At 44.5% G+C, this 63,518-nt stretch overlaps 1 protein-coding gene and 1 pseudogene across 2 annotated transcripts; one reads left to right on the forward strand and one right to left on the reverse strand.

Annotated features, from left to right (window-relative positions):
- Positions 1-3,385: 3,385 nt before the first annotated feature.
- Positions 3,386-52,562, reverse strand: EXD2 (exonuclease 3'-5' domain containing 2). Of its 2 annotated transcripts, none has more exons than XM_056133576.1 (9): positions 52,064-52,154; positions 42,984-43,356; positions 29,463-29,719; positions 16,764-16,890; positions 10,457-10,788; positions 8,559-8,665; positions 8,218-8,353; positions 6,478-6,834; positions 3,386-3,805 (listed from the first exon to the last, which is right to left on the reverse strand). In XM_056133576.1, exons 2-9 carry the CDS (start codon positions 43,308-43,310, stop codon positions 3,589-3,591), a joined length of 1,860 nt encoding a protein of 619 aa, XP_055989551.1. In that variant the 5' UTR covers positions 43,311-43,356; positions 52,064-52,154; the 3' UTR covers positions 3,386-3,588. The 2 variants fall into 2 exon arrangements, with proteins under 2 accessions (XP_055989551.1, XP_055989552.1); XM_056133577.1 differs by lacking the exon at positions 52,064-52,154 and adding an exon at positions 52,450-52,562 and having other exon boundaries at positions 3,388-3,805.
- A 9,466-nt stretch (positions 52,563-62,028) lies between these two features.
- LOC130042179 (uncharacterized) lies at positions 62,029-62,141 on the forward strand (annotated as a pseudogene).
- The last annotated feature ends 1,377 nt before the right edge of the window (positions 62,142-63,518 follow it).

Raw genomic sequence — 63,518 nt, forward strand, 5'->3', positions numbered from 1 at the left:
TGCTTGCCTAACACACACTCACACACACACAATCTCTAAAATGGGGCAGGATAGGAATTAAGTCTCTTCCCAGGCTCGTGACTGACCAGGTTGACTCCTGGCACTACACACGGTCCCTGAAGCACCACCAGGTGTGATCCCGGAGCAGAGCCAGGAGTCAGCCCTCAGTACCGCCAGGTGTGGCCAAACTTTTTTTTTACTTTTTTAATAGAAAAGTAGCTATAACTTTTTTTCCCCAGGTTTTTGGGTCACACCTGGTGATGCTCAAGGGTTTACTCGTGGCTCTATGCTCAGGAATTACTTCCCGGCAAGCTCAGATGCCCGGGGTCAAACCTCATGCAAGGCAAGCACCCTACCCACTATACTATCTTGTACTATCTCTCCAGCCCCAACTATAACTTATTCTTAGCAAAATACTTGATGGCAACAACTGGTGGTGCTCAGTAGCTAGACCTGACTCAGTGGTCATGGATGATTCCCAGCAGTACTTGGGGGACCATGTGGTGCTGGGGTCCGAAACCAGAGCTTCTGCATGCAAAGTTTGCCTCCAGTCTTTTGAGCCATCTCCCCAAGCCCTTAAGTTTACATTTTTTAATTTTAAAAGAGTGTTCCAAAAATGACTGACTGCTGGGGAAAGGAGCCAGTAAAGTGCAAAAGAGAGAAGAGAAGCAGAAGGAGACTGAGCCTGCAAGCGAAAAGGTCAGGGCCACCTGGGAGGTCCCCGCCATGACACTGTCCTCTCGTGGTCACTCCTGTGCACACTAAGAAAACACCCAGAGACATGAGCAAATGGGCTGAGACAGACACTGCTGCCAAGTGCCAACAAGGTGCTTTCTCCAACAAGGTGCCTTCTCCAGCAAGGTGAGCTTAGAATCCGGTTCCTAGCAAAGAAACAACGGGTCACATAGTCAAAGGATTTCTACACAAGAAAATCCTCCACAGCATCACTGATGGTGACAAAGGATCAGAAAGAAACGACCTTTCAACTGTGTGGGAATGGACCACCACTGGAAATCTACTTTCAAAGCGTCCACGCCACAGGAAGTTACTTGTGACCCCGTAGAAGAGGGGAAAAAATATCAGGATTCAGGGCTGCCTATATGTATGACTCGACTTTGTTTAAATATGTGCATTTTTAGATACTGAAAAATTCATGAATATGTCAGCAGCAAAGGTTAGCCGGGTTCTAACTTTTGGGAGGATGTCCAACTCTTTTTCTTTTTGGACCACACCCAGTGATGCACAGGGGTTACTCCTGGTTCATGCACTCAGGAATTACTCCTGGTGGTACTCAGGGGACCATATGGGATGCTGGGCATCGAACCCAGGTTGGCTGCATGCAGGACAAACACCCTACTCGCTGTGCTATTGCTCCAGCCCCAGATGTCCAACTCTTATTCTTCCTTTATACTCTTTTCCAATGAGTACACATTACTTCTATATCAGAAAACGATATTTTATTTGACGAAACACCTGCCCTAACACATCTCACTCACTTGAGAGAGCAAGTGCTAGTCTTAGGGAAAGGGGGCTCAAGGTCAAAGCTGACACGGAGAACACAGACTCCCACCCACATTGTGACTCTCCTGTGGGAAAGGCTGAGGAATCTTGTGGGCCACGGTCTAGCTCCTTTCTCGACCACGGCCGCCAGCTTGGGGACACCAGGCTGTTGGGGCAGCTCCACTGAAGACTCCACGAGTGCCTCCCACAAGAAAGACAAAGAGAGCCCTACTCCCTCATTTCACAGGAAGACATTTTCCCCGCAAAGCTCTCAGAAATGACTCACAATTGGCTATGCGCACCGTAAAACACAAATCACATGTTCTCTTCGGTAACCATGTAAAAATGCAGGTTTTCTTCTCTCAAGAAAGAACCAAAATCAGAGCACCATCTGGTGGCAAGCCTAAGGGCTGACAGGCCCCTGATCCTCTTCATGCTTCTCCTTCCAGGGGTACCCCGCAGCACAACCAACCACTTGGGGTGTAGGACCAGAAAAGCACACACCCTCGGCCATATATCCCCCTGCCCCACAGCGGTGCGTGGCAAGGTCTGTGATCCAGGACGGGGCGCCCAGAGTTGGAAGGTGACTGCAGGTGAGAGGGGTCGATAGCAGAACAAGCACAGGGCAGACTGCAAGAGCCTACACTGGGGGTGGGTGGGAGTTGGGGCGGGGGCTGTTGAGGGCCCCTGGAAGACACTGTGTGGTATTACTGTCCGTGCAGACATGACAAAACATTGCCATGGGACGGGGACCTGTAGGATAAATATCTCCTCCCCAAGGATAATTACCAATTGTACAGAGTTATGAAGAAAAGAAGTCTTACACTTAGAATCACCGAACTTTGTGCTTAGAAGTTTTATTTATCAATGTAGAGCAACTGTTACCACGCAGGGCACAATTCTGAAAGAAAGCTCTTTTCAAATTCTGGCTCTGAAAGGACTAAGATTGTTAAGATCTTATAAAGTAAGAAAGATTTTAGGGAAAAAAAAACAAAAACAAAACACGTTCATCACCAATAAAACTGATCTCGAGACTCCAAGTAGTAATTCCACATTTTAAAAGGGGAAGCGATCCTGCATGGAACATCTACAGGTAGTACTTAATTTCAGCGTTTGAGGCAAGAGATGGAGAAATCCTCACGATGTGACTTGAGCAAATTAATTCTGGGAAGAGGGCAGGAGAGCAAACTAGAAGGAGCACAGAATACTGGAGGGACATGACACTGACTCGGAGGAAAGGTCACCATCCTCGTAGGAAGAGATTCAGTTAAGAACCTTGCGGGGCGGGGCAGGAGGAATGCAGGAAGTGGACAACAAACACTGGCAAGCAAAAGTTGAGCAAATTATCCCAATTCTGGGTCTGTGCTTCTGTGTCCCTTGGTTCCTTCATGGGAAAAAGGTCTATTTCCAGAAAAGGACCCCCCCCCCCCACACCAGGGGTCAGGGTGGAAGCCCACGGCAGGCAGCTGCTGCTTTGGTCCTGGACTCGGAAAGCGATTTTTTTTTTTTTTTAAGCCTGTGAAAGAAGCTGAAGTGCCAAGATGGGATAGATCCTGCCAGGTGGCAGAGCATTAAACCCAACAGTTTCTAATTACGCGGCTGCCCTGGGAATATTAATCTGGCTGCTTGCTCCCCTCTCCAACCTCCGGAAGGATCATTTCTTCTTAACCTGGCTGGATTAAAATACACGATTTCTCCCGTTTGGGGAAAGCCTGCCTGCTGCCCAGGGAAGAAACTGTATCAAAATCCAGAGAGCCCTGACACGTCACTGTACTGCCTTCACAGAGAAAACAGAGGAGAGAGGCAGAAACAAAGGACCCCCCAATCCCACCCCACCCTGCCCCCACCATCTGAATGGGAGAATGGGAGAAAGAAGTCTCACCCCGCCCCATGGAAACTCAAAGCCATCCATTCCCTTGAAAACAATAACCTTGTTCCACCGGGAGAAGCACCGGGACCAGTCTGGGTGAGTCCTTGAGCTGTGTCCCCCCCAGGCTTTGACCAGTCACAACGGATTTCAAATAGAAGCGGTTGACTCTGCAACTGTGGCTCCAGCTTCCCAGGGGCCTGACCTGGGGAGAGCCGCGATCAGGACAGCTTGATGGGCAGGTCTTCGCCCAACTTCCGGAGCAGCTTCTGGTGGTTGTGGTTCACTGACCACTGCTGGGGCAGGTGCTTGGGCTGCATGGAGTCCAGGAAGTGCTGGCGCCAGCGGCTCTCCAGCCGCATGAGGGAGCGCAGCCCGCCCTGCGCGTGGCACTGCACCACTTTCAGACCGTGAGGAACATAGTTTTCGTTGGAAATCCTGTCAAGACACAAAGTACAGACGGTCTGAGGGTAAGGCGAACCCGGAGTGGAGGTGGAGGTGGGGGAGGGGGTCTTTCACAGATGGCTCCGGTCATAATTTTGGTCTACCACCACCCCCTGTTCAGAAAAAGTTTCCTCAGTGGTCCCCCCGAAATCTACCTTCTCTCAGGGAACAAACAGAAATCGGGTGCCCCCCTCCCCCACCCGACTACACCCATGGTTACTGCCCCCCGTTCCATCATGCCAGTGACCTCCTGGAAGTGGTAAACACTGGACAACGCTGCTCTAGAACATCCTCTTTCCCATATGGGCGCTTGAAAAAAATAGGTTGGGAGTCAGGGAGACAGCTCAAAGGGGCACGTGAGCCAAGACTCTTTGAGCGGCTCCTGTGGGAAGGCCACTGTGTAAAATTCAGCCTGGCAGGGGGACTGTGGTGGGTGCAGAACGTTGCTCTCGTATTTATTTGTTTCAGGATTCGTAAGTCACCAATGCAGCCTTCTCCTGAATCTTACTGATTCTGAGCCACAGACTCTGTAGAGTGTCCCCACCCCCAGTTCCAGTTTCTTTTGCTGTGCAATGCTAACTGTGAACTACAAGGTGGTGCTTCTCTTTAGGGTCTTCTTCCTCAGAGGAAGGCTGCCACAAGAGACAAGTCTTCACCTCACAGATGGACACTATTGTGGCCACTCAGTTGCGCAGCCAACTAATTTATTTTAAAACAACCCTCTGAGGGGCTGGAGTGACAGCACAACGGGTAGGGCGTTTGCCTTGCACGCGGCCGACCCGGGTTCAATTCCCAGCATCCCATATGGTCCCCTGAGCACTGCCAGGAGTGATTCCTGAGTGCAAAGCCAGGAGTAACCCCTGAGCATCGCCAGGTGTGACCCGAAAAGCAAAATAATAAATAAATAAAAAACAACCCTCAGAGAGAGAGAGAGAGAGAGAAAGAGAGAGAGAGAGAGAGAGAACAGTACCCCTGCTGTAGAGGGGGTGGGTGGTGGGACGTGATGGGAGAGAATCTGGGGACACCGGTGCTGGGAAATGTGCACTGGTGGAGGCATGGGTGTTGTTGGAACACTGTATGACTGAAACCTAATCATGAACGGCTTTGTAATGATCTATCCCACAGTGATTCAATAAAAAAGTAAAAAAAAAAAAAAAACCAAAAAACCAAAAAACAAAACTCCACATTCACTTACATGACCTCCCCCATGGGATCACAACCCAGTTTTAAAAAGCTAGAATGCTGCACACCAGCCACCTCTAATTTGCTTGTCTTTCTTCAAACATCAGTTCTCAATTCTAGACATCCAAGTCCATCACAAAATCAGCAGGATGAATTTTGTGAGGAAGAACTGTGATAGGCAAGGGAAAATTTATGTCTGTTTTATGGAATCCATTTAGGTGCTGGTTAAAGGAGTCAGTGTCATTTATTTCTAATCTGACCTTGGTAAACCAGTTAACTCTAATTTCTGGCCATCAAGTATACTTAGAGAATAACAAGCCTCATAGAAAAGTTATTAGGATAAAATTTAATCATAATTTTTAAAAACTTGTTAGATTTTTTTAAAATGTAAGATATATTAGAGGTTATGAGTCAGAAATTTAAACTTTACCTGATGGGGTTGTTATGTGAAATAATTAAGGCAATTTATGTAAAGTTTATTAGTTTAAGTAGATATGGATATCTATACATATTAAATAATTATTTGTTGCTTTTTTTTTTTTGCGCCACACCTGGCGATGTACAGGGGTTACTCCTGGCTCTGCACTCAGGAATTAGCCCTGGCGGTGCTCAGGGGATCATATGAGATGCTGGGAATCGAACCTGGGTCGGCCGAGTGCAAGGCAAACGCCCTACCCGCTGTGCTATTGCTCCAACCCCTTAATTATTGCTTTGACTGAGTTTTGTTTTGTTTTAAACTAACAAAGCACTGTAGGAGAACCAGCCTCACTATCACGAGTTTTGAAGTTTTGTTGGTTCAATTATTTCAACCTTAGTACAGCCTTAGTATCAGGGGGAAGCAAAGCTAGAACAGGCAGTTAGGAGTTTTTATCACCTGGGTCTTGTACCAACTTAGCACTCAGAACCATGAACTTTTCATTCGGTCAGGAGCACTAACTTAAGTCACTTAACTTAAGTGAATTCTGCTAAGTACTCATGGGGAAGGAGAGAGCAAGCACGGAGGGGGGGAAGGAGAAAAGCAACCTCAACAGTGACAGCGGTTCCGGCCAGCATCCTACTGGAGGACAGGAAACGCAGGGAAACTGGTCTCTTACCTTATCCACAGACTTGGATAAGGAAAGAGACAAAACCACCGACATGCACTGCCCCTCGGGAGCAAAGCAGAAACCACAGGTCCTTTTGGTCTATTATTTTCACCACCTGAGCCGACTTTAGCACTTATTGAGCACGGAGACACAACTCGACTGCGAGTGATGTGATATCAAGTCCACTGAGCAAACCTCTCGTGGAAAGGAAAGTCTCCCATCTGTGGCTCCATCCCGCCACCAGGGTCTCGCTCACGAGGATCAGCCTGAGGCTTGGCACTGCTCCCCTTGCCCCCCTCACGACAGGACCCTCCCTGGACAGCAATTCTCACTGGGGCCAGGGATCATGTCCCTGGCTCACGCCTCAGTCCCTTCTCCGGCCCTCACCGGCAGCCGTACCTGGTCTCCAGGCTGGCGGCCTCCTGCAGCATCTCCTTGGTGACCTTGTCTGTGCTGTAGAAGTCCCGGAGGGCCCGCAGCAGCTCCTCCTTGCGGGGCCCGGGCAGGCTCTCGGCGTTGAGCAGGGCTCTGGCCGCCGAGCGCACCTGGCGTCGCTCGGGGTCTTCCAGCAGGCGCAGGCCCTCCTCGGAGCCGATGGGCGCCTGGAACTCCCTGGCCAGCTGCTGCTTCAGGTGGTTGTCGTAGTAGTTGGAGACGGCGTGGCAGGAGGTGCAGAGCAGCAGCACGTCGTGGGAGTTGTGGTCCTTCATCTCGATGGGGAAGTGCTTCCGGTACTCATGTGGAATCACGTTCTTCCTGAACATCCCCCCGGGCCCCCAGAGGTGGCACTCATTAGCGGATGGCACGAGGACGGCCTGGGTTCAGCCAGCACAGGCTGCCAGAATTCTGCTCTGGTCTAAAACAGGGCTGAGACGCCGAGGAGGGGAGGGGGCTGGGGGTGAGGGGCACTGCCACACAAAAGCAGTGTTGCCCATTCGCTTTGTGCCTGAAGTTCCCCTCCTCTTAGTTTTGGGAGTGGGGAGGGGAAGAGATTGTGTTTTGCGCCACATCTGATGTGGGGCGGGGAGACACCCTGGCTCAGTGCTCAGTAATCTCTCCTGGTGGTGCTCAGGGGACCATGTGGTGCTGGGACTGCATCAGAGCACCTTAATCCCTGCGCTCTACCTCTCTGGCCCAGGGTCCTCTCTTGAAGAGAAGCTCTGTGCCCCTGCCAGCAGGCTGCAATGGAAAGCTGGGCAGGAAGAGGTTAACCACCACCTCGGCGAAGCCTGTGCTCGCAGGAGGGAAAATGCCAGAGAATGAAAGAAGTCCTGATGACCTTTAACATCTGGAAAACAACTCGCTCAAGGCATATGCGGTAGGGCGTTTCTAATCTTGAAATTCTGGAAGCCTAGTGACCTGGAAAAGTCCCTCTCTTTCATCTGAGAAAGCTCTTACTCGGGGATTGTTTTTCTGGCTCACCAAGGTCCATCACTGTTTTCCTTTCTCTTTTCTGGTGGTGGGGGGGGGGGGGGCGAGGGAGAGGTTGGGGCCACAGGGCTAACTCCTGGGAGTGCTCAGGGGACCATATGCAGTGCTGGGGATGGAACAGAGTCAGCCACATGCAAGGCAAGCGCCTTGCCCACTGGCCCCTACCATCAATGTTTTCTAAGAAGAGCTGAACTCTGGGGGGGTTGGGGGGGGGAACGGCAGCAACATGCGTGTGTCTCAGATGCAAGGGGAGGAAGGAAGAGAGTGGGCACTGCAGAGAAGCCAGGGAGACAGCCCAGGCAGTTTCACCTTCTCTGTGAGGACCTGAGGTGATTCCACAGAGTGTCCCTAGGTCATCTGGGTGCTTTCAACAAGGCTGGGAGTCACTCAAGGGAGGAGGAGGAGAAAGTAAGAATGGCAACGTCTGAAGGAACGGACCTCCCATCCTTCAGAAGCAAAAGGGAAGAGCTCTCTTCACGTCGACTATAACTGAGGAGTATTAGCTAGAAGCTGAGCACTCAAGGAGGGGCGAGGCAGGGTTCACTCTCACAGGTGGTTTCCCAGCAGAAGTTAGGCCGGGGTGAGATGCTGCTGGAATGTTGCCCAGGGGTAAGTCCCTCAGCCAAGGTAGGCGGATTCAACTTTGGTCCCCGGGGCTCGGTGCGGGGTGACAGAGATGCCAATCAGTGCTGCCCAGCCCACACTCACCGGATGTAGGAGTCCTTCTTGCCACACACCACACAGAGGTTCTCTTTAACCATCAGGTAATAGTCTCCTGGGGATTCAGGTCTCCCAGCAGGCTCAAACTGGAGCTTGACCACAAAAGGCTCTTCACTCACCAGCTCTTTGGGAAAAGAAGCGTTAAGTGTCGGCTACCTCTCCTCAGGAAAGAGGCACCCCCATGACTGCTCTCTGCTGTACCCTGGGAAACAGGGCTCTGTCCAGACTCTGAGGGGTCGCCCCCTTCCACCACCCTTCTCCCTTGTCCCGCTCCCCCTCCTGCCAGGACCACGGGCATCTAACTGCAGATGAAATAGTGACTCTCAGACCTCCAATGCCTTTGTCCAGGTACCACTGAGCTTTCCGGCGGTCACAAGTGCAGAGGGGCTGTCCGTCGGGAGCATGGAGAAAGCAGTTATCATAGAGCGGGGATTTTCTGCAGAGAATGGAGAGGGAGATGAAATACTGAAAGCGGTCATGTGTCCATGTTCTCTTTTGAGTGATTTAAGCTATTTTCCACACTAGAGTCAAATATAACACATATGGGCTGGAGCGATAGCACAGCGGTAGGGCGTTTGCCTTACAAGCGGCCAACATGGCCGACCCGAGTTCGATTCCTCCGCCCCTCTCGGAGAGCCCGGCAAGCTACCGAGAGTATTCGATATGCCAGACACAGTAACAACAAAGTCTCCAATGGAGACGTTACTGGGCCCGCTCGAGCAAATCGACGATCAACGGGAGGGCCTTTACCTTTACCTTATGGAGGGGGGAGGAGTCAGGGAAAGTGTGGTCATTCTCCAACTCTATTCGGGTCAGAAAACAGCTAGCAATGAACTCTTTTAAAATTCTAAGTTGGGGACTCGAGACCTAGTACAGAGGGTAAGGTTATTGCCTTGCACACAGTTCTATCCTGGTTTGATCCCCAGCACCACAAATGATCGCCAAATTATGGTAAGGAATGATTCCTGAGCACAGGTCTAAGAGTAAGCCCTGAAAAAAAATGTGTGTGCCTCCCAATAATAAAATTTCTAGTTGTTCTGATTTGGGGGAACGGGTGGTTTTTTGTTTGTTCTTAGACCACACCAGGCAGTTCTCAGGGGAAGTGCTTCCAGTACAGTGCTCAGGGAGCTCCCAGTTGTGCTTAGGAGACCATGAGGTGTCAAGTATCAAACATGAGTTTCTTGGTGCTGGAGTAATAGTACAGAGGGTAGGGCATCTACCTTGTACGCGGCCGACCTGGGTTCGATTCCCAGCATCCCATTTGGTCCCCCGAATACTGCCAGGAGTAATTCCTGAGTGCAAAGCCAGGAGGTAACTCCTGTGCATTGCCGGGTGTGACCCAAAAAGCAAAAAAAGCAAAAAGAGCAAAAAAAAAAAAAAAACCCGTGAGTTTTTCACATGCAAAGCACGCACATAAGCCCTTAAGTCATCTCTCCCGCTCCGATACTTCTAAACATTTTATATTTATTGATTAGGTCACCAGGGAGTAAGTTTGGGGAGTGTTTACACATCTCTATTGTGAAAGCAAATAGGAACAGAGAACCACGAAATCTTCCCGATAGTGTACTCACTAGGATAAACAAAGTAAATCAAGAACTTCAAGCTAAAGTAATAAGGGCTTTGTGAATTTATTTCCGGCTTATAACCAATACTTGCTTCAACTCCATCATTTTGATTATTTCTAAAGGCAATTTGCTACTGGGACCAAATTGCAAAGTTCTTATTAGTTACCTTTCTGCAACAGAGGAGTAAGATGTACAGAAAAATTCTCACTGTCTAGAGAATAACATGGGCTTAGAGTTAAACGCCATTCTAAATAATCAAATACCAAGTAACCAAGGAACTGACTGAACGTTTCTCCTGGAAAGTATATGGTTTCACATTTTTCATTCTCTCGGCTATCAAGAAATAAACAAGGAATAACAATCATATTCTCGCGTCTAACAGGTCTACCACCACATTGGGGTGAGGGCTAAGCGCTCCTCATTTTCACTGCAACGGGTCAAAGGTTAAAAAGTGGAAGATGAGAAGGAGAAAACACAAATGAATCAAAGAACTGCTGCAGATAGTCTTAAAGAAGAGAGAAAATAAAATGAACCCCTGGAGCGTGCTGGCTGCCTTACTATGGGAGCTTTCTCCCCTGACCCCAGGTAAGGAGGGCACCGTCTGCCCTTCCTCCTTCCGGAGGCTCGGCCACTGACTACCATACAGGAAACAATCCGCTTACCTAGCAGAATAGCCCACCCCCAAGGGCTTCCTTTTATGTTTTCTGGGGTCTCTCCCTGGGTGGCTGCCAGGCATTATTCCATCCATCTTGGACTTCTTACTTCTTGGCTTTGGCTGAAGTTCTGTTGCTTCTCCATTAACCTCCTCTCCCAATCTGCTGATTCCTTTGCCTCGAAATGGGATGTCTATCACATCCTGGCATTTCTCCAAGACTTTTCTCCAGTCAGTGTGATCACTGTTTCTTTCCAGAGTTGAATTCCTAATGAAAGGGTATCCAAGAAGATGGAGAAAGAGAGCCACTGAAATCTGGGCATCCCTGGCAGCATAAACAACCTGGAGAGGCAAGTCAGAGAGATGAGTGAAACTGGAACACAGACCAGAGAGGAACTTCCAAGTCTATCAGCTGTAGCCTTTAAGATTCTAATTCAAGGGGCCGCAGTAACAGTGCAGATGGTAGGGCAATTGCCTTGCATGCGGCCGACCCAGTTTGAACCCCCTGCTGATCTCTCACGCCCCACCAGGAGATTACTCAGTGCAGAGCCCTGAGCATCACCAGGTGTGTCTCCAAAAACAAAATTCTAATTCAAGGTGCACAATAATCAAGGCACCCTGTACTTGTTTTAAAACTCAGAATTTTAAACGATACAAAAGTAAATTGAGCACTATACTGAATTCTCATGCTCCCTGCCTATACTTTTAGCTAAAATACTTATTCCAAATGTTTGAAAAACCTATGCTATACAAATCAGGGGCATTTCTTTTTATCAGTTACCAAACCAGACAGACTTTTCTCAAGTTTGAGTTAGGGTAGTTCCCAGGGGTTTGACACTGGTACATAAAATTCACTTGGAAATGGTTATTCTCCTGAATAGTTGAGATCATGTGATGACTGTAAGTCAGAAATAACCTGCTGTAGCTCGAGTGTGATGTTGAAAACTCAAATCAAAGGTCACAATGTCTCATTTTTGGATTTTATTTCTATAATAATGGTAAGTCATTCTCCCAAGCAACGGTAACAAAAAATAGTAAAAGCTATCACAATTTTTCTAGTAAAGGTATAAGCACTTTAAAATTCCTTTCATTCACATTTAATAACTAAGTTTAGTAAACAATAATACGATAGCACAGCGGTAGGGCGTTTGCCCTGCACGCAGCCAACATGGCCGAGTTCGATTCCTCTGTCCCTCTCGGAGAGCCTGGCAAGCTACCGAGAGTATCTCGCCCGCACGGCAGGGCCTGGCAAGCTCCCCGTGACGTATTCGATATGCCAAACACAGTAACAGCAAAGTCTCCAATGGAGACATTACTGGGTCCGCTTGAGCAAATCGATGATCAACGGGAGGGCCTTTACCTTTACCTTACCTTTACTATTAAGAATAGTTTTAGGTTGAATTCGTAAGATTTTTTTCTCTTTTTTCATTAAAAAAATTTATTCCGCTACTGTGACTTAAAATACTGTCTGATGGTAGTTTCATGCATACATCATTTCAACACCATACCCACAACCAGGGTACCCACTTTCCTGCACCAACGTCCCAAATGGCCCCCGTTCCACCCCCATTCCACCTCCAAGCTGAGTTAAGTCGACCAACTCTCCTGTTCTGTTTCCTGTGGCCATTTGTTACTTCCTTACTGTCTGTCTTTAGGTCCCCACATAAGAGAGGCATCATTCTGCACCTCTCCCTTTCCTTCTGACTGACTTCACTGGGTATGATATACTTTAGTTTCATCAGTTTCATGGCGAATAGCACAATTTTGTCCTTTCTCACAGCTGCATATCATTTCATTTTGTATACACACAACCTTTGATCTATTCATCTGTAGTTGGCCATTCGGGTTGTTTCCATGCCTTGGCTATTGTACTATGTGCTCCAATGAACACTAGTGTGCATACATCCTTTTGAAGGAACGTATTTGTGATTTGTGGGTATCCCTGGGATGGGAGTTCTTGTCCTACTTTTCCATATTGCTCAGAAAAGGTTTTAAGAGAAAGATTCCCACAGTGGGTTCCTAAGCAGGATTCTTTTATGTATTTATATTAAAGGAAGTTGAATGAAAATGTTCAACTATAGACACTAAATATAAAATTTTGAAAAGCAATTATAAGTTTTGGTCAAGATATGGTAAATTGGAACCCTCATACATTGTTGATGGGTTTATAACATGGTGCAGCTACTTTGGCTGTACTCAGGGACTACTGCCCAGTTCAGTGCTCAGGGGTTACTCCAAGAAGTGCTCAGGGAACCATGAAGTATGGGGACCAAACCCGGGTCTTCTGCACATAAGCTTGTACTCCAGTCATTCGCACCATCTTTCCACCCAAAAATGAAGTATTTTTAAGCAGCAAAGGAAATTAATTTCTCATATATACTAAAATATAGACCATTAAAACATGGTAAGTGAAAAAGCTAATCACAGATATGCATATACTGTATGAGTCTATGTGAGGACATATTTAGAATAAGTAAGTCTGTAGCACTATTAGCACTCTGCTCCCATTGTTCATCGATTTGCTTGAGCGGGCACCAGTAACGTCTCCATTGTGAGACTTGTTGTTACTGTGTTTGGCATATCAAATACGCCAAGGGGAGCTTGCCAGGCTCTACCGTGTGGGTGGAATACTCTCGGAAGCTTGCCGGGCCCTCGTAGAGGGATGGAGGAATCAAACCCGGGTCGGCAGCATGCAAGGCAAACGCCCTACCGGCTATGCTATCGAGAAAAAATTTTTTCCAAAAAAAATATTTTATTTATTTTTCTAAAGGGTCATTATAATATTATATAGGTCTCAGGTGTATCACTGAAATTCAACATGTGCATCTCCTTCCCCTGATTTATCTTCAGTCCCTTTGCCATTTCTTTCTGGTAATCAGGCCCTAAGTAGGATTCTCAACATCACACACATTTAAACGCTTAATACTGTTTTATTTAGCTGATATGCTTGTATTCTCTAGAAACCACATGTGATCAAACTCAGGTGATGGCACTAGATGAGAAATGATCGCTAATGAGCACACGTTTTCTTTTGGAGGTGATCAAAGTATTCTAAAACTAGATTGTGGTGACAGTTGTCAAACTTTGCAAATATACTAAAAACCACTGGTGTGTGTAATTTAAATGGGTACATTTTGTCATATGCAAATTACAATTCAATAAAATTAGTGGAAAGGAAGGAAGGAAGGAAGGAGGAAGGAGGGAGGGAGGGAGGGAGGGAGGAAGGAAGGAAGGAAGGAAGGAAGGAAAGCCAACAGACATAAAGAACTAACTTACTAGGTCATAGCAAATCAGAAATCACAATAGAAAACAAGCACAGATAATTTGACTCCAGAACTCTCCCACAGAATATTAACCTTATGATACATACGACTGCTAACCTTTTCACTGACAACATTTTGGAAGGATGAACAAGTAGTAACTGATTAACTAAACAGAGAAGGCTGAAACCAGAGCCTGCAAGTAGTGATTAACAACCCTCTCAGATAAATAAAATTATTTTGAGCCACCGAGTGGCAAAGCACAGAGGTACCAGGTGTCTGCTAGAGCAATATAAGTAGGAGTATTAAGGGGGAAATCTTGATAGAGGACACTGACAACCCAAGACCTCCTCTTTTACACCCCCAGGGCCAGGCAAAGGTTCCTTCGCTGACCCAAAAGAATCAAAGTTTAAGACACAGAATGGCTAAATCACGGAAGACCTGGCCCTAGAACATTCGGCATGGTGGAGAGAAAAGGGGGAAGATGGAAAGATAGATGTATTGACTGACGAAGGTAGCAGTACTTCTCCCTCACTCAGAATACAAGCTCCAGTCATGACCCCTCTTACACAGAAGGCTAAAAAAACCTGTCTCTGGAGAAACTAAGCAGCCTAGAAAAAAGACTGACCTTTGACTGTGACCTACAGTTGTTTATGTCCTGCTCTTTCTATTTCCTTCCTTCCTTCCTTCCCTTCCCTTCCCTTCCCTTCCCTTCCCTTCCCTTCCCTTCCCCCATCCTTCCCTTCCTCCCTCCTCTCTCCTTCCTTTCTCCTTTCCTTCCTCCCTCCCTCGCTCCTTCCTTCCATTCTTCCTTCCTCCCTCCCTCCCTTTCTTCCTCCCTTTCCTGTTGCTGTGGTTGTTTTGATGATCAGGATTCGCACACAAGCTTGGCTGTGGTGCTTGTGCATTCAGTCATGGAGCTCATCAGGGCTGCACAGGAGCTTGCCAAGAGCCACACCCACTAGCTGTGGTGGTCACCACCTTTATTTCTGTTTATATGCTCACTGGGCATCACTGGGGTTGTTCACGATCACAGTCAACAAGGGCCACGTGCCTGGCTGCAGTTCTCCCACATCTGTCTCTGTGTGGGGCTCGGTGGGGGTCTCGGCAGAGCTGTCAGGATCGGCTGGCAGCACGGGGGCATCAGGCCTAGGGCTTCACATTGGTTTCATCACTGAGCCATCTCTTGGCCCCCTCAATCCATTTTGTTAAATGTCAAATCTAGGTAGTATTTATATACTTTCTAAAATATTACTGTTATATGTATAATTAGTTTATAAATAAGGGTTATTTAAATAAAAAATAGGACCAGTAGGTAGGGAGCTTGCTTTTGTACATGGCTGACCCAAGTTCAATCCCAGCACCCCATATGGTCCTTCAAGCATTGCCAGGAGTAATTCCTGAATGCATGAGCCAGGAGTAACCCCTGAGTACCACTTAGGGTGGTGCAAAAGATAAAAAAAGGTTTTGTAAATTCTCACAATTTTATTTGGGGAGGGTGGTGCAGTTTGGTCATACCTGGTTAGTGTTTAGGGCTTGCTCCTGGCTGATCTCAGGAATTATCCCTGATGATGCTTAGGGGAATCATATGGGGGTCCTGAGGTCTAACCCAGGTCCACCACATGTAAGGCAAGCACTTACTTTACCCACTAATAATATCTCTCTGGCTCTGAATTCTCATAGTTTTATAGATCATACATTTGGTTTCAAATTGGGGAGAAACTAACTGACACTTAATGTTATAATGAATAAATGGTCCATACTAACATATATCATTAATTTAGTAAAAACAGAATAAAGAAGATTTTTCTAGAAAGAAAGTCAAATCACGTAATTACATCAATATTGGAAACTATCAAGGAACATTGCTTTCAATTTCTGAAGGAAAATAATTTCTAACCTAAAATGCTCTACACAGCCAAAATGTCAATGAATAATAAGAGAAATCAATACCCTTTCAGATATGCAGGGTGTCACAAATTAACTTCACAAGCTCAGTTCTCAAGAGCTATTATGAATATAAATCACTCAGATGCTGGTTCAAATGCAAGAAACATGTCAGTCTGTTAGGGTAGAGCTGACTTTCTAGTTATCTCTTAGGGTACCCGAGCAATTGTATAGCGGGTACTTGTCTTACATGTGGCTGACCCAGCTTTGATTTCCTAGCACCCCATAGGGTCCCCTGAGCCCTGCCTTGAGTAATCCCTGAGTGTAGAATCAGGAGTAAGCTCTGAGCACTGCTGGTTGTGACAAAAAACAAAAGACAAAAGAACAACCCCCCCCCCCCCCCCAAATCAGTGCAAAGGTCCAAGGATACAATGCTATTTGGGCTTTACAGTATCAGGGATTACCAAGACCACCTCAACAGTGCTCAAGGACATCCACAGGCTATTTGGGGAGACCATGTGCTGCCAGGAATCAAATCTAGATGGGGTTCAGAGATATAGTGTAGTGGGTAGGGTACTGGTCTTTCACATGGCCTACCTGGCTCTGATTTCTGGTACCCCATATGGTCCCCCACAGAAGTCATTCCTAAGAACAGAGCCAGGAGTAAGCCTGAGCACCATCAGGTACGGTGCAAAATCAAAGCAAACCCCCAAATCCCAGACTGGGTGAATTTAGACAGGTGCTGCATGCCTACTGCTGTACTATACCCTGACCTCAGAGGAGTCTATTTTAATTTGGATTCTGTTTGTTTGTTTCTTTCTGCCACACCTGGCATTGCTTAGCCACTCCTAGCTCTGCGCTCAGGAGTCACACCTAGTGATGCTCAGGGGACCACATGGGATCCTGGGGATAAAACTCAGGTTGGCCTGCTGCAAGGCAAGCACCCTACCCACTGTACTATCTCTTTGGCCCCAGATGAGTTCATTTTAAAGCATTTCCACCTAATACTTACATTTGGGACCTGCAATTTTATTTATTATTTATTTAGGGATCAAACCCAGGCCTCCCACATGCAAAGTAAGTACTCTACCACTGCACTACATTCCCAACTAGAGATCTAGAATCTTGGAAACAATTCTATTTCACAAGTAAGGACTTGGAGAGAAGTACCTGGTCCTTTGTAAGATTTTCAGCATTCCAGTTGCTGCAACGAAGCTGAAGTGATTTGTCTAGAGAAAAGTTCAAGACAGTCTCAGCGAGTGATTTTAGGCTAAGCCCATTGCAGAGCAAATTGTTTCTGTAATAAATAATAAATAACAATAAATAAAATCAGGTATCAAAATGGGTAAAGGCTAAGAATAGGAAGATTTAAAAAATACAAACAAATGGCCCATCAATAAATGACAGATCTCACCAGAAAATTGAAAATTACATGCAATTTTCTTACCTATCAGATTGTACAGATTTTTTAAAAAAACATCTGTACATAGTACTTGTGAAGTTTGAGGAATAGGTTAGTCTAAACTAAAATTCACTAATTTTTTTAACTTTTTTTTTTTTTAACTTTTTGGGTCACACCCGGCGATGCACAGGGGTTACTCCTGGCTCTGCACTCAGAAATTACTCCTGGCTGTACTCAGGGGACCATATGGGATGCTGGGAATTGAACCCAGGTCGGCTGCGTGCAAGGCAAACGCCCTATCCGCTGTGCTATCACTCCAGCCCCTAATTTTTTAAGCTTTTATGAAAAACAGAAAACAACTATCAAAATTTTAAACTGGAAAGCCTGATTCAGCAATTTCACTTCTAAAAATTTATCCTAAGGGCAAATTTACATCAAGGATCTATATTTAGTAGTAAAGAACTGAAAACCTATCAATATAAGACTGTTTAAATATCCATGCAATTAAATTCCATGCCGCTATTTAAAATAAGGATGAGCCAAAAGAACAAGAAAAACCAGACTGGCATGGATGTGGGGAGAAAGGGACTCTCTGTTGGTGGGATGTCGACTGGTAAAAGAAAATAAATAAATAAAAAATAAATTAAGGATAAGATCTCAAACAAAAAACAATTTAAGGCTGAGATCTATTTTTACATGGAAATATGTCTGGGACATGTTTTGTGAAAATAGAATTCGTGAAAGAAAACAGATGATACGGTCTCTTTGTTAAACATATGTATTACAAGGGGGTATGGTGCAGCCAGCAGGTCAATCTGTACCCGTGAGGCGAGTGCATCAGCAGCCTCATGGTGCCTTCAGACTTCCAGATACCCCCAAATTGCTGCTGTGCCTTTGGCCAGACCCCAAAAACTTGGGGCAAAGTTTACCAAGAAAGTAAATGGCCAAAAGTTAGGTATGTGGGAAACACACCCACAAACCACCTCCGGCTCAGCTATATAATTGGAGGCAAGGCCTCTTTGGTTCCTGATTGAACTGCTTAATGGATATGATTCCAGAGACTCAGAAACGAATCTCAGAACCCAGTGGCTTTAGGTAGAAATGCATCTGGTCTCTGCAGTAGGCTACCGGTGCTGGGCCAACCCAGGTGGGAATAGGTTTCGTGCCTTGACCTACTCCCCCTGGTGGCCCAGTGGCCGCCATCCATCTGAGGCCACTGGATAGTCACATTTGGGCCCCCAGTGACGGGACACACAGGGCCTCACGGGATGAGAGTGGAGCCGGGCTTGTCCTCCCCACCCCAACGAGACCCCAAGTCATCGCCCACGAATGGCCTCTCTGGCTCTTGATCAAGCTGCTTAACGGCCATGATCCCAGAGACTCAGAAACAAATCTCAAAACCCAGTGGCGTTTGGCAGAAATGCATCCGGACTCCACAGTACGTTACTGTCGCCGGGCCACCCCAGGGAGGAAAGGGTGTTGTCCCTCCACCTGCTCCCTCTTGGCGACTTGGTGGCTGTCATCCTCCAGAGGCCATTGGACAGTCAGGCTTGGGCCCGCAGTGACGAAACTTGTTGGGTCTCACGGGATGGGGGGGAGGTGGAGCCGGGCCTCTCCTCCCCACCCTAACGAGACCCCAAGTCATCGCCCACAAACGGCCTCTCTGGCTCCTCATCAAGCTGCTCAACGGCCTTGATCCCAGAGACTCAGAAACAGATCTTGAAACCCAGCGGCTTTTGGCAGAAATCCCTCCAGATTTAAGTGTTAAAATTTCAGAACTTCAAAACCACATGGCCCTACTGCAGCCACACGACATCATATGTTATTCATAAGCAGCAATAGAACACAAATTGTCTATTCTTGCCTTTTCAGCAGATCTGAGTGTTGGGGTAAAATCTTAAATAATGGTGGGTCTGGTGTCGAAATAGTGAATGTGATCAAAGTAGAGAGAGAGTAATGTAGAAATCATCTGCCCCACAGGCAGGGGGAGGGTGTGGGATGGGGGTATACTGGGATTTTTGGTGGTAGAGAATGGGCACTGGTGAAGGTACGGGTGTTTCATTGTATGACTGAGACTTAGACCCAAAAGCTTTGTAACTGCTCTCACGGTGATTCAATAAATAAAATTATAAAAAATGGAAAAAGAAAAAAAAGTAAGGTGGAGTTCATGCACAATTCAATCAGCTAATCAGTGGCTGAATAAATAGCAGTACTCCTACAAAAAAAGAAGAAGAAAAAAACATATGTATTACATAATAAATGTGTGTAGGAGATTTCAGGTATGTGAGAGAGAGGACACACAAAGAAATAACTAGTAATATAGTAATCAAATATAAATGTTATCTCTGGGTACTTATATTTGAAGTGATATAAATATCTATATTTGAATTGGTTAACATTTGTGTATTTTAAAGTCTGAAAAAATTATATTTATATTTTATGAAAATTAAAAAATGAAATAGTAAGCTAATTTTTTTTTCTATCCTTCAAAGGTTATCAGGAAGATTTCTGGTTAAAATAGCTGCAGTGTTTACAAAAAAAAAAAACTTGTCCTTGACTGGAGATCCCCACTAAAAGAAGTCTGTTAGAGTAGAGCTGACTTCTTATTACCAAATGAGAGAGGAGCAAGAAGTTTGGAGACTCAGTGTTACTATGTCATAATTCCTTCAGGCACTGTATCAAATTAAAACGTGATGAAGGAAACTTTCCCTTACAAAAATAAGCAGTGAGAAGTAAATTGGTAAGATTTCATTATTTGGGTTGGAAATGTGTGTGTTACAAAATCTTCCACATTATGAATATGAGATAGTGGGTAGGTAAGATAGAGAAGGGACCAGTATGACAACAATAGCTGGAAATGATCAAGCGGGACAAGAACTGAGGGTTAAAAGTAGGTAAAGGGATATTCCTGGTAAACTTTCAGTGTCAATATTGCAGACCACAATGCACAAAAGGAGAGCGGCAGAGGGAGAGGGAGAGGGAGAGGGAGAGGGAGAGGGAGAGGGAGGGAGAGAGAAAGAGAGAGAGAGAGAGACAGACAGACAGACAGACAGACAGATTGTGGGGGGAGAGGGAGAGAAGCAAAAGCGACTGGCATAGAGGCAAACAGGAGGTGGAAGGTGGGGGGTGATGGAGGGAACCTGGGGGCATTGGTTGTGGGAAATGTATACTGGTGGAGGGATGGGTGTTGGAACATTGTATGACTGAAATCCAATCATGGACAGCTTTGTAAGGGGCTATCTTACAGTGACTCAATAAAAAAAAAAGTTTAAAAAACAAAACAAGACCAAAAACCATGGCCATATTAAAGATCTGGGGGCAAACAGAAAACTTTGTTTTACTTAAAAACAGTAAGTGTGGCCAGGAGGTTGTACAGCAGTTAGGGCAGATGCTAAGCATGCAGATTTGATACCAAGCACCCCGTGGTTCTCTGAGCACCTCCTGATGAGCCCTGTGTGCATACCCTACAGGGTAGCCTGGGTATACCTGGCACTGCAGGGCCCAAGCAACATCACATCTTCGGGCCCTCGCATTGATCTGCAGGCCCAGCTGGCCAAGAACCTCTGTTGGGGTACAAGTACCTCCTGATCACCAGGTGGGAGGGCGCCCTGCCAAATATATATGTAAAAGTGAACGACGACATTACTAAGCTTACTGTGGTACTCATTTCATAATATATACACATATGCAATCTTTATGCTATATACCTAAGATTAATATTACATGTCAAAAAAATCTTAAAAATTATAATTTAGGCCTTTTTCCCTCTAGAAAGAAAGATGGCAGCCGCTTCGGAGCTTTATGGAAAGCCAGGTGTGAGCTGGTTATGATGGGGCGACTGAAACCTCATGGGAAGGGGGGCGTTCCGGCTCGTCCTTCACGCCCTACCGAGGTCACGAGTTGCCCCCCACGAGCGGCTCTCCAGCATGGCCATTGCTCCAGAGCACAGAAACCAATCTCATAATTATCTGACTCTCAGCAAGAAATATCTTCAGGCTTAATAAGTAAAATACCAGAAATCCAAAATCGCCCGCGCGACATCATTTGATTCGTGATCAGCTGTAGAAAATAAATTATTTCACAATGCCTTTTCAGCATGTCTGATTTGGGGGTGTAAACTCTAATAATGGTGCATCTTTTGTCGAAACAATGAATCTAATCAAAGTAGATAGAGTGTTAACTAGAATTCATCTGCCTCCCAGGCATTGGTAGCGTTGGGGGGGGGGGTCTTGGGGTTCTTCGTGGTGAAAAATAAGTATTGGTAAAGGGAAATGTGTTTGATATTTGCATGACCAAGACTTAAATCTGAAAGCTTTTTAACTTTTCCCACAGTGGTTCAATAAATAAATAAAAAAATAAAAAGAAGAGGAAAAAATATTATAATTTAGTGCTATCATGGGTTGAAGCGATAGCACAGCGGGTAAGGCATTTGCCTTGCACGCAACTGACCTGGCTGACTCAGGTTCGATTCCTCCTCACCTCTCGGAGAGCCTGGCAAGCTACGGAGGGTATCTCACCCGCACGGCAAAGCCTGGCAAGCTACCCGTGACGTATTCGATATGCCAAACGCAGTAACAAGTCTCACAACGTTACTGGGCCTGCTCGAGCAAATCGATGAACAACGGGAGGACAATGACAGTGACAGTGACAGAATTATAAACTACTTTTTTGGTTTGTTTTGCGCAACACCTGCTGAGGCTCTGGATTGGTGCTCAGGAATTACTCCTGGCAGTGCTCAAGGGACCTTATGGAGTGCCAGGAACTGAACCCAATCAGACACATGCAAAGCAAGTGCCGCATCCTCCGTACTAGTTCTCCAGCCCCATTAACTACTTTCTGTAGCACCATAGCACTGTCCTCCCGCTGTTCATCTACTTGCTTGAGCGGGCACCAGTAACATCTCCATTAGGAGACTTGTTGTTACTGTTTTTGGCATATCGAATATGACATGGGGAGCTTGCTAGGCTTTGCCGTGTAGGCGGAATACTTTTGTAGCTTGCTAGGCTCTCTGAGAGGGGCAGAGGAATCAAACCCGGGTTGGCTAAGTGCAAGGCAAACGCCCTACCCGCTGTGCTATGGCTCCAGTCCAACTACTTTCTAAAAGGAGTGTAATAGGTACAAAGTGAAAGCCCTCTGCCCCACAGTTCTCCTCACAGTGACTTACAAGACTCCAGACCTGTCCTACACACCGATGCAAAATAGATGGGTACATGTAGGAGTAAATACAATTCCTAGCAGTTTTTGTTGTTGTTGTTTTTTTTTATTCTGCAATTTCCTCTTGCACTTAATAGATCACAGATTGTCTTCACTGACATTACAGTGTGCTTAATTCATGATTTCTTTTTTTCTGGTCCTCACCCTGCTGTGCTCAGGGCTTATTTCTTGCTCTGCATTCTGGAATCACTCCTGGAGGGACTCAAGGGACTGTATGTGGTGCCAGGGATGAAGTCCAGGTCAGCCATCTGCAAGGCAAGCACCCTACTCACTGTACTACTGCTCTGATCCACTCCACTATTTCATGACATCTTAAGACGTTTCCAAGGGTGAATATTCTATAATTATTGAAAGCATTACTTTCGGGTATTTTAAGACACATAAGTTTCCAGGTGTGGACAGTCCCTAGCTATTGAAAGCACTTCTTTCACTGAAGGCTAGTGCTTAATTTTTTTCCCCAGACTGTTCCAGGAATTACACTCAGGGTCTCCACATGCAAGACAAGTGTTCTCTGAGCCACATCCCTGGAAGCCCTGAATTTTTAGTTATTCAATTCAATTTAGAACATTTTAAAAGACATCATATATGGAAATGTTCCATGTATCTTTTTCATAAAAGATTCTACTTTTTCATACCAACTGGCTTCTTTGGAGGAACTATCTACTCATCTCCTCTCCTCATTTTTTGATAGAGTTATTGGTTCTGTCGTGCTTTCTGAGTGCTTCTGTAACTTGAATGTTAGTCTTTTATATAAAGTAGATGTCTAGCATGCAAGTATTTCCTCCCATTCAGTAGGACATCCTTACTTTTGCCCAACTTTCTTTTGCCATGTAAAGGTAAAAAAGGTAAAGGCCCTCCCGTTGATCGTCGATTTGCTCGAGCGGGCCCAGTAACGTCTCCATTGGAGACTGGCATATCGAATACTCTCAGTAGCTTGCCGGGCTCTCTGAGAGGGGCGGAGGAATCGAACTCGGGTCGGCCATGTTGGCTGCTTGTAAGGCAAACGCCCTACCCGCTGTGCTATCGCTCCAGCCCTGTTTTGCCATGTAAAACTTTTTTAGCTTAATACAGTCCCATTTGTTTGTTTTTCTTATCTTTTGGTTTGGGCACACCCAGCGGTGCTCAGGGCTTACTCCTAGCTACGTGCTCAGGGATCACGTCTGGTGACATGTCAGGAACTGTATGTCTTTTATTCTTAGGAAGATGTTTAATTACAATTTCAATTTTCTTACTCATGATTTGTTTATTCGGGTTTTCTACTTTCTCATGGTTCAATCTTGAGAGGTTGTATTATTCTAAAATTTCATCTATTTCTTTTAGGTTCTCCAGCTTAGTGTCATAGAGTTGCTCATAATCATCTCATGATATTTTGTATTTCTAAGGTATTTGCTATAATCTCTCTCCTTTCATCTCTGATCCAATTTATTTTGAGTTTTTATATTTTTTTTTCTTCGTGAGATTAAGGATTTGTCAATCTTGTTTATTCTTTCCCAAAACCAGATCCTAGATATTTTCCCCTCTGGAAAAGCCCATGAAAAACCAAAATGGGGCTGAAGAGATAAAACAGCAGGTAGGGAATTTATCTTGCAGGCGGCTTAATTGGGTTTGATCCCCTGTATTCCATATGGTCTCCTGAGTACCACCAGAAGTAATTTCTGAGAGTAGAGCCAGGAGTAATTCCTGAGCATCACCAGGTGTGCCTGCCTCCCCACCCCAACCAATAAAGTAACAAAAACAAAACAAAACAAAAAAACAGCTCCTGGTTTTACTGACCCTTTGAACTTTTTTTTTTTCTGCTCAAATTACTATTATTTGCTTACATTGAGGTTAACCTGTTACTTTTTTTTCTAGTTTTGGAAGCTTGGAGGTAAGGTCTTTGATCTGAACTTTCTCTTCTTTCCTGTTGTAAGCCTGCACTACTATGAACTACCCCTTTAGTACGGCTTTTGTTGTGTCCTATAGGTTCTGATGGTTTCTGTTCTTCCTTGTTTCAAGGAATCTTTTTTATTTCTTCTTTGATTCAATTGCTACTTACAATAGCTTGTTCAGTTTTTGAATGTTGAAACTTCCCCCCAACTTTCTTTTTTATGGTTAGTTTCTACCTTCCTAGCACTGTGGTCTGAAAAGATGCTGATATGATTTTCATTTTTTGGCAACGTCGTACTCAAAATTATGTCCCAGCACATGATCTATCCTGAAGCATGTTCCATGTGCAGTGAAGACTGTGTATTTGTTTGGGGGGGATGAAGAATGTTGTAGGTCTACCAGTCCCAGTTCTTCCAATTTTTCATTCAAAGACATTCTTTTTAATCTTAAACAAAAATTATGAGGAAGGGTGGATTGGGGCCACACTTGGTATTGTGTTCAGGAGGTACTCCAGCTGTGTGTGGGAGTTACTTCTGGTGGTGCTCCAAGGGCCACACGTGGAATTGTGGATTGAACTGGGGCTGTGTGAAAGGCATGCACCTTAACCCCTGTACTCTCTCTCTGGACCAAGATCTTGTTTGTTTATTGATATTCTGACTGGTTGTTCTAATGACAAGAGTGAACTAGAAAGTCTCCTACTACAGTAGAGTTGCCATCATTGTATCATTTCACTTCCCTTTTTTTTCTTTTCTTTTTTGGTGGTGGGGGCACCTGGCAATCCTCAGGTGTTACTCCTGGCTTTGCACTCAGGAATTACTCCTGGGAGTGTTCAAGAGATCATAATGGATGTCAGGGATCGAATCCGGGGTAGACGCATGCAAGGCAAGCACCCTACCCACAGTACTATCTGTCATACCCTCTTCCCATATCTATTAGCAGTTACTTTATAAACTCTGCTGTTTCTTTTTTTTTTTTCTTTTTGGCTTTTTGGGTCACACCTGGTAATGCACAGGGATTGCTCCTGGCTCTGCACTCAGGAATTACTCCTGGCTGTAGCTCAGGAGACCATACGGGCGGGATGCTGGGACTCGAACCCGGGTCGGCCGCGTGCAAGGCCAAACGTCCTACCCACTGTGCTATCGCTCCAGCCCTAAACTCTGCTCTTTCTTTGTTTGGTGCATATATGTTGTTCAGAGTTATATTCTCTTGATCTTTTCATACTTTAACCAGTATGTACTGTCCCTCCCAATCTTTATTTTCTTTCGCTTGAATACATTTTGATCTGATACAAGTACAGTCATTCCTGCTTTTCTCCACCTACTATTTACCTAGATGACTGTTTTTAACCCTTTGTTCTGGGCCTGTGATTACTGTAAGAGTTAGTATGTGTTTCTTGTAGGCAACAGAAAGTTGAATTTTGTTTCTTGATCCATCCAGTCACTTTAAGTCTCTTTATGAGAGCTCAGCCCATTGACATTTAGAGATAATGTTGATCTGAAGGAATTTATTGCCATGTATTACCATGAATTTATTGACATTTATTACCATGAAGAGCTGGGTCTTTTATCCTGTTTGATCTTTGCTTTTAATATGAGGCCATTCAATAACCCTAACAGAATTGGTTTAGATGCTACTAATATCCTCAGATCCTGAGAATGTTCTTATCCTTCCTTCAACTCTCAGTGACAACGTTGCAAGGCAGAAGATTCTTGGTTAGAGGTTCTTACCATTGAATACTTTGTATATGCTATTCCATTTTCTTCTGCTTATAAAATTTCATTAGAGAAATCTGCCATAAGTCTAGTTTTTCCTCTTGTATATGACATTTTCCTTCTCTCTTGCTGGCTTTTATGTGTCTGTTTCTGACTTTTTGACCATGATGTGTCTTTGTGTTGTTCTGCTTAGTGTTTTGTTGTGTTTATTTTGGAACTCTTTGGGAATCTTTGATCAGTATTCCAACTCTTTTCAAATTGGGGAAATTCCCACTTGTTACTTTTTCAACTAGTCCATCTTCCTCTCTCTCTCTTCTCCTAGGAATCCTATAATTCTGAAGTTGTTCCTCCTAGCATTGTCACAATACCTTTTTTACCCCAGTATCTTTTCTATTGCCGTTTTATTGATGAAACTATACACCATACCTTTGAAGGCACAGATTCAACTTTCAGCTTCAACTACTCTGCTACTGAGACCTGTTACTATATTCTTTAGCTTCTTTATTTCTTCTGTTTGAGTTCTTACATTTTTTTTCCCATCAGGGTCTCCCCAAGTTTAATGAATCTTTGTTCAAATGTCTTTTTCAGATCATTAAACAGTGATAGGATTGTTCTGAAGTCTTATTCAGGTAGATTAAAAGTTCTAATGCAATTAAGGAATCTTCCTGGATTTCTGTCACCCTCTGTAAGGAGAGCTTAGTTTATTTTTCCATTGTCCCTGGTGCTCCACTGTTTTATGGGTGAACTGTGGCTATTCACTATTCTTCAGCTTCTCTTAACAATGGGTATGGCTTGATTCATACCCACGGTTGTGGTGGGACAGAAACCCCCTGTGGTCTACCTGTACTGTCTGCCATGTGCAGTTCAACTCCTATCTCCTGTGATACCTCTCACTGTAGCTTATTTGTAACCTTCAAGGGGGGAAGCATTTTCAGATGGGGGATGTCTCAGTCTAGGGTCCCTGCTGTCATGTTGTGATCATTAGCACAAGTGTGGGGCCCCATGTGAGGCGCCACAGCACACAAGGCTGGGCTAGCACCAGACCTACTCCAGACACATTTTCTACAGAGTTTTAAATTTGTTATAGTATAGTTTTGATGTGTTATTAAAAAAAAAAAGAAAAAAATTTAAAAGTTTCAAAAGTCAAACTGTTAAACTTAACTAAAATCTTATTTTATACTAAAACATTATGATAAACTTAGATTTTAATCACAACTTCTCTATGCGTCTAATCCATGGTTTTGAGTTTTTTGTTTGTGTGGTTTTGTGCTACACCCAACATGCTCAGGGATCACTCCTGGCCAGGCTTGGAAAACCATAAAGCGTGCCGGATACTGAACACAGGTCAGCCACGAGCAAGGCAACCCACTGTACTACCTACCACTACCCACTACTATCTCTCTGGCCCCTGATCCATGGTGTGAGAGTAGGGAAGAATACTATTTCAATCTATTGTTATGAAAAGGAAGAAATAATCAATATATTTTTTTTAGAAGACAGGTATAGATTACTTGCTGATGACAGTGATACAATACGTAGGCGGGAAAAATAGTACAGGAGTAATGGTACTTGCCTGGCCTGTGGCTGACTTCTGCTCTATCTCTGGCACCACAGGGTTCCCTGAATACCACCAAAGTGTAGCCTCAAAACAAAACAAATAAAACAAATAAAAAGAAAATGATCCAGTCTGAAGTCATAATTGGTGATTCAAGTATAAAGTGGAAGCTTGGGGGGAATGTAATCCTTGAAAAGGTGAGAAGGAACTGTATATGACAATCTTGGCCTTGGATGGAAACTCAGTTCAGCATTTGGAATTAGATGGAATTGGATGGAAGACAGAATACATTATTCCATTTCTCACATTCTATTTTTGTTGTCGATTTGTTTCTCACATACTGTGAACCTTAGAAGAAATAAGTGTAAATAGCTTGCTCCTTTTATAGTAAGAATTTTTATTGTTCTATTTCCCTTCCTTAGTACAATGTCTGGCACCTGTAAGTATGCAATAAGTATTTGATGAACAAATGAAAAACAAATAAATGGAAGACCTATATTATACATAAGATGGAAATTTCAACTGTCATAAAAAAAAAGTTAAAAATAGTTTCCAAAAAACAGAGTTCCACGAGAAAGAGAAATCTCTTCCTCCCAGTTAGAAGCTCAATAATCCGTCATCTCGGCCTAAAGCAAGGTTTGTGAACTCGGGGGCTTTAGCAGGTTGATCAGGATTACAGTGGCAGGGACCCTGGTGTATCGAACGCAGCATGTTCATCTGGAGAGGACAGTGGCAGGATCACAGAGACAGTGCAGGGTGAAAGGCACTTGCCTGCCTACAGCCAACTGCAGTTAGATTCCTGGCACCGACATATATATGGTCTCCTGACCACTACCAAGAACCCCGAGCCCATCAGGAATGATCCCTCCATGCAGAGCCAGGAGTATGCCCTGAGCACTGGACTCCCACCAAAAAAAAATTTAAGCAAATTGAATAAATAAATAGACCAACATCAATTAGCAAGGTTTTTTAGAAGTTAAAACATTTCCTCTCGATCCTCCCAGGATGGGAGAAGCATGCTGAAAGTAGACTATAGACCAAACATGATTGTTACCCATTGCCTCTTTTGCAAACCACAACACCCAATAATAAGAGGAGAGAACAAAAGGGAATGCCCTGCCACAGAGGCAGGGTGGGATGGGGGGAATGGGGGGTGGGAGGAATACTGGGATCCGTGGTGGTGGGAAATGGGCACTGGTGGAGGGATGGGTATTTGATCATTATATAATTGAAACCCAAGCACAAAAATTTGTAAGTCTACAACTGTACCCCATGATGTCTCACTAATAAAAATTAAAAAAAAAATTAAAAATAAAAAGTAAATAAAAATACAATCTCTCAAAAAAAAAAACATCTTTCACAAATTCAACATGCATCTCAGAAGCCTCTGTGGCTTTCAAATGATTGCATAGGTCTCATGATTGGCTCTCAGTATTATCTAAATTTTGCTAAAATGACTTGCCCCACAGCTACAAGAATTCCAGCATTAAAAAATAAAATAGAAAAAAACAAAACAAAACAAAATAAGACAGAGTCATGCCACTGGACCCCACACCAGGCTGTTTCACTCAGGGCACCCTGAAGGGGGATGGGTGAGGCCCTTCCCCGGCCCCAAGGAACCCAGCTCTGGCAGCCAAAAACCACCAGAATTCAACCTCCACCATGCTCACAGCAGCTCTCCACACGCTGGGGCTGAACCTCACCCACAAGTAAACCTATTCCACTCACGCTCCAAGAGTAGCACACCATATTGGATGGTGTTTAAAGCAGATGGCAACCAATCTTAGGAAAATATATTTTTAAAAGCTCAACCTTTAACAACACATTAGTAATCTCTTATAGAAGGGCTTAATGGCTCCTGGGTGAATACAACAATCTTCACACACTTTCCTCTAAGGGAAAGTTTTTTTGGAGTATTTTTAGAGTTTTACTCATAACAAACAATACAGAATAAATTATTTTGGTTCTTCTTAGGGGCAGGGGTTGGGGTTTGGAATGGAAATATCCAAAATATGGTGGTGGGAGGACGTAATAGGGGTGGGATGAGTGTTTGAATATTAAATGTAATCAAGTATTATGAACTACTTTATAAAAATTAAAATTAAAAAAAAAATCCATACCTTTGCCTCATGGCCAGATATCGGAGATCCAGGCACCCTTTAACAGTGAGACCATAATCCTGTAGAAGCTTGTTGGCATCTTCTGAACACCCTACTCCAACCTTTAAAATAGTACCATCTGCCAAAATGTCCAATAATGTTTTGGGTAGTGTTTTTCCTCCACAGATCATCTTGGGCAGGCGAACCAAAACACAGAAGCCACTTGGGGAGGCCATTTGTAAGAGAGACAAAGGACTGATTTTGCCTTCCAGATTCACCTGCCACAAAGAAAAACAGGGCCACAATTCATAGTTTAGCACAGTACCAAGTACACCATGAAACGGTGCCTCCCTCTCCCTCTTCTCCAACCCTCACCCCACAAGGGTCAAACCCCAGGGCCTAAAATAGGAGAAATCCACAAATAGTGACCAGTTGATACAGAGGTACTCTGGGACAAACACTGGCAGAGTCACATGAAATATATATTTCAGAATGCCAAGGGGTGGGGTAGAAAAAGCAGAATGCCATGATCTTTTTTTCTTTTTGCTTTTTGGGTCACACCCAGCAATGCACAGGGGTTACTCCTGTCTCATGCACTCAGGAATTACTCCTGGTGGTGCTCAGGGGACCATATGGGATGCTGGGAATCGAACCCGCGTTGGTCGTGTGCAAGGCAAATGCCCTACCCACTGTACTATCACTCTAGCTCCAGAGTGCCATGATTTAAAGGAACTCTTTTTCATATTCCAGACTCCTGAATGTACATGCTAGTAAGTCAATTCATTTGCTTTATGATCCAAGGCCCAAGAGCTAATATTTAACTAAAAGAAGAGATGCAGTTCTATAAATAATTGGTTACCTGCCAATACAATAAATCCTAGTTGCACAGTTTTTCTTAGCATTCTTAGCATTTTATGGTCATAAATACTGTTCATGAATTAAAAAAAAAAAGGTACATTAGTCCTAAGTTAGGATTTTTTTTTTTCAGGGTGGGGGGTGGGGGAGGCAACACCTGGTAGTGCTTAGGGCTGACTTCTGACTCTGAGCTCAGGGATCACTCCTGGAAGTGCTCAGGGGATCATATGAAGTTCTGGGCACTGAACCTAGATCAGCCCCATGAAGGAATGTACTCTGCCCACTGTACTATCACTCTGGCCCTGGATCCTTAAATCTTGAAATTAAAAGAAAGGTATTAATTTATCTAATTTCAATCTTTTGGAAGTCATATATAACATACAGAAAATGTTGGAAGTTATTTCCAGAAAAATCTACATAAAATTCGTATTAATGAAAAGTTTCTTAAAAATATCCATTGATTGGGCTGGAGAGATAGTTAAGTGGGTATGGTGCTTGCTTTGCATGCAGTCAACCTGGGTTCAATACCTAGTAGCACATATGATCCTCAAAGGCTCACCCAGAATTACCTGAGCACAGAGCCAGAAGTAAGCCCCGAGCACTGTTGGACATGGCTTCCCCCTCAAAAAGAGGTTATTCATAAAATTTAGGTTACGTCATAAATATAAGACCCAAGACCCAGAGACTATAAAACCCAGATCCCGGAAGCGCGCGACCACATTCGCAGCCGTGCGACATCTTATTATCTCACCCTTAATTACAAACTTGCTGGCTACCGAATGTATCCTGCCCACACGGCAGAGTCTGGCAAACTCCCCATGGTGTACCCAATATGCCAAATACCAGTAACAATGATGGGTCTCATTCTCCTAACCCTGAAAGAGCCTTGAATCTCAGGGTTAGGATGAAGGAGATGTTACTGGGGCCTGCTCGAGGCAATCGATGAACAACAGGATGGTTGTGATCGTGATCGTGATCATAAATTCATAAATTTTTAACCTCATTGTTTTAGAAAGAGAAAAATTTTATTAAAAATTGCTTGTTAGTATAGGGAAACCTTCATACATATTCACATTAAAAACTGGGTCCAGGAACCATTCAATTATGAGAAAGTTCATTTTTGGGCAAATCTTCAGGAAAATTCCAAATTCATCCTCTTAAGCCTTGGTGGAGACTTCTTTAAGTTGGCACAGTTGACAAAGAAGCTGCAGAGCAGAATGTTAAGAAGAAGAAATAAAGTCCCTTGTTTGGAGAAAAAGAAAATTGGTTGCCATGGTTGATTAAATCACTGATCACTGATGACTGACTCAACCTCCAGTTCTTCAGCCACCAGCACTGGGGGAAATGCCTTGTTGGATCAGGTCACTCCTAACCTCAGCACAGGTATTCAGATGTCCTTCGCTTTTCTTTCGTAGAAAAGAATTTCAGGAGGAGGCAAAATGGTAAAGTAAGAAAGTCACTGAAACTTATTTAGGAAGATGTGAGGGGAGAGGTAGGGAGAAGTACACGTTCATGAGAAAACACAGGCTTGTCCAGAGTGAGAATAAACAAGCAAAGAGGCAGAGACAGGCAAGCAAGATAATGTGTTCAAGGCAGAACAAGGGCTTGAAGAGCAAGCCTTAATCCTTATTTTTTAAAGAGGAAACAATTTAAGCCTACAGGTGAAGAGTCTGCCTGAACATGGAGAGATAGTGGCAAAGTTGACACTAAAACCTGTATTTCTCAGTCCAATCAGGAGATTTTTGCTCCCCCTCCATGTGTGGGCAGCTGACAATGTCTGGGGAAATTTTGATTGTCACTTCTTGGGGGAGAGGAGTAACTAGTGTCTAAGACCAGAATGCCAGTACATCTTCTTCCAGGGGAGCCTCCCACAGACACGGAAGGGGCTTCCACTCTGAACAGTGCCTCCAAGGTTAACAGTGGAAGCCCTGCTCTGAGCAGTACAGGTCTCTCACTACCACGATTGCGGTGCTGGGCACTGTACCAGGTGCCATTGTGGCTACACAGTGATGGGAGAGGTGGAACATACCCTAGGTGTTACAAGTGGAGGAATCCACACACAAACTCAGGAATTACTCTACCAAAGGAGAGGTCCAAACAAAGTACAGCAAGTAATCAAAGAAAGGATATTTCACAGTTGAGATGAACAAAGACAGAAGAAACTAGTCAAGATCAAAAATGAGTTGCTGTTAAAAAATAAAACTGGACTTTTGTTTGTTGGGTTGGAAAACATGCTTTGTATGAAGAAGTGCTGGGTTTGAACTACATGGTCCCTGAGCATCACCAGGAGTGCTCCCCAGCCATGGAGCTGAGAGTAGTCCCTGAGCACCACCAGAGGTGGCCCCAAAACAAATAAACTGTGAAGGGTCTTTATCCTCCACTTCCACTTTAGTGCTAAGGAAAACCAAGGCTTAATGTGTAAAAGTCTTAGACCCTCTCTTCTTGGGCACTGCTTAATCGGTGAAAGCTATTTCCATATCCTTATATTATAGCATGTCAGTTTGATCTTAAAGGTGTCTGATGTGATCAAAAAGATTCGAGATCAAAAAGACAAGTAAGGGGCTGGAACAATAGCATAGCGGGTAGGGTGTTTGCCTTGCATGTGGCCGACCTGGGTTCGATTCCCAGCATCCCATATGGTTCCCCGGGCACCGCCAGGAGTAATTCCTGAGTGCATGAGCCAGGAGTAACCCCTGTGCAATGCCAGGTGTGACCCCAAAAGCAAAACAAACAAACAAAAAGACAAGTAAGAAACTTGGCTGCTGGGCCAGAGAGGGAGCTGAAGGGCTGGAGCACAGGCCTTGCATGCAGGAAGCCTCGGGTTAAGCCCCAGCATCACCTGGTTCTCTGAACACTCTTGGGAGCAGTTTTTAAGCCAAAAGAGGAGATTAGGGGGGCGGGGGGAGAGACAGACAGACAGACAGACAGATGGACAGACAAACAGAGAAGACAGAAACAGAGACAGAGAAGAGAGAGAGAATCTCTGGGTAAATTTTTGATTGTCACAGCTTTGGGGAGAGGAGTGACTAGTGTCTAAGTAAAGACCAGAATGCTGGTACACATCGTACAATATCCAGGAGAGTCCCTCACTCACAGACATGGAAGTGGCTTCCACTGTTAACAGTGCCTCAGAGGAGAGAGGAGAGAGACAGAGACAGAGAGACAGAGAGAGAGCAAGCAACCAGGAGAAAGGGAAGAGAAGAAATTTGACTGCTGGTTTTTGCTTGGTAACAATTCATTCAGATGTGATTGAACCATCTCCTTTTTATCTGGTGGTGGTCGGGGGGATCCCCAGCAGTGGTCAGGGGCCCAGGGTTCACTTCTGGCAACACTCAGCCTACAGGGTTGGGGGTTCAATGCTCAGGTGCAATGATATGGTGCTCTTTGGACCAGGTGGTGCTGGGCGTCATCAGAGTCACACCAGTGGCATCTGGGCAGCCATGTGGCATCACGGATCAAACTCAGGCCTTCATGCACGCTAGGCATGTGCTGCAGCCCTCTGAGATGACTTCCAGGCCCAAAACAAAATATTTAATGCCATGATACCATAAATCATTATAGACAAAACTTCACTTTGTTATGCATTTCAACAGTTATGAATTTCAGAGATTCACTTTGAGATCAGTCGTTTAGATATCTTCATTCTGAAGGGAGGTGGATAATATATATATATATTTTTTTTTTAGGGCTGGAACGATAGCACAGCAGGTAGGGCATTTGCCTTGCATGCGGCCGACCCGGGTTCGATTCCTCCAGTCCCTCTCTGAGAGCCCAGCAAGCTACAGAGAGTATCCTACCCCCATGGCAAAGCCTGGTAAGCTACCGTGGTGTATTCAATATCCAAAAACAGTAACAACAAGTCTCACAGTGGAGACTTTACTGGTGCCTGCTCGAGCAAATGGAACAATGGGAGAACAGTGCTACAGTGCTACAGTGGTAATGTTTTGGGGCCACACCTGGCATGCTCAGGGTTACTCCGGCCTCTGTGCTCAGAGATCACTTCTAGTGTGATTCTGAGAACCATATGGAGTGCTGGATACAGAACCTGGGTCAGCCACGTGCAAGGAAAGCGCACTATCTGCCTTACCTGCGGTACGATCTCTCGGGTCCAACTTCATGCTTCTGTGATTCTTTAAATGACCCCACGATGGCAGCAGAGGGTTAAGAATGATCTGGGCTTGGCTCAGACCGCTTACAGGGTGGTAAAGTGCTTACCTACTACAGGGCAAACCCTAGTTCAATCCCTAACACTGTATATGATCTCCAGAGCACCACCAGGAGTGATCTATCTCCCAAGCACAGAGCCAGGAGTCAGTCCTGAGCCACAGTCGGGTATGGCCCCCAAATCACACCTGTTTTTGGTGGAGGGAGACAGTGATGAAGGAATTGGTGTCAGAATAGTGTATGCCTGAAACCCAATCATGAAAAACTCTGTAATATACAATGACTACATTTTAAAATTTCAATTAAAAGAAAAACAACAAAGAATGACCTGGGCTTGTTTTCTGTGCAGCAACGAGTTAACTAATAAGTATCCTTAGTCGGTGGTATTTATGTATCAAGTTAATTTAGATCAAGGCTTTGCAACAGGAAAGAGATAAAAACCAAGTAACAAATAAAGGACCAACAATGCTGAATAGTGATAGAGATACAAAGAGAATAGGAGGAAATCAGCAGCCTCAAATGAAGGTTTGGGGGAGGGAGAAAAAAATTTTAAAAATCAGTAACATAGAGAAAAACTTGAGTATGTAAGAACAGACTTGATCACTTGACATCCCGTTACTTATTGACTTGCTTGAGCAGGTGCCAGTAATGTGGCCATTTGTCCCTGTCCCGTGCTAGTGTAGCTCAATGGTTTCTACTCACTCCAGGAACAAGAGCCTCAAATCGTTTGTTCAGGGTCTTGACAAAGAAGTCTGACCATCTCATAGGTGGGCAGCCACACGGCCTTTTGACGTCTTGTGGAATCCAGTCTGTAATGTCTCCAGTCCAGCGGTCGTCTTCAAATCGCATTACATGTCCATCCCATCTGATTTTCGATGCCTTGGCAAACGAGACAGCATCTCTGATTCTCGATTATCAACAGAGGTCAGAACTCTGGATTCCTTCTCTCACTTGAGTGAAGAATGATACTCCAAGCATAGCTCTTTCGATTCCTCTTTGGGAGACCCCGAATAGCGTTCTCATCCTGTTTTTATAGGGCCCAGGTCTCTGAGGCGTATGTTAGTGCAGGGAGAACAGTGGAGTCAAAAAGATGTGCCCGGAGCCAGAGGTTCTTCAACCTCTTAGCTATTTCTTTGACACTCTTGAAGGTGTTCCACGCAGCTTTCTTCCTCCTGCGAAGCTCAGGTGCCAGGTCATTCATCATGTTGAGTTCTCAACCTAGGTACACATAACTGCTGCATTCGGAGATGTTCATTTCGTTGAGAGCAAATGGAATGTCAGGAACGAGTCCATTTTTCATGAACACTGTCTTCATGAGATTCAGCTGCAGTCTGACATTTCCACATTCACGGTTGAAGTCAGCCAGCATTTGTGCTGCTTGGCTAATGTTTGATGTTATTAGAACGATGTCATCAGCGAAGCGGAGGTGGTATAGTTGCCGAACGTTTATCTTCACTCCCATTCTTTCCCATTCCATGAGCTTGAGTTTCTGAAGACAGGCGTTTTTTGTGGCTTTCTCTCTCGGCATTCCTCGCACAATCATGGAGGTGCTGAACCAGTCAACTGTATTCTTGGTTGATAGCGTCAATGACAGCATTTGCCACAATAGTGCCAAAGAGCTCCCAGTTGGTGGTTGTTCTGGAGTTCTCTTCTTAAACTTTGCAGCCCCTTCTCCCCACTCTGTGAAGTAGAATTTTGCATGAAGGAGTCTGTGGTCCGACCCCGTTTGGAATTTGGGACAACAGCGACATTGGTCAGGCAAAATCGTCAATTGGATATGATATGGTCAATTTCGTTGTGGAACTGTCGACCGGGAGACTCCCATGTCCAACGTTTAGATTCGACCTTCTGGAACTGTGAGTTATCATGAGTGGTCTTGGTCAATGTGATGAACTCAGACAGTCTCTCACCCTATTCGTTCCATTCTAGGCCATGGATCCCAATGTGGAGTTCTTCGGCCGATCTTCTTGGTCCTATCTTGGCATTAAAATCACCGACAATGATCTTATAGAAGGTATGGTCTTCTTTAAAGGACTTCTCCAGCTCCATGTAGAATTTCTCAATTTCTTCATCGTAGTTGGATGTTGGATGTAAGATAGACAGATAATTAAAATATCTGGTTTTATTTGAAGAAACAGGAGGATTTTATGTAGCAGATGATGTCAACTGATGTGAATTTTAAAAAAGGAATTGAAGGTTTAGAAGAGGCCAGCTGAGAGGTCAGTAGGGAGGCTATAGCAAAGGCCCAAACAGAGATATCTGGGGCTTGCTCTAAAAAGGAAGTGGTGAAATAAGTGAATGAACAGTATGTTTTGGAGACAGTACTGGCAAATGTTGTTAAATGGCAGTGAAGGGATAATTAGCAAAGAAAAGGGGGTGAACTTCTGACAGGTCAGCATAGGGGTGCTCTTGGGATAATGACCTTCCATTCTTTTTTCTTTTTTTTTTTTAATTCAATCACCATGAGATTCAATTTCAATAGTTACAAAGCTTTCTTGCTTGAATTTCAGCCATAACAATGACCAAACACTCATCCCTCCACCAGTACACATTTTCCACCACCAATGTCCCCAGTATTCCCCCCGCCCTTTCCAACCCTCCCCCTGCCTTTATGGCAGACAATTTCCCTCTTATTCTATCTCTACTTTTGGGCATTATGGTTTGTAATATAGATACTGAGAAGCTACCATGTTTGGTTCTTTATCTATTTTCAGCACACATCTCCACCCTGAGTGATCCCTCCAACCATCATTGACTTAGTGATCCCTTCTCTATCCCAGCTGCTTTCTCCCCCAGCTCATGAGGCAGGCTTCCATCTACGGAGCAATCTTCCTAGCCCTGTCTCTACTGTCCTTGGGTGTTAGTCTCATGTTATGATATTTTATATTCCACAAATGAGTGTAGTCTTTCTATGTCCCTCTCTTTTTGACTCATTTCACTTAGCATGATACTGTCCATGACCATCCACTTATAAGCAAATTTCATGACTTCATTTTTCCTAACAGCTACATGGTATTCCATTGTGTAGATGTACCAAAGTTTCTTTAACCAGTCATTTGTTCTTGGGCACTTGGGTTGTTTCCAGATTCTGGCTATCGTGAACAGTGCTGCAATGAACATACAGGTGCAGATGTCATTTCTACTGTGCTTTTTTGCACCCTTGGGACACATTCCCAGAAGTGATATTGTAGGGAAGGACCTTTCTTTCACTCTGTCTTTATGATATCAATTATTTGAAGCAATTACTCAAGGCTGCCTCTAGCCAGACTTGAGAGACAAGGGGCCAGAAAGATATTTATTTTCTCCATCTGTACCCTTCCAGAAGAAAGGCAATAACGGCCTTTAAATCATGGCCTAATCCTCATTTGGTACAGGTTTGGAGTAGAGTTTTCCCAAGCAGTTCTCAGGAGACCCAAGGGCCCCTCCTGGAGATACACAGCAGGATGTGGTGTTGTTCATGACCTGTGGTACAAAACACTATCCAGCTCTGATGTCAGGGGACCATGTGTTTCCAAGAACTTAAACAGTGTAGGCCACATGCAAGGCATCTGTTTTAACAGAATCATCTCTGTGTCTAATTTTAGGTCATAACAAAGTCCTGTTAGACAATCAGAATTGGAAGATATCTACCTGGTTTTAACTGCAAAGATGGGGAATGCTAATAATAATAAAGGTTTGGGAAGATAGACCAAGAGTTCTGTTAGCTACATATTAAGTTTGAGATGGCTATAAGATAGTCATGGGCTGGAGCGATAGCACAGTGGTAGGGTGTTTGCCTTGCATGCAGCCAACATGGCTGACCCGAGTTCGATTCCTCCGCCCCTCTTGGAGAGCCCGGCAAGCTACCGAGAGTATCTCGCCCGCACGGCAGAGCCTGGCAAGCTCCCCGTGACGTATTCGATATGCCAAACACAGTAACAACAAAGTCTCCAATGGAGACGTTACTGGGCCCGCTCGAGTAAATCGATGATCAACGGGAGGGCCTTTACCTTACTTTACTTATAAGATAGTCAAGAGGAAATGTCAAATAAGTAGGTGGATATAAAAGCCTTGAAAATCATGAACATATCATTATTTAAAACCGTACAATTAGACGAGATTACTTAGGAAAAGATAGATTAGGGCTGGAGAAATAGTTCAGTGGGCTGCATTGCATGCATTGCATGCAGAAGGTCTAAGCTCAATACTTTGAACCACATGGACCCTGAGCATTGCCAGAAGTAACCCCTGAGCACTACATGGTATGACTCCAAAACAAGCAAACCAAAAAAAAAAAAAAAATGAAGGTCAGAAGACATAAATTAATGGCCCACTGACCCATCTGCTGACCAAGAAACATGCATTATTACTATTGGTTCTAAATATTTAAAAACTTGGGCAAAAAAATTTAAATTAGTACACTTCCCCTTTCTTCTGTTTTTTTTTCTGCTGATTTTTTTGTTTTTGTTTTTGTTTTGGGGTCATACCTGGTGGTGTGTGGGGGACACTTCTGGATTAGTTCTCTGGGTCATCCTTAGCAGAGTGTGGGGGACTAGGGATCAAATCTGGGCATGCTGCATGCAAACATGTGTTTAGCCTATTGAAATTGACATCTCCACCCCTTTTTTCATCCCTTTTTTCAGTTTGGGGGGGGCAATACTCTGTGGTTTTCAAGGCTTACCCTGACTCCGCGCTCAAAGACCACTCCTGGCAAGGATTTAGGGGACCATATGTGGTGCCAGGAATCAAATCTGGGTCAGCAACATGTTGTACTATTGCTCTGGCCTGAGTTTCCATTTTGAAAAGTTGAAGACAATCTGACAGCACTAGACCTGAGCTATATAGCAGTTTCTTTGTTCATATGAGTTATGAGTTCTTTAATTCACTATAATTTCTCTCAATACTAAAGCCAATTATCATTGAACATAGTATCTGCATACCACTTTTTCTAAAAATTATTTCTCAGAACATATGTTTCTGTCAAAACTAGAAATGGAAGACTGGTGATAGAGGCCTTCTGCTTGAACAAATGAAAATAGAAGGGAGTATATTTTTTTAAAGAAATTTATGACTATTCTAATGGTCTAGATGAAAAAGACTGAAATAGCAATGCTGGAAAGGGATGGAGAAAAGATAATCACCAATACCACTGAATTCAAATTGGTGTGACCATTATGGAAACAGTAGCACTGCACTGTAGCACTATCCTCCCAATTTGCTCAAGCGGGCACCAGTAACGTACCCATTGTGAGACTTGTTGTTACTGTTTTTGGCATATGGAATATGCCACAGGGAGCTTACCAGGTTCTGTCATTTGGGCAGGATACTCTTGGTAGCTTGCTGGTCTCTCTGAGAGGGACGAAGAAATCGAACCTGGGTTGGCTGCATGCAAGGCAAACGCCCTACCCACTGAGCTATCGCTCCAGCCCATGGAAACAGTATGAATATTTTTTCAAATGTTTTTTCAAAAACTTAAAGAGAGCAGGTAGTGCACTTGTCTTGCATATGGCCAACCCAGGTTTGATCCCAAACAATCCCTGAAGCCTACCAGGACTAATTCCTGATTGCAGGAGTAAGCCCTGAGTAGACTGGGGTGTCGCCCCACACCAAAACAAAACTGAAAACTCTTACATGATCCTATAATTCTATTTCTGAAACAAAAACACAAACTTGAAAAGAGATATGCACCCCTATATTTATCACAGTGCTATCTATAACCAAAATCCAGATGCATGCTAAGTTGCCCATCAATGGATGAGAAAAATATAGATGAACAGATACAGATCAACAACTAAGAGACCTGAAGGTATTATGCTAAGTAAAAGTCAGTCAAACAGAGAAAGGCAAATACCATATGATCTTATTTATAGGGAGTCCTGTCCTGTTCTGTCCTTCCGTTGTTCATTAATTTGCTCGAGCGGGCCCAGTAACATCTCCATTATAAGACTTGTTGTTACTGTCTTTGGATATCGAATACATCACGGGGAGCTTGCCAGGCTTTGCCGTGCGGGCATTTATAGAGAGAATCTTAAAAAAACAAAAAACCAAAATCTCATGGATATGAAAAAACTGGTGGTTCCCAGAAGTAAGGGTGGATAAGATAAATGAAGGTGGTTACTGTATCACTGTCATTCCGTTGTTCATCGATTTCCTCGAGCAGCCACCAGTAACGTCTCCATTCGTCCTAGACCTGAGATTTTAGCAAGTGCCACATTGGAGACTCTCTCAGGGTCAGGGGAATGAAACTCATCATTGTTACCAGGTTTTGACATATCGAATATGCCACAGGGAGCTTGCCAGACTCTGCCGTGCCGGCAGGATACTCTCAGTAGACGGCCGGGTTTTCTGAGAGCGAGAAATAGACAAAATCCAAAATCTCATGGATACTGAGAAAACTGGAGGTTCCCAGAAGTAAGGGTGGATCAGATAAATGAAGGTAGTCAAAAGGTTTAAACTTACAGTTATGAAATTAAGTGCTAAGGGTGTAATAATAACTATGGTTACTACTGAATTATGTGTTTGAAAGTTGTCTGAGAGAAAAATCTCAACTTCTCACCAGAAGCCTGGAGACATGACTCAGGAGGTACAAGCACCCACCCTACAGTCCTGAGGCCATGATTATAACCCTGGCATGGTTCCACATGCTGAGTATGATCCTGGAGGCACTGATGTTGCATAACCGGAGTGTACAATATTCAAGAGTACTGCAATCAGGCGTGTGCAGACTCCACAACCCCGTGTACAACTCACAGAATACCAAGAGTGAGAGCATAGCAACCAACATGTGCAATTCCAGGTTATCACAACAACATAGCAACAAAAGGAAGGGAAAGGAGAAAACTATGGTTCTCAATCAAATATTGACACATTATTTTAAATAACTGAGACTAATGTATGCTATATGTTAATAATCTCTCTTAAGATAAAAAATAAATATACAAGTCTTTAAAAGTCAGTCCTAAATTGCAGATAATGACTGTACATAATCGATTTATATTAACTGTCTGGGTCTACAGGCATTCGAGTTTAAAGTCCTTGAGTAGGGCTGGAGCAACAGGACAGCGGGTAGGGTGTTTGCCTTGCACGTGGCCGACCTGGGTTCAATTCCCAGCATCCCATACGGTCCCCCGAGCACCGCCAGGAGTAATTCCTGAGTGCATGAGCCAGGAGTAACCCCTGTGCATTGCCAGGTGTGACCCAAAAAGCAACAACAACAACAACAAAAGTCCTTGAGTAAATACAGAAGAGACAAGGGAAATGAGGAAAGAGGGAAAGACAGTAAGACAGGAAAGAGGATTGTGAGGGCGTGAAAACTAAGAAGAAAATGTTCTATTAGAACAGTGCAGCACTTTTGAGAGGTAAAACAGAACTTCAACTTTTTCCACTCATGACCCCATTTTGCCCAAGAAATGTGATATGGGTACGTGCTACCCGAAAGACCTGGGTTTGAAAGTTACATGGTTTATTTTGAATTAATTTTCATCCTTGAATATTCAGAAACCTTTTCACTGTTGCCAATTTATTTTGAGACGCCCCCCTGCCACATCTAGATAATCAGCCACGTATGTGGTTGAGACTCTACAGTTCAAACTAGAGGATAGAATAATGAGTTCAATAAGTAACTATTGGGTCAAAGAGAGTTCAAAACTCCGTTATTAAAAGCTTTTTACATCACATGCCTGAAATGAAGCAAAATTAACAAGATGACCTCATCAAGAAAGAAACTGTGGTCTATACACTCAATGGAATACCACTCTGACATTAAAAAAGATGAAATCATGCCCTTTGGAATAAAAATGAACAAATCTTGAGGAGATTATGCAAGTGAATAGGGAAGTAAAAAACAATTGCAGGATGGTTTCACTCTTATGTGCAATATGAATAACTGAAGCAAATATATTGGCACAGAACAACAAAACTCCTAGAATCAATAAATAACCATGGTGGTGACCAGAGAAAAGGGGACGGGAGTATGGGAGGCAAAAGCTGAGGGGTAGTTTTGGTGGGATAGTGAGAATTATACACATGTATAAAGCTAAAGCCCTCAAATGCTGTAATATTGTAAAGCGAAGTTAATCCAATAAAAACAGAAAAGAAAGAAAATGCCACATGCAGAACTTGAGTAGATTCTAATAAAATTTTCAAGGGAAAAAAAATGACAGTGAGTATAAGCTCTCCCCTGTACTGAAAAGAAGCAGTTTCCTTGTTGTTGTTGTTGTTATTTTGGGGGGCCGACATCCAGCGATGCTTAGGCTTACTCCTGGCTCTTCACCCTCTCAGGAATTACTCCTGGCGGTACTTGGGGGACCATATGGGATGCCAGGGATGCAAACCCAGGCTGGCTGTGTGCAAAACAAGTGCCTACGGGATGTACTATCTCTGTGGTACCAAGAGAAACAGTTTCTCTTTCTGTTAAAATCTGTTTGCAAGCAAGTTGGAAATAAGTAATTCTCCTTCAAGCTTTTGGCTCTCCTTGTTCTCCACCAGGCCCTACCTGGAAAAGCAGCAGAGACGCATTGATTTTATTTTGGCGTTCTCACTTACCCACTCACAGTCAATTCCAAGCACTGGAAAATTCTCTAACTCACTCCTAAGCAAGGGCTCAACTTGCTCCCACTCTGCGTTTTCGGCCACTGTCACCACCTCTGCTTCCAGGATCTTCTGTTCCCACAGGACCCCGGGGGCCCCGGAGCGCAACTGCGGCTCTTCCTGCTGGGGAAGCACTCTCCCATCTGCTGTCTTCTGCTGCTTGGGGGTGACAAGGCTGGTTTTACTCCTCCGGCGCTGGATGCCTTTCCACAGGACAAAGCCCCCAACAGCCACGCCCACAAAGGCAGTCACTGTCAATGCCGTTAGGTGCTGTTTAGACATCTTGGATCGTTCTGCGGTTTAGGAAAGCATAGCACTGATCCTACATCTGCAAAACAAATGACAAGGATATATACAGGACACCAACCTTTGGGGAAACAAGCTTTCAAAACAACAATTACCATTTACATCTATGTGCCCACAAACTGAAATAACTGCCATATGAAATAGTTACAGAGAGAGAGAGAGAGAGAGAGAGAGAGAGAGAGAGAGAGAGAGAGAGAGAGAGAATGATACTCTATCTCCACTCTCAACCAAGAACAGTTCCATCATCTTCCACATGCTGGCCAGGGTTCTCTTCATCACATTAAATCACATCAATGAAACAATACACCCGCCTTCCACTCTCCCACTCTACTTGCTGATGCTTTACTGAGTAAATTTTAACTAATGGAACTCCCTCAAGGTGTTTGCCCATTCAGCCTTCGCTCTCTCAAATTGAATGAAAATTATTTTTCAATAAAAATGTAACCATTAGCACCTTGGTGGGAGACCTTGCTTTTCTAGATGGTGAGGGCGGTGGGTGGCAGAGCAAAATGCAGGACTCAACCCCACGATTTTGGGAAACTCAGCACTTTTAAGGGCACGTTCAGGTGGTAAAAAAAAAAAAGGCAGATGGGACTGTCACTGTTACTATCCTCCCGTTGTTCATCGATTTGCTCGAGCGGGCCCAGTAACATCTCCATTTTGAGACTTGTTGTTACTGTGTTTGGCATATCGAATACGTCACGGGTAGCTTGCCAGGCTCTGCCGTGCGGGCGAGATATTCTCAGTAGCTTGCCAGGCTCTCCGAGAGGGGCAGAGGAATCGAACTCGAGTCGGCCATGTTGGCTGCGTCCAAGGCAAACGTCCTACCACTGTGCTATCGCTCCAGCCCAGATGGGACTAAGATGAAGGAAAGGATGCAACATAGAGAGATGGAAGGCACTCAGAAGACACTGTATTTGGAACAGAAGGCAAGTGTGCAAGCCAGTGGGCCCAAATCTCTCTCTTCTATTTCATTTTGTTTGTTCAGCCCAATGATTCTTGTTCTTTGACAACAATCTGCATTTTTAACTTCATGGTCCCCCCACTTCCACCCCCTTTGTGTGTCGTTACCATCAAAGCCTTCGTTGGGCTGACTGGGGTCTCACACCTGTGACAACTGCACGTATCAGATATGATGTGTGCCTGTGTGCCAACAGGGGGACTCTTCTAGCTGTGCTTTCATGTGTGCTTGCTGGAGACACACTTGTTTGATTTGGTATGGCTTGGTTTTGAGCCACATCTGGCTCTGCTCAGGACTTACTCCTGGTTCTGTGTTCAGGGATTACTAGTGCTGGCAATTAAACTCCTTGCGATAGCACAGATTTGGAGATGACCGCTGGACTAGAGCCATTACCAACTGGATTCCACGGGACGTCAAAAGATCGCGTGGCCGTCCATCTATTAGATGGTCAGACTTTTTTGTCAAGACCCGGAACAATCAGTTTGAGGCTCTTCGTGTTCCTAGAACAAGCAGACGCCATTGGGCTACACTAGCACGCGACAGGGATGAACGGAGATATTACTGGCACCCGCTTGAACAAATCAATGAGTAACGGGATGTCAAGTGATCAAGTGATCAAGCACAGCGCCTTGCACGCGGCCACGTGATGTATTCAATATGCCAAACACAGTAGCAAGTCTCACAATGTTACTGGGCCCGCTCGAGCAAATCAATAAACAATGGGAGGACAATGACAGTGACAGTGACCTGCTAGACTATGGCTCACCACCTTCTGGCTGGGATGTTTACATGCAGGGGTCACTGTGGGGGTGCTCACATAGCTTTTAGCTGCAGTGCTCACCAGGGCCCACACCCTGTTTCGTGATGCTCTCCCATACCTGGCCGCAGTGCAGTTTGGAATTACCTGCATCAGTCACTCGGAGGTGAGGGGATCAAGCTCAGCACATACGATGGCACCTGGAACTGCTCTCAGCCTTACACTCACAATGCAGGCACTCTACGCCTCTAAACTGTCCCTGGGACACCCCAATATGCACCTTGGGCGTATCTTACCTCTCAATTAAAATGTGACTTTGTACAGAAAATAAATTTTTATTTCCAAAGAAAATCAAATAACTTTAAGATTAACTTTTGATCAACCTTGGTCCCACAATATAGGGAGAAAGAAAGAGTGGATGGACGAGAGGGGGAGAAGAGAGAGATGAAAAGCAATGGCGGGGAGGGAGCGCTGGGGGGGCAGGTCAGGGAAGTCAGGTACAAAGGTGGTGTTAAGGACTGATTGAACCAAATATCCAAACCACTAATATCACGGTCCTCCCGTTGTTCATCGATTTGCTCGAGCGGGCCCAGTAACGTCTCCATTGGAGACTTTGTTGTTACTGTGTCTGGCATATCGAATACTCTCGGTAGCTTGCCGGGCTCTCCGAGAGGGGCGGAGGAATCGAACTCGGGTCGGCCATGTTGGCCGCTTGTAAGGCAAACGTCCTACCACTGTGCTATCGCTTCAGACCAACACTAATATCATGAGACCCAAACTTTAACAACCGAACTTAGACACCTGTCAAGAGTGCAGGCTGGGGGGTGGGGTGGAGGGATAGGGGAGGGAACCTGGGATTACTGGTGGAGGGAAGCTGACACCAGTGGTGAGGTGGTGGGATTGGTGCTGCAATATTGTATGCCCAAAACTCAACTATGAAGAACTTTCTAAATCATGGTTTAAAGAATTTTTAAAAAATTATAAATTAAACAAAATTACAAAATTAACCTTAGAGCAATGTGGACATGGACTAGAGGAAAATAAAGTTAGGAGTGGAGACACCAGTCAGAAGATCCACAACAGTGGAGTGAGACCCAAATCAGGGCAGGAAATAGTGAAAGGGAAAAGAGCCAAACAGATGGGCTCCATCAGAACCACCTGCATCAGTAAGTGAATCAGAACAACTTGTTATGTAATTTTTTTAAGTGTGATAATATAAAACCAATGATTTTCCATTTACCTTGTACTCAAAAGTGAAGAAAATGCTATTCAAAAAAGTAATACACGTTACTTTAAAACTACACAAGATCAAAAAAAAATACACAACTGTAGACACACACACACACACACACACACAACCTTAGATATATACCCAACAAGAAATGCAAAAGATGAGGCCAGAGAGATATAGTTCAATAGGCAGAGCACAGGTTTTGTATTCAGGAGTCCCAGGTTTGATTCCTGCACCCAGCATGGTTCCCTGAGCACAGGTAGGAGCAATGCCCAGAGCACTGATGGGTATGGCCCCCAATTATTTTTTAGGAAAAGAAACAAAATGTGCAGGATCAACATGCAGAGAAAAACTTCACTGAAGACAGCAGAAGGCTGGCAGCATGGAGACAGAGTTCTCCACCAGAGTGAGCATCAGCCACTTACAGGAGTGTCCAACACCTGGTCCACCCTTCCGACAATCTTCTCCACAAGGTCTTCTGTAAACAATAACTGTTTCGTAGAAATACTCAAAAGTAATATATAAATTCAATACGTGCTTCATTTATATTGTCCGTTTGGGGGCGATTCCTGACCCAGTGCTCAGGGATAACTCCCAGCAGTGCTCGGGGGCTCCTTTAGACAAACATACATTCGAGCCCCTCTTCTAAGTATTCCCAGTCCAGAGTAAACTTAATTTTTAAAAACCTAATTGACTACTATAAAAATAAAAACTGGAACGGGAGAAATAAAACAGGGGTTAAAGTGCTTGTTCTGCATGCAGCTGATTGGTTCAAGGTTCAATCCCCAGCATTGCCAGGAGTAATTCCTGAACAGAGAACCAGGAGTAAGCCCTGAGCATTATCAGGTATACTCCTCCATCTCCCCACCTCACCCCCCAGTCCCCCCCCAAAAAAAAACTAACAGAATGGGAGAAAATAGTGAAAAACAAGTATTTGGTCCAAGTATGCAATTGGAATATATAAATAATTCTTAAAACCCAATTATAAGACCAATTACAATGGACACGGATCTTGAATACATATTTTTTCAAAGATATGCAACTGGTCAATAAGCCCATGAAAGATGCTTAACTCCACTAGTTATAAGGGAAATGCAAATCAAAACCACAATGAGATCTCACTTAACACCTGCTAGGACCTCTCTAACCTAAACAGCAGATAATAGGGGCTGGGAGAGATAATACAGTGGGTAAGGCACCTGCTTTGTATGTGGCTGACCCAGGTTGGAGCCCTAGCATCCCATATGGTGCTGGGACACCACCAGAAGTAATTCCTGAGTGCAGAGCCAGGAATGACTCCTGAGCATCACCAGCTGTGACCCAAAGATAAATAAAGGCAGATAATAAAATTTGGCAACATAAAGACCTCACTTTAACTTCACTTCACTGCATTTCACAGATGGTGCATTACTTTTTGTCTTTTTGTGAAGCCATGCCCAGAGCCAGGAGGACCATACAGTGCAGGGATCAAATCCAGGGTTCTCACATGCCACACATGCACTCTTGCCCTTTGAGCCATCTCCCCGTCCAGATGGAGTGTTTCTTACAAATTGAAGGTGTTTATGCTGCAGGATCAAGTCTATCAGTGCCAAAATGGTAGGTACACAAAGTGTTTCAGAGTCCCTTATAAATGTATTTAAAAAAATTAATTCTAGTGCACATTCGATATACTCTACTTCAGCACAAACATAACTCTCTCATGCACTGGGAAAACCCAAAATTTCTGTGACTTGTTTTATGGCAATATTTTCTTTATTGTGGTGGTCTGGAACCAGACCCACAGTATCTCCTAGGTATATGGAGCAATTAGAATGAACTTTTGTATATTTCTGGTAGGTATGTAAAATGGTGTGTCTGCTTTGGAAAAAACAGCCTAGCATTTCCTGAAACAAAAATAGAGTTGCCAGATGTCCCAACAATTCTACTGAGATATAAAACCAAGAGAAATAAAAACATATGTCTACCCAAAAGTTCATAGCAAAAATATTCATAAATAAAAACATATCCACAATTGTCAATCAACCAATGAATGGGTAGAAAAGGAGCATATCTATATTGTTAAATATTCAGTCCTACTTAACAATATAGATATGCTCCTTCTTTTCTAGCTCTCAAAAAGATACAGTGAAATCCTCACCCCTTGTACCTGTCAAAATAAACTTTGCAGATGCAACCAAGTTAAATGAGGTCACACTGGGACAGGGCGGGCCTTCATCCCCAGTATCACTGGTGTGTTGCTATACAGGGTAGAAGAGACACAAGATGCACTCATACAGACTGGGTGATAACATGAAGAGAGACACTTAGGGAAGAAGCCAGAAGCAGAGGCTGGTGCTATGCAAGGATACCCAGCAACCAATGGAAGGTAGGAAGAGGCAGGAAGGATTTAGCGCACATAACTCTGATGACACCCTGATTTGGACTCCTCTTGCCTCCACAGGGTGGTTTTAAGTCACCCGGTTTGTAGCCCTGTGAAGTAAATATACCACAGGATGTAGTTTTATTCTTAACAAGGACTGAAGTAATGCTACATGCTGCAACTTGGATGAACCTTGAACACTTTATGCTAAGTCAAAGAAGCCAGGCAGCGGTACCACAAAATGAATGCTGCCATTTATACAAAATAGTCAGATCCAGAAGGACAGAAGACTACTGTGGCCAAGGGATGAAGACTGGATGTGTTTCCTTTTAGGATGATTAAAAAAAAATGTAAAGATTGTAGAAAGAGCTACACAACTCTGGCACTGCATACAATTCTGGCACTCACTGAATTGTATGTTTGAAATAACAGGTTGTACGGACTGTGAATAACCTCTCAATAAATCCACTTTAAAACACTACAAGCTGATTCTAAAATTAATCTGGAAAAGTAACTAGTAATAACCAAAAAATTGATTTGTAAAGAATGACCTGTGAGCTGGTAAAGTATATCACTTGTGAAAAATAACAGCAACAATCACCATCAACGAGTATCTACCCTATTAGATAGTAAAGTCACTGTAACTATCCTCCCGTTGCTCATTGATTTGCTCGAGCAGGCCCAGTAACATCTCCATTGTGACAACTGTTACTGTGTTTGGCATATCGAATATGTCATGGGTAGCTTGCCAGGCTCTGCTGTGCGGGCAAGATACTCTCGGTAGCTTGCCGGGCTCTCCGGGAGGGGCGGAGGAATCGAACTCGGGTCAGCCATGTTGGCTACGTGCACGGCAAATGCCCTACCCGCTGTGCTATCGCTCTAGCCCATAGTAAAGTATAATATGTATTTAATTTAGGACATTTTGGTGTTGGTCCAACTAATTAGAAAACCAGGCCATTAAAGAGAAGGTCACATAACAGACTCAGAAATTAGTAGATGACAAGTCTAGTGTTCCACATCAATGGGTTGATAAAGGACTGAATAAGTGAAGTAACACTGTTAAAAAACAACTAGGCATTTACTTCTCCCACTTCCCACCCCCACCCCCACACATGCAAGAATTAAAGAAAAACTCAAACTTAGAAGAGAAACTACTGGAGAAAATGCTGCTCTGTCTCGGGGAAGAATAGAGCTTTTCAACCTCAGCACTACTGACACTTGAGGCCAGAAGCAAGTTAACAGCTACCAGTTATGTTAACCATAATCTACCAGCTGATACCCCTCAAATGGCTCCAGACATTCCAAAAGTCTCTTTAAAGGCAAAGATCTCCCATTTGAAATAATAGTCATAAAAAAAAACCCAAAATATGGCAGACGACTGATCTGTTTAAACATAATTTGGCTATTGGACCACATTCACCAGTGCTTGGGGGTTGGAGGGGACTACTCCTGGGGGGCGCATATCCTCCCCATGGTGCTCAGAGGATCATGCGGTGCTGGGGGACTCAGCCTAACAACTGGCATGCAGAGCATGTTGTACCAGCCCTTTGAGCCATCTCCCCATCCCCTAAAGATAATATTTTAAACTTGGTTCAACACATATCTCACGGTCACGGTCACGGTCACGGTCACCCCATTGTTCATCGATTTGCTCACATTGTGAGACTTGTTACTGTGTTTGGCATATCGAATAAGTCACGGGGAGCTTCCCAGACTTTGCAGTGAGGGCAAGATACTCTCGGTAGCTTGCCGGGCTCTCCGAGAGGGGTGGAGGAATCAAACTCGGGTCGGCCATGTTCGCTGCGTGCAAGGCTAACACCCTACCCGCTGTGCTATCGCTCCAGCCCAACACATATCTTATTTGATTAAAAGATAAACACTTTCAAAAGTCACTAAGCTGGAAATATTCAAATTATATATATGACAAAAGATTGATGTCCTGAATATATAAAACAGCTAAGAAGGCAATTTAATAGAAAAGAGGCATTTCTCAAAAAAAAAAAAGAAATAGTCAAACATCATGAAAAGATACTTGTCTCACTAATACCTGGGGAAAATGCAAATTAAGACACCAAGAATCATTTTCCACCCATAAAACAGGTAAAAATAAATACTGAGAGCAGTGCATATTGAAGAGTGTGGGGAAATGAATTATATACTTTGTGTGGGCAATCTGGCATTAAACGGACACATCCTACCCCCAGGAATTTCACTCCCTTGTCTCTCTGAGAAGTGCTTACATGGTCGATGCAGGTGGGAGAATGTTCTCTGCCTCACTCTGTCCAACACCGAAATCCTGGAAGCAATCCATGGATGCTCACCTATCCTTTAGAGTTAACATGCTGTCAAATTTCCAGAGCAGTTAGAATAAAGTAGAATTCCACATGGTGACAAAGAAATGATTCCAGGAGCTATTTTTATTTATTTGGGGGTGGGCACACGCAGAGATGCTTAGGGGTTACTTCCCCCACATGGTGTGGGAGAACCATGTGGTACCATATGGAGCTTACTTTTAAAAGCATTAAAAGTTGAGTAGCTGAATAGGTACACCACAGATGTATAAAAGATGCCTTTATAAAAGTTCAACAAGAAATTTTACATACATATGTTTTATAATACAAACATTCATTAAGATGTACAGCAAGGTGTTCAGAAAAAAAAATCGCCCTAAACTACTAAAGTTCTTATTTTAGACAAAGAGACTAAAGGCCATGAATATTGACCATATGGTTCACAGAAATAACACAGGAATTAAGACACTTGCCTTGCAAGCAGGAGACCCCAGTTCAATCCTCAACACCACGGAATCCCCTTGAGCAGAGTCAGGAGTAGCCCGAGGACCCACATAATCCCACAAACCCCCGTGATCCATTTTGTTTAAAGTTTTACATAACTTTTTAATTTTTTTTCAAAACTGTACCCATGAACTGTCTAAAATACATTTTCCAACCTCAACGTGACCAAAATTTCACTCCCTGCAACTTCCTAGATTCTGACAATCTAAACTTTCCAGGGCAGCCTTTGCAATACAATTAAGATATATCACTAGATATCTAGACATATGGGTATACATCACCCATATAGGTGTGTGCATAGACATATACACAACACAAACATGATTTAGTGTTTTCACGGCGGAGGGCACACCCGGGAGGGTGTGTATCGGAGAGCGTATCTCTATCTTACAAAGGCAATTTTTTAGGTCTCTCTTCCGATGCACAGGTAATCAATTTCCTAACAAATGAGGACCATGCGACTGGGGGGGTTCGTCCCAGCCCGGGGACGCTCCCCGCGCCAGGTGCCTGGAGCAGCGGCGGCCGGCGGGCGGGCGGGCGGCGCGGCCGGAGAGCGGAGGCGCGGGGTGGTAACAATGGGGGGAGGGGGTGGGCTCCCGGGAATCGAAGGGGGTGCGCGGCGTTACCGGGTGCTGCGGCGACGCCTCCTTCCTCGGCGGCGGGGAACTAGGAGGCCATGGAGAGGTAGCAGGTGCTCCGGGCCGAGGAGAGGCGCGCGCGAGGCGGGCGCCCGCCACCGAGTGACCGAGTGACGGGCCGCCGCCGCGGGGGCTGATGCGCGAGGGGGCGCGCCCCTCATTGCGTGGGCGGGTTGCGAGGGGCTGGGTCCCCAGGGGCCCCCTCCGGAGCTCCCACACCCAGGGGTGGGGGCAACCGCCTCTCCCTCTACCGCCCCCCCCAACGATCCCACTCCTGAATCACTCTATGGGATTCATGATGCCTCCACGCGGGATGCTCTGAATCCAAACCCGCCGCCTGCCCCCACCGCGCCGCACCCCGGCTCATCTCTTACCTGCGAATCCCCCGGCGCCGCTCCGCACACCTGCGGCGCTTCGCCTGGATTCGCTGGAACCTCGGCGGCCACCGGAGCTCAGCAGCTCCGGGATCCGGGAGCCTGGGGGTGGGTGAGTGGGAGGCAGATGCCACTTCCGGTCCCGGGGCGGGCCAGGCGGCCATAACACCCGAGTCGGGATGGGCGCCGCCATCTTGTACGGAAGCCGTTGCTCTCTGCTTTGGCCTTCCCAAGTTTCTCCACTGCTTTGAACCCAAGGATCTCTTAAAATGGGAAGGGCTCATTGGGGAGGAGGGGGGCGATTGTGTTTCCGGGGTGAGGTTTTGTTTGTTTTGGCTTTGGCAAGGAGGAAAACCTCTGCAGCCCCTGGCCACGGCAGTGTGGGACATCTCATTGTCACTGCGAGTTAGGTTGAGTTTCTGCACTGCATTAATTTCTGTAACTGGTCAGTAGTGATGGTAAATTGGAGGAGAGGTACTTCCTTTAAGTAATGTGTGGCTCATCAGCAATATACTTTTAACTTATGGCCATTGTAATCCGTGCCCTGTTAAACAATAGCCACGATATCTGTAGTTTATATATGAAATATTGTCGGTAAAAATGTATCATATATTTTTATAGTAGCAGTCGTTAAGAAAGCAGCAAATGTGTGTTGAATACTGTTGCTTTGTCATGGAATGTGCAAAATAGAAGGGAAATCAGATGAGCATGAGTAATCTATATAAGGGTTAGGGGGACAAGTGTAATAATAGCCATTTTTTGATTGTGTGCTCACAGTGTGCAAGGGACTTTACAAAGTACTTCACATAGGGGCTGGAGCAATAGCACAGCAGGTAGGGCATTTGCCTTGCATACAGCCAGCATCCCATATACTCCCCTGATCACCGCCAGGGGTAATTCCTGAGTACAGAGCCAGCAGTAACCCCTGTGCATCGCGGGGTGTGACCCCCCCCCCAAAAAAGCAAAGTACTTCACATATGTTATAAAATTACCCACGAGGTAGTAGTAGTTCCATTTTTATGATTAATTCCATTTTACATAAACATGGTTAATAAGTTCTCAAGATAACAAGTAGGCTTTGGAACAACAAATCAAACCTTAATATATCTGATTGCAAAGCTTGTTTTCATCCTCTATATTATATTGCCTCAGTTACCAAAACAAAACAAATTTCTAAGTTCCATTAGATAACTACCAATAAGGGGGAAATTTCCAGTACATATAGAGAATGAAATTCCCTGCGTTTTTATCTGCAAGCTTCTGAAACACCTAAACAACATCAATAAAAGGTTGAGCTGGAGAGATTGTCTAGGTATTAAGACACTTGCCTTCCTGCCAATTGTGATCCCAGAACCAGGAATAAGCCCTGACCACATCCAGGAGAGGCCCGAAAACCAAACTAATTTTTAAGGAAATAGATTAAAATAACAGGTTATTAACACTTGAAGGAGCCCAAGATGAAATGACTGGTCCATAAACCCCATGTGGGGCAATGAGCTGGTCCATAAAACCCATGTCTGCATAGAGAATTTGCAGTAAATTTATCCATACTTCACTGTTATCTTAGCCTATCCAAGATGTAATAACTTATGATAGGTTGGTTGGCTTATAAATATCAGAAATGTATTTCTCATAGTTGTGGAGACTTGGAAGTCCATGATGAAGCTGATGAAAGATTTATTGTCTGGTGAGTGTGCCCATTTTCCTGTTTCTAGACAGCATATTTTCACTGTTTTCTCAGAAAGTACAGAGGCATGAATCACTCTGATGTGTCTATTGTAAAGGCATTAATCCCATTCATAGGAACGCCACTTTCTTTTTTTTTAAATTTTCTCATTAGTGAATCACCATAGGTACAGTCACAGACTTACAAGCTTTTGTGCTTGTGTTTTAGTCATATAATGATCGAGTTCCCATCCCTCCACCAGTGCCCATTTTCCACCACCAATGATCCCAGCATCCCTCCCGCCATCCCCACTCCATAGTACTGTAGCACTGTTCATCTATTTGCTCGAGCAGGCACCAGTAACGTCTCCATTGTGAGACTTGTTGTTACTGTTTTTGCATATCGAATTCATCATGGGTAGTTTATCAGGCTCTGCTACAGAGGTGGGATACTCTTGGTAGCTTGCCGGGCTCTCTGAGAGGGATGGAGGAATCGAACCCGGGTTGGCCTCATGCAAGGCAAACAACCTACCCACTGTGGTATTGCTCCAGCCCTTAAAACTCCATATATTTAGAAATTTAAAAAATCTTAAAATTTACAGATGATATCACAATGGAAATTTTTAATATTGTATTTAAGTGATAATACAAGTATTGTATATGAAAATTTATAGGATATAGATATGTTCATAGCCTAACATGATTTTATTCTAGAAAATAAGTTTTAAAATTATGAGTTACCAGTTTAATATATTTGAAACAATAAGGTATAAGTCTAAGCTAGTGGAAGATCAGAGGATAAATTAATAAAATAGAATATGTTGTAAAAATAGGCTGGGAATGTACCTGAGTGGTAGAGGGCTCACCTTACATGTATGTATGAAACTTTGGGTTCAATCCTGGTATGGAAAAATAAAAAATCTGTAAGACTGAGCAAGGTAAAAGAGAAATAAAGGAAATAACTTATATTAGAACAAAATGGCATAAAATATAGATTTAAGAAACTGAAAAATATGAAGCCAAAGAGATAGTACAATGGATAGGGCACTCGCCTTGCACATGGCTGACCTGGGTTCAATCCCCAGCATCCCATATGGTCTTCTGAACCCCATCAGGATTAATTCCTGAGTACAGAGACCAGGAGTATGTCCTGAGCATTGCTGAATATGGTCTCCCTGCCACACTCCCCCACTTGATTACTTGATCACTTGACATCCTGTTACTCATCGATCTGCTCTAGCAGGTGCCAGCAATGTCTCCGTTCATCCCTGTCACATGCTCATGTAACCCAATGGCACCTGCTTATTCTAGGAACACAAAGAGTCTCAAACCAATCGTTCAGGGTCTTGACGAAGAAGTCTGACCATCTCATAGGTGGCGGCCACGCGATCTTTTGACATCCCGTGGAATCCAGTCGGTAATGGCTCTAGTCCAGCGGTCGTCTCCAAATCTCATTACATGTCCAGCCCATTTGATTTTCAACACCTTGGCGAACAAGACAGCATCCCTGGTTCTTGACCATTGACTAACATCGGAACTCCAGATTCTTTCTCTCATTTGAGTGAAGCGTGATACTCCAAGCATAGCTCTTTCGATTTCTCTTTTTGGAGACCCGAATAGCGTTCTTATCCTGCTTTTTGTAGGGCCCAGGTCTCTGAGGTGTATGCTAATGCAGGAAAAACAGTGGAATCAAAGAGATGTGCCTGGAGCCGGAGGTTCTTTGTCCTTTTAGCTATTTCTTTGACGTTCTTGAAGGCGTTCCAAGCGGCTCTCTTCCTCCTGCACAACTCAGGTACCAGGTTATTCGTCATGTTGACTTCTCGACCTAGGTACACATAACTGTTGCATTTGGAGATGTTCGTCCCGTTGAGAGTGAATGGAATGTCAGAAACGAGACCATTTCTCATAAACATTGTCTTCATTAGATTCAGCTGTAGTCCGACCTTTCCACACACAGTTAAAGTCGGTCAGCATTTGTGCCTCTTGGCTGATGTTTGGTGTTATAAGAACGATGTCATCAGTGAAGCGGAGGTGGTGTAGTTGCTGACCATCTATCTTCACTCCCATTCCTTCCCATTCCAGTCATCGCATGATGTTCTTGAGGGTGGCACTGAAGAGTTTTGGTGAAATGGCATCACCCTGCTGAACCCCTCTCTTGACATCAATGATCACCTCCCTGTAGAATGGTGAGATCCTGGTAGTGAATCCGCAATACAGCTCACGGAGGATCCTGATGTATTGACTTTGAACGCCCTTTTTGACTAGGGCCTCGATGTCTGCCTCCGTCTCAATAGAATCAAAGGCCTTCTTTAAATCGATGAACGTTAGACAGAGCGGCATCTTGATCTCCTGAGAAACCTCAATGAGCTTTCACACATCCCCAAGTCCAAAAAAAATTTAAAAAATACAAAAGAGAAACCGTAAAACATGACAAATAACTTTATGACCACCCCTAGAAATTGATTAGGGAACTGGAAAGATAGTACAATGGGTAAGATATTTGCCTTGCATTTGACCATCCTGAGTCTGATCCTCGGCACCCCATATGTTCCCCTGAACCCCACCAGGAGTGATTCCCTGAGCACAGAGCCAGAAGTAAGCCCTGAGCACCACTGAGTGTGGCTAAAACAAACAAAAACGTGTGCTAGTCTTGCTTGTGGCTGACCCTGCTTTGACTTCAGCACCAAATATAGTCCCCCCAGGCACCACTAAGAGAGATCCCTGAGCAAGGAACCAAGAGTATGCCCTAAACAATGCCTGCTGTGCTCTCCCCCACTTCCCCCCAAAATTTGTTTTTTAAAGCAGTCAAGGGATCACAGAGATAACTCAGATTGCTATCATGCACATGTTTGCATTCAGGAGGTCTGGGTTCAATCTCAGCATTACATTGCCCTCGGCACCTCTTGGAGTAAAACTGGGAGTTACCCCTGAGTTGCTGGGTGTGGCCCAAAGGACTTTTAAAATGTTAAATAAATAAATAAAAACAGGCAAAAGATCTGAACTGGCATCTCACTAACAAAGACATGTGATATCCAAACAAGCATACAGATAGGTGTCCAACATCACATGTCATTAGGGAATTGTAAATTAAAATACTTGCGAGATCTCAATGTCTTCTTAATAAAATGACTTGAACCCAGACTGAAGAGACAGGTTGCTGGGGCATATGCTTTGCATGTAGGATAGCCAGTTTTGATCCCAGCACCACATGGCCCCCTGCACACCACCCAGAGCAACCCTTTAGAACAAAGCTGGGGGCAGCCTTTGAGATCTCCGGGTGTGGCCCCAATAAGTTAATCAATTAAGTAAGCTTAATTTTATCCAGACAATGGCAATATCAAATGATGAGAATATGAAGCAACATGAATTCCTTTCTTCTTTCTCTTTCTCTCTCCTTCTTTCTCTCGTTCTTTCTTCTTTCTTCCTTTCTTTCTTGCAAAAGGGAATGCAAAATGGTACTTCTGGAAATAGTTTATCAGTTTCTTATAAAGCCAAATACAGTTTACTATGTGGTTCAGGCATCCATCATGCTCCTAAGTGAGTTGGAAACTTAGGTCTGTAGAAAAAGACCTGCATATAATTTCTTTCTGCAGCTTTAGTCATAGTTGAAAGTAACCAAGATGTTCTTCAAGAGTTGAATGGGTAATCGACTGTGGTATACCCATAAAAAGAAATATTATTTTTTAAAATGAGCTATCAAATTACAAATACATGATGGAATCTTAAATACATATCACTAACTGAAAGAAGACAGTCTGAGAAGGGTACATACTTTGTGATTTCAAGTATGTGACATTTTAGAAAAGTTAAAACAGACCATAAGATCATCAAAAGTGCCAGAGATTCCAGAGAAGGAAGGGAAGGGTAGGAGGTGGAGCACGGAGCATTTGTTGTTCTTTTTTGTGCCAAACCTGCTGAGGGCTTACTCCTGGCTCTGCACTCAGGGATCACTCCTGGCAAAGATCAATGGACCATATGGGGAGCCTGGGATGAAACCCAGGTCTGCTGCATGCAAGGCAAGAACCTTACCTACTGTACTCTCTCTCTCTGACCCCACATAGAAGATCTTTAAGTCAGTATGACTACGGGGGATATGGTGCCACCAGCCAGTTAATCAGTACCTGTGAGGCGAATATACCAGTAGCCTGATGGCACCTTCAGACTTCTAGATACCCCAAGATTGCTGCTGTGCCTTTGGCCAGACCCCAAAAACTTGGGGCAAAGTTTACCAAGAAAGTAAATGGCCAAAAAGTAGGTATGGAGGAGACATACCCACAAACCACCTCCAGCTCAGCTATATAATTGGAGGTATGGCCCCTCTGATTCCTGATCAAACTGCTTAATGGCCATGATCAAATCATGACTCAGAAACAAATCTCAAAACCTAGTGGCTTTTGGCAGAAATGCGTTTGGTCCTTGCAGTAGGTTACCAGCGCTGGGCCACCCCAGGTGGGAATAGGTTTCATGACTTGGCATGTTCCCCCTGGTGGCCCGGTGGCCGCCATCCTCCAGAGGCCACTGGACAGTCAGGTTTGGGTCCAAAGTGATGAGACATGTGGGGCCTCATGGGATAGGGGTGGAGCCGGCCCTTTTCTCCCCACTTCAATGAGACCCTGAGTCACCGGCCACGAACAGCCTCTCTGGCTTCTGATCAAGCTACTTAATGGCCATGCTCCCAGAGACTCAGAAACAAATCTTGGAACCCAACAGCTTTTGGCAGAAATGTGTCCTGTTCCTGCAGTAGGTTACCAGTGTTGGGCTATGTCAGGTGGGAATAGGTTTCGTGCCTTGGCTTGTTCCCCCTGGAGGCCCAGTGGCCACCATCCTCCAGAGGCCACTGGAAAATCAGGTTTGGGCCTGCAGTGACGAGACACATGGGGCCTCATGGGATGGGGGTGGAACCAGCCCTTTCCTCCTCGTCCCAACGAGACCCCAAGTGGCTGCCCACAAATGGCCTCTCTGGCTCCTGATCAAGCTGCTTAACGGCCATGATCCCAGAGACTCAGAAACAAATCTCGAAACCCAGCGGCTTTTGGCAGAAATGCATCCGGACCTGCTGTAGGTTACTGTTGCCAGGCCACCCCAGGGGAGAAAGGGTGCTGTTCCTCCGCCTGCTCCCCTAGGTGGCTCAGTGGCTGTCATCCTCCAGAGGCCATTGGACAGTCAGGTTTGGGCCCTCAGTGAGGAGACACATGGGGCCTCACTGGATGGGGGTGGAGCCGCCCTTTCTTTCCTCTTCACCCCAATGAGACCCCGAGTCGTCGCCCATGAACGGCCTCTCTGGCTCCTGATCAAGCTGCTGAATAGCCATGATCCCAGAGACTCAGAAACAAGTCTCGGAACCCAGTGACTTTTGGCAGAAATGCATCCGGTCCTGCAGTAGGTTACCATCACCGGGTCACCCCAGGGGGAAAGGGTGTTGTCCCTCCGCCTGCTCCCCCTAGGCGGCTCGGTGGCTGCCATCCTCTAGAGGCCACTAGGCAATCAGGTTGGACCCTCAGTGACGAGACACATGGGGGCCTCACGGGATAGGGGTGGAGCCAGCCCTTTTCTCCCTGTCCCAACAAGACCCCAAGTCGCCACCCATGAACGGCCTTTCTGGCTCCTGATCAAGCTGCTTAACGGCCATGATCCCAGAGACTCAGGAACAAATCTTGGAACCCAGCAGGTTTTGGCAGAAATCCCTCTGAATTTGTGTTAAAATTTTGGAATTTCAAAATTGTGCGGCCACTACTGCAGCCACGTGACATCATATGTTATTCATAACCAGCAATAGAAAAAAAATTGTCTACTGTTGCCTTTTCAGCAGATCTGAGTGTTAGGGTAAAATCCCAAATAATAATGGTGGGTCTGCTGTCAAAATATTGAGTGTAATCAAAGTAGAGAGAGAGAGTAATGTGGAAATCATCTGCCTCACAGGTAGGGGGAGGGTGTGGGATGGGGATATACTGGTGTTTTGGGTGGTGGAGAATGGGCACTGATGAAGGTACGGGTGTTTCATTGTATGACTGAGACTTAAACCCAAACGCTTTGCAACTGCTCTCACGGTAATTCAATAAATAAAATTATAAAAAATGAAAAAATAAAAGTAAGGTGGAGTTCATGCCCAATTCAATCAGCTAATCAGTGGCTGAATAAATAGCAGTACTTCTACATAAAAAAAAAGTCATTATGACTATCCTGAATGACACTGAATGGATATACCTGCTATTATGTAATTCTCAATACCTATAGAAATATACAACACACCATCTAGCCCCCACATAGCAGAGCCTGGAAAGCTCCTCATGGCATGCCAAAAACAGTAACAATAACGGGTCTCATTCCCCTGACCCTGAAAGAGCCTCCAATATGGCACCATTGGGAAGGACGAGTAAGAGGCTGCTAAAATCTCAGGGCTGGAATGAATGGAGACATTACTGGTGCTCACTCAAGCAAATTGATGAACAATGGGATGACAGTGATACAGAGATACCTTCTACCTTGGCTCTAGCAGGCCCACCCCTGACCACCACCAGTTTAGCAGGCAAGCCCGACACCTCCTGAACCCGCACAGCTGCTCCTCATCAAATTTTACACTGCTCACAGTTATACTTTGTATTACTGGATGCAGAAAGGCAGAAAAAAAGCAATTCCCAGTGCAATTCTCAGAGTCCCAGAGAGACTTAACTACAAAGATTCACCCTCAGCACTGCAGGAGCACAGAAAATCCAGTAAGGAAGATGCATAAAAGTCCACTGATTTCAATGAGTAGAAACAATAGTACAAAAGGCTCAACAAGCACCAGCCAGCTCTGTTAAGTCCTCGGAGAATGACTTATAGACACCATTGTCAGAATGTTTTGTGAGCTTAAAGAAATGATGGCCTAGGTAGTCAGCAAAAACAAGAAAGTATGAGAACCCAAAGGAGAAAAATACAAAAAGAAATGAAGTGTATTGGGGCTGGGGCGATAGCACAGCAGGTAGGGCGTTTGCCTTGCATGTGGCCAACCCGGGTTCAATTCCCAGCATCCTATTTGGTCCCCTGGTCCCCTGAGCACCGCCAGGAGTGATTCCTGAGTGCAGAGCCAGGAGAAACCCCTGTGCATTGCCAGGTGTAGCCCAAAAAGAAAAAAAAAAATGAAGTGTATAGTAGGTTATTAAAAAAAAAAACACACTACCCTTAGAAAAGTGCCTGCCATAGAGGCAGGCTGGAGTAGGGGTGGAAGATGGGAGGGAAGGGTGGAGAAAACCTGGGGGCAAAAAATATAAAACCAAAAACACCCTCAATAGATGTTCTAAGCAGCAGAATAACAGCAGCTGACGGAGAAAAAAAAAGATATTCCAAGATGAGATGGTGAAAACCTCTAGAAGGCAACAGAAGATAGGAAAAACAAAAAAGTCTATACGAAATGAACAGCATACCAGAGAACTGAGGGATAAGTTCAAGAGGAGCAATCTAAGAATTATTAGAATCTCCGAAGAATAGAAAGTCAAGGGGCTGGAGAGATAGCACAGTGGGTACGACGTTGGCCTTGCACACAGCCAACCCGGTTCGATTCCCAGCATTCCATATGATCCTCTGAGCACTGCCAGGAGTAAATCCTGAGTGCAGAGCCAGGAGTAACCCCTGTGCATCGCCGAGTGTGACCCAAAAAGCAAAAAAAAAAAGTCAAATTTGATGACAACTAATCACAGTCACAGTCACAGTCCTCCCGTTGTTCATCAATTTTGCTCAAGCGGGCCCAGTAACGTCTCCATTGGAGACTTTTGTTGTTACTGTGTCTGGCATATCGAATACGTCATGGGGGGGCTTGCCAGGCTCTGCCGCGCGGGCGAGATACTCTCGGTAGTTTGCCGGGCTCTCCGAGAGGGGCGGAGGAATTGAACTCGGGTCGGCCATGTTGGCCGCTTGTAAGGCAAATGCCCTACCACTGTGCTATCGCTCCAGTCCACATATACTAAAATTGGAACGATACAGAGAAGATTGCATGGCCCCTGCGCAAGGATGACAACTAATGGTTAAGGAAAATCATAGATAAGAATTTTCCAAAATTGAGGAATACAGGCATCCAGATCTCAGAGAACAGAAGGGTCCCAGTGAAAATAGACATAAATATGAAAACTCCAAGACATATTATAATCAAAAATGACAAAATCCAAAGATAGAGATAGAATATCGAAAACAGCAAGATCAAAAAAGAAACTTACATACAAAGGAAAGCCCATAAGATTTCACAAGAGATTTCATCAAACAAGATGCTACAGCCAGAAGAGTAGGAGACAAAAAAAATACAGAAATGAGCATCTTACCAAGAAAACTCTATCCAGCAATGTTATCATTATCAATCAGAACTAAAGGAGCAACACAGAACTTCAGACCAGGCAACAGCTTAGGAAATTCATAGCCTTGAAACCAATCTTGCAAGAAATATTAAAAGCATCTTTAAAAGGCAAGACAAATAAATTTCTCAGAGCTTGACATTCAATATGACATTCATAATGTTGCACATGGTTTCCTGATTAAGAAAGGTTTGAGTTTGTTGGGTCAGAGAGAGTATAGCAGGTAAGACACTTGCTTTGCATGAGGCCAATGTGGGTTTGATCCCTGGCCTCCCATATGGTCCCCTGAGCACCACCGGGAGTGATTTCTGATTGCAGAGTCAGAAGTAATCCTTCAGCATCACCAGGTGTAGGCCAAAAACATAAAAGTTTGTTTACTTCTATCTTGCTATGGGATTTTACACATTGCAATAATTAATTAATGTTTCATTTATATTATATGAGTTATATATGATCAGATGGGTTTTTAACATGTATACTTTATTAAAATGTATATATTATAATCTATACTTTATTACTACATAGGTATAACATCCTGTTAATTACTTAATTTATCTTAAGTTTTTGTTGGTCTTTTTTGGAGCCACACCTTGTGGGTATCAAACCCACTCTGCCATATGCAATGCATATTCGTCGTCGATTGCCTCGAGCAGGCCCCAGTAACGTCTCTTTCATCCTAGCCCTGAGATTATATTCAAGGCTATTTAGGAGAATGAGACCCATCATTGTTACTGGTATTTGGCATATTTGGTACGCCACGGGGAGTTTGGCAGACTCTGCCCTATGGGCAGCCTACATTCGATAGCCTGCAAGTTTGTCCAAAATAGGAATAAGACAATAAGATGTCATAAAAAAAAGTTCTGTTAAGATGTCGCGTGGCCGCGAATGCAGCCGCGCGGTTCCAGAATCTGGATTTTATAGTCTCTGAGTCTTGGCCGCTGATGGGATTACACGGCGCCAGGGGGCCAGGTGGTGGGTGTGACCCCCACCTACTGGAATTTGGAGGATCTGGGTGGAAGATGCTCGACTCCAATTCGAGTAGGCTTGGAGGTCTCGGCCCCGGAACCCGCGTGGCTTTGTCCC

The sequence above is a fragment of the Sorex fumeus genome, unplaced genomic scaffold (assembly GCF_029834395.1).
Source record: "Sorex fumeus unplaced genomic scaffold, SorFum_2.1 ptg000098l, whole genome shotgun sequence".
NCBI classification, from domain to species: domain Eukaryota; kingdom Metazoa; phylum Chordata; class Mammalia; order Eulipotyphla; family Soricidae; genus Sorex; species Sorex fumeus.

Coding starts and splice junctions, on each gene's coding strand:
- EXD2 (XM_056133576.1), bottom strand. CDS start 43,310: ATGTCTAAACAGCACCTAACGGCATTGACAGTGACTGCCTTTGTGGGC. Junction 8,666..10,456: donor GGGGTGGGCTATTCTGCTAG/GTAAGCGGATTG, acceptor CATTCTCTGCAG/AAAATCCCCGCTCTATGATA. Junction 8,354..8,558: donor CCTGGACAAAGGCATTGGAG/GTCTGAGAGTCA, acceptor CTTTTCCCAAAG/AGCTGGTGAGTGAAGAGCCT.